The following is a 72089-nucleotide window of genomic DNA, read 5'->3' on the forward strand; positions in this document are numbered from 1 at the left end:
CCAGGTCGCTCCATATAAGGACGTCTGTGTTTCGTTTACGCCTCTCCTCCCAGGAAACTTGCTTATAGCAATGAGAGGTTTCTAACAGATCTGTCACTAGCTGAGGCTTGTGCAGGTCACCCTGTAGTACAAGGGGTATCCTTCCACCCCTTCCACCTTGTAGTAGAAACTATGAGGCTTCTGCAAAAAAAGCAAGAAAAAAAGAGACAGAGGATCAGAATGGTTGTGAGATGTGGATGGTGTGTCTGGTATACTCACATGTAAGGTATACATTACGATGGTTGTGTGGGGATCACCCAGTCTGACAATGTACACCTTTCTCTGGTCATGTATGTCCCTAGGCCCCTCGGTCAGCCCCCGTTTGTACATAAAATGCCGGTCCAGATGGTCCCAGTAGTTTTCGAAGACCTCCATCTCAGACATCATCTCAGTGGCATCCCACTGGAGGCCGTCCAGGGTCCAGTAATCATGAGCTAGGACCTTGGTCGCAGCGGTGGCTTCGGCGAAGCTGAGATCCAGGGACTTGGGGATCATGATGTGAGAGCGCCACTCGTCGTCGCTCCCGATTTCTACGCTCACATGGTAGAAGGTGCTTATGGTGTCAACGTATAAATGGTCTTTGGGCTGAAATTCTCCCCATTGGATTCGATATGACAATGTGGAGAACAACATGTCTATGCAAGAAACAAATAAACTGGACGAGGCCCTGGGCTCCCGGGTGGCGCAGTGGTCTAGGGCACTGCATCGCAGCGCTAGCTGTGCCACCAGAGTCTCTGGGTTCGCGCCCAGGCTCTGTCGCAGCCGGCCGCGACCGGGGGGTCCGTGGGGCGACGCACAATTGGCCTAGCGTCGTCCGGGTTAGGGAGGGTTTGGCCGGTAGGGATATCCTTGTCTCATCGCGCTCCAGCGACTCCTGTGGCGGGCTGGGCGCAGTGCGCGCTAACCAAGGGTGGCGGGTGCACGGTGTTTCCTCCGACACATTGGTGCGGCTGGCTTCCGGGTTGGAGGCGCGCTGTGTTAAGAAGCAGTGCGGCTTGGTTGGGTTGTGCTTCGGAGGACGCATGACTTTCGACCTTCGTCTCTCCCGAGCCCGTATGGGAGTTGTAGCGATGAGACAAGATAGTAATTACTAGCGATTGGATACCACGAAAATTGGGGAGAAAAGGGGGTAAAAAAAATTATAAAATAAAATAAAATAAAAAACTGGACGAGGCCCTAATGCGGGGTCGCAGATATTAACTGGGTTGAATGAGAGTACGAACTAACATTTTGTCACACCCTGGCCTCTGTTATATTGATTTTCTTTATTAGTTTAGTTAGGTCAGGGTGTGACATGGGATGTTTGTGTGTTTTGTCTAGTTTAGGGTGTGTGTATTGTTTAGGGGGTTGTGTATGGGGTTGTGTTCAGTAGAGAGGTTTAGGAAAGTCTATGGTTGCCTGGTTTGGTTCTCAATCAGAGACAGCTGTTTATTGTTGTCTCTGATTGGGAGCCATATTTAAGGCAGCCATAGGCTTTAGGTGATTGTGGGTAATTGTCTATGTTCTATGTTGCATGTGTGCACTTAGTTCGTTTTAGCTTCACGGTCGTTTGTTTTTGTTCGTTTAATAAGTGTTTGTTTTTTCTTCATTAAAAGAAGATGTCTTTTTTCCACGCTGCGCCTTGGTCCACTCATTCGTCTCATAACGATCGTGACACATTTGAATGAGATCAAGTTTGAAACGCAATTTTAAATGCTTGACTGAGGAGGACCATAAGAAGAAGTCACTTATTGCTCAGAGTATAGCTGTCCTCAATCTTTTATACAGGACAGTCTTGAATGTACTAACAATGAGATTCTTATGTATAGGTAAACACTCGGTCTCAATAGGTAGCCGAGGTTGTCCCAATATGTAGGGTGAAAACTCGGTCTCAATACGTAGCCAAGGTCTCAGTATGTAAGCCTAGGAAACTCTATCCCAATAAGTAGGGTGAAAACTCGGTCTCAGTACTTGGCCGAGGTCTCAGTATGTAAGCCTAGGAAACTGGGTCCCAATACGTAGGGCTAAAACTCGGTCTCAGTACATAAGCCTCGGAAACTCGGTCCCAATACGTAGGGCTTTCAGATATGCATCGAGACCAAGTTTCTAGGCAATGTATCGGGACCGAGTCTCTTGGTTATGTATCGAGACCGAGTTTCTAGGCTATGTATCGGGACCAAGTCTCTTGGCTATGAGTCTCTTTGCTATGTATCGAGACCAAGTGTCTTGGATATATATCGAGACCGAGTTTCTAGGATATGTATCGAGACCGAGTCTCTTGGATATCTTGTATATGTATCAAGACCTAGTTTCTAGGATATGCAGCAAGACCGAGTTTCTAGGATATGCAACGAGACTGAGTTTCTAGGCTATACATAGGGACCTGTGTATCGAGACAGAGTGTGTATTGATACCCCAGTTTTATATACTATGTACGAAGACCGAGATTAGACAACTATATCTCGGTCCTAATGCACTTGCTTGATAAGAAGGGGGATATTGAAACCAGGAAGATGATGCGAAACTACTTTGATGTGGGGTCGCTTCTTATCCCGGCAACAGATGTTGCTGGGGTGTCTAAACAATAATTGAAACTTGTGGTTTATACAAATTAATCTCATCTCCACCCATTTCAGCTTTATATAAGAGAGGTTCCAGTGAAGCTTTCACTAACAAGGCCTGCTGGCATGGTGACAGATGAACAATTGTAACTGAACTGAGCAACAGGGTAATTATATTATCCCCTTCAGTCAGAAACACAAAAAATATCTGAAATGGGATTTAGATAATTGACAACAGGGATTAATATCACCTGTTGGGAGGTCAGTCCCTGCTTTTTTAAGGAGTTGCCTCCTCAACAGAAGATTCTCAGAATAACAAGGTCTCTCTTGGAGTGGACACCACTCGGTGTGTACTTCTTTCTTACACTTTATAAGTCTTTTTTTAACATAAAGAGAATTTTCCAACTTAAATTTATATTTTTGAGAGTAATTCTCCTTACCTCTTTACTTTTACAAATATATTCTATTTTTACTCTGGGTATTATTTTTTTTTACTTTTACATTTTTACATTCTAGATTCTGGATATCATTTGTTTTTCATTTTATAATCTACATTATTATTAATCATATTATAATAATGGTTCTGTCTATTACTGTATGTCTGTTATATTTACATGTTTATGTTGAGAGGGGTGTGGTGTTTCCGGGGAAGTCCCCCCCACTTTCATTTCTTGAGAAATATACTTGGCTCTGTATTCGTCCTGTGATTCACTCTGCCTGAATACAAACCCATTGTCTCTGTCTGCAGACTCCCCTGGGACTCACTTTTTTTTAACAGGGGGAGTAAACAAGTCTGCTGATAAAAGCTGTTGCTGTTTGGCAGCAGCCAGTCAGCCAGCCTGAACCCTGTGCTGGGAACATCGCTCGCTGCCTCATCCACAGAAGATAAGGAAACATGACAACGATGCAGGGACTATTGGTACTAACCGGAGTGGTAGGTGAGTTTATGGTCGCTTCCGTATTGTTGTGTAATGTTTAGTAAATGATGCCAGAGGAGGGGGGTGATCCTGATGACGATTGATGTATCAGGACCGAACATTAAAATCTTACACATTTTACAAACTATGTGTGGGGTTGGGTCTGGAATATATTTGTATATCTATTCGGGCCGCTAGAGGGAGCTGGTAACTGATACCCATGAGGTTCATTGATAAGGTGGTGTTACTTGATCATGTATCATGGTACCGCTAGAGGGTAATGTTTCTAACAATATCTCACATCAATATCTACCCTCACAGGGTATTGTCTGTGTGTCACCATGGACCTGCCCGTTTATAGGGGTAAAGAGCATTACGCTACATATGGCGAAAAATTTTCGATCCCGTGTCGTGTGACCAGTGTCACACGGATGACAATAAATGACCAAGAAAGCTCTTTCTTGGGAGAGGATTACATATTTTCGTCGAGATTGAAATCTCTAGCAATCAAGAATCCTACCTGCCAGACCACCGGGATTTATCGTTTAGACGACTGCACGGTGGACCTCAAAGTGACGTGTGAGTATTTCATAGAATTACGGGTCACAGCCCCCTCATCAATGTTGAAGCAGAAAAGACAGTTCATATCTTTTCTTCTCCTTCCTCAGATAGGACAATCAAGGTGAAATTGCCAAGTGTCACCGCTGGGATCGTGCCAGCGATGAATATCGAGATAAAGTTAGACAACGTGAATAGCGTACAAAGGTAACTCTTTGAGGTTGCGATGATAAAAACCAAATTCCCAAATGACAGAGCTGTTTGGAATTCCTCTTCTTCTTACCCTCTGATATATCTCTTCTTTGCTATGCAGTCGGGGTTACGAGCTGTGGAGGTTGGATATCGGGCTGCAGGGTGGAGGCCCCCGTTTGCCGTTCAGCTACAGGCTCACTAAGACGGGCTTACTGGTAACAACAGCCTCCCCGGGAGTTTTTCGTACATACGACAAAGACAACTGCCAGATGGAGGAGATGAAGGTGTTTCAAGGAACCCCAAAACAAAAATTTTCGCTTCTTCCAATCAACGACATTATCGACGATAGTGAGTGGGATGTAACCTTGTAACGTTTATACAACAATGCAATCAGCAGTGCAATCAACTTGAAACTAATTGTTACCCTCTTCTCTTTTTTCCAGTTAAAAGGGACATGAAGAAATACAATGAATTTATGAACAAGGGGGTTTACTCAAACACCTGCCCTTCCACACATAAGATACTGATCTCCACTGGGATCACTGTCTCCATGATGACCTTCCTATCCTTATATGCGGTCTAAAAAGTCTGGGGTGTCCTGAACACACAATACAGTCTGTTTGTCTATATTATGGGCCAGAATAATATACTTTGTTTAAAAAAAATCTAAAATAAGCATTAATCAAGGATGTACAATCTAACACTAATATGTATGCTTGAAAAATAACATGTGCTTTGAAATGTAAAAATATATAAAACGTAATTAAATAATATTTTTGTGGTGTCTTCTTACTGAAAAGCCTCAGATGTTTTGTAAACAGATGTCCCGATCGATGTCTCCATCGATGCCCCCGCGAAAACTTACACAAGTATTAAAGAGTTTTAAGGTTTTTTAAATGACCACGAATATCTGGACTGACCCACTTTTATTATGGTTTTATTTTTTCCCAAAGGCTTCCTGTCTTCCTTTACCGGGGTTCAGGGTTCAGGATAACACAGATGTTGTTTGGGTCTAAGTTTAGCCTAAGTCTAAATCTATCCCGATATCCTATTTTCATCGGGACGTCTCGGTCTTTGCTTGTCTTCAATCGAGAATCCCTCTTCTTTTTAAAACATTACATCCCCCAGAACTAGGGTCCCTATCTGAACACATACCCCCCCCCCCCCCCCCCCAAAAAGGTCATTTTTTATGTGGAAATGATGTGTAATTGGACCGAGTGTATTGGGGCCGAGTGTATTGGGGCCGAGTGTATTGGGGCCGAGTGTATTGGGGCTGAGTGTATTGGGGCCAATTGTATTGGGGCCAATTGTATTGGGGCCGAGTTGTTGCTTGTAGCTTTGGGGGCAGTTTGACATTTGAGACAGACAGGTCTTAATTTGTATATTGTGTATGTGTGCGTGCGTGTGTGCGTGTGTGTTTTGAGGGCACCTTTGAAATCAATCTACCCACCAGATATTTAGCTTTTTTTGTTGTTGTGATACAACACCACAAAACACTCTATTTATACAGAATTGAATTGATATAACGCAGGCTTAAAGCTATAACAGGGGCCGTAAAAGTACAATGATGCTAAAGTAATATGTGCAAAAAAACTAACTAAAATGAGTTTTGGTGAGAATTGCCTTTGGATCAACAGTGTTCAACAGTTTCAACAGTGGTACAAGCTTGTAAAATCATACTCCAACAACAAAATCTATTTTTCTTATCTTTTTATTTGCAAAATATAAAACTTTTTAAAACAATCTATATACAACACAAAAAACAAACCAAACAACAAATCCAATCAATACATCTAAATGAGTTCTCCCGTTCTGATCCGATATTTACAAACCGGACACTTATCACAGCAACACTTACACACAATGTGCCCACAGGTCGTGAGGTGATTCTTCTTGCCCGACTCACACCTCGAACAGCCTCTACGAAACCGGCTTAGGTTGATATTTTAGTTGCAAAATATAAAAATATAAAACTTTTGCACCTATTCCTATCCTCGGTTATCCTTAACTCGTTTAGACATCCGATGTCCCCACGGCTTCAGTACAATGTTCATACTCCCACCATAGCACATCATGCACTCGTCTAGAGACCCCTCGGATTTTACTTCGAGTGGATCCGAGGCCTCCGAGTCTGAGAGAGGGCCGAGCTGCGAGAAGAGGTGGTTGTCAGAGGTGGAGGTTACCGTACCCTCTGGAGTCGGTGCTTCTGCTGTAGTCTCACCTTCGGTCAGTGATGCTGTAGGCTCACCCAGCTGCCGAGTCTCTGTCTCATCTTGAGGGGTCTTCGTCTCGGAGGCGGTCGTAAAACTCCCAGAACCAGCTGCCGTCTTCCTCCTCCCATATTCAATGATCTTCATCAACGAGGTCTTCCTCGCTGATAATCAGCACAGTATCGTCGGCGCTGACCTCGGCTCTGGTCTCGGCCTCGGCTCTAGTCTCGGCTCTGGTGCGAGCGCTGGTTCTGTAGGGGGTAGTTCTCGCTCTGGTGTACCTGGGGGTCCTCACCGGTCCCGCAACTGTGTCGATCTGTAGATGCCTGGGTATCCCCAGCCGGAAGATGTCACTTGGGGCCAAGTCGATCAACGGAGTATCCAGGTTGAGGCTATTGGGGCTGTTGGTTACAAAGACACACCTGATCGAGTATCCTTCTATTCTGAAACAACCGTCTTGAACCAGCACATCCCTCAGGGTCAGTGCCATGGTGGTGGAGTAGTACACGTAGAACGTTGGGTCATCCTCCCTGGGACTGCGCTTTCGAGCCCTTCAGGGCGCTCGCTCTACAGATCAGAGACTCTCTTGGTCAATTCGAGGCCCCCGTCGCGTCAAATCCAGGAATGAAACTTAAGGTGAATCAACGGGACATCGCCAGGGCTGTGATCGAGGGCAAGAAAGCTCTGGCTCCGCTGTCTCAGAACAATACCGAGAAATGGAAAAGGGAGCTGGCCTCCGACTCCTTGACCGGCTCAGTTTTTGTCGCGGAGTTCACCAAACTCTTTGCAGAGCATGAGCAAGAGCAGCATCACTCCAAGCAGAAGAAACAGATTCTATTCAATTCCCATTGTCAATGAAGTGAACCCCCCTATATTGGAAAAAGAAAAACACATCGGTTCGTTCTACAATCTCGAAAAATATCGTACGTCTCATCTTGTTGTCACGACCACTCGTTATGACCCCTGTAACTTCGGAGAGGCCGGCGGACTCGTCGTGTTGCCGGGAAGAGGTCGAAGTAGACCGGGACGGGCTGATCGCCGCTGCAGGGAGACTCTGCTGGCCATGTCTCTGACTTCCCGCGCTGGGTGTCGGACACCATCGACCTGTACATGAGGTTGGAGGGGCTGACTCTGACACTGCTTAGCAGCAACGCTGGCTGCGGCAAGTCGTATGCCCTGTCCTTGCTGTATGGCAGGCTCACCTCCATGGGAGTCAGTGTGTGCCTAAGCGCCATGACCAACAAGGCTTTCCGAAGCATGCCCGGCCGCGACTCCAATCACGTTCGCGACTCCAATCACGTTCCTCGCTTTCCGAAGCATGCCCGGCCGCGACTCCAATCACGTTCCACCGAGCCATGGGCTACAAGGAGAAGTTGGTTCGCGGTAAGCTCAGCCCGTCCGAGTTCAAGCTATACTACGAGAGACTGTACTATCAAGAGGCCAGAACATTCTCCGCTACGCTTGGGCGCCCGAGCCCGGGCCCGCTTCGAGACACTCTTGTAGGGCCCGGGAGGTGCGCCGTCTGCAACAAACTGTACCACAAGGTCTCGGAGGATAGCGAGGGAAGGAGGCCTCCTCTGTTCGTTGGCCTCAACGTCCTGGTGGTGGACGAGTACGGTATGCTCAACGAGGACGGCTTCGCTGGTGGTGCTCTCCGGGAGCGTGTCTCAACTGCAGCCGCCGGGCGATGAGGCCCCGCTGTGGAAGGGTCTCGAGTTCGAGCGGGAGCTCACCAGCCGCACTCCTCTGATTGTCAACAGGAGGCAATTTGACAACCCGCCTTACGGCGAGGCCCTTTCCTACACCTTCACCAAGAACGCCAAGAGGATATTTCAGGCTCGGGCCCGGTTGCTGAACCTGGAGAAGATGTTGGACCCAGAGTTCAGACCCGACAGCCTCCAGGTTTTCCACAGCAACAATCTGCAGGACCTCTACACCAACGCCGTGTTGAAGAGCAAGGCGGCCGGAGCAGTGTGCAAGCAGGTACGATGGATGGATGGGTACTTCCTGCCATAATGAAGGGAGGTCAGATCGAGAGAGAGAGAGAGCCCCCCAGAGAAAGTGACCCCCTCACTATCCCTACAACAAGAAAAAGAGAAAGTGAGAGGAAGATAGAGGGGGAGGGAGAAAGTGAGAGAGAACTGTAAAGATTTAAAGACAATCTTCTCTTTATTAACTCCCTTGTCTTCTTTTGCATTCTTCTACTCTTCCTCCTCCCTCTCGCCCTCTTCCTCCTCCCTCTCTTGCCGTTCCTCCTCCCTCTCTCTCCCTCTTCCTCCTCCCTCTCTTGCCATTCCTCCTCCCTCCCTCTCTCTCCCTCTTCCTCCTCCCTCCCTCTCTCTCCCTCTTCCTCCCTCTCTTTCCCTCCTCCCTCTCTCTTCCTCTTCCTCCTCCCTCCCTCTCTCTCCCTCTCTTTCCCTCCTCCCTCTCTCTTCCTCTTCCTTCTCTCTCTCTCTCTCCCCTTCTTCTTTTTAATCGATCCCACTTCATTTCAATTAAATTACGTAGAACCAACGTGGAATAGACGTTGAATTGACGTCTGTGTCCAGTGAAGCTACCAGACTGACAAGAAGCATATGGAATAAGGCAGAGAGAGGGAGATAAGAGTGGTAGCTATTTACCTAACAAAAATAGGGTGGGAGGGAGTTAGTTCTATTTGGCTAACAAAAAGAGAGGGGAAAAAATTCAACCTCTACACAAGAGTGGAATATTCAGGCAAAAAAGGGACCACTTCTCACAGAGAGTGACCTATAAAGGGACCACTTCTCACAGAGAGTGACCTATAAAAGGACCACTTCTCACAGAGAGTGACCTATAAAGGGACCACTTCTCACAGAGAGTGACCTATAAAGTCACCACTTCTCACAGAGTGACCTACAAAGGGACCACTTCTCACGAAGAGTGACCTATAAAGGGACCACTTCTCACAGTCATCTGTACCAAACAACACAGATGCTGACACACAGACACACAGACACACACAAACAGACACACACACTCAAAGCCTGGGTATTGTCTGCTAACAGTAAACTTATCTCCTACATCTCTAACTCATACCCATTTTTCTACAGCATACTTTGGCTTTCTGCCCGTTAGACTTTGTCCACCTGGTAATAGGGGCAACAGAGCTAAAGAGATTGTGAATTATTTTTGTAGTATGAGAAATGCATTTGGCCCAAAGAATCTGCTCTACATGATGTGTGCGGTCATCATCATTAACTAACTGTACAACAAACATTGTAGGAATTTGAAAGACATGCCCAATATCTGACTCTACTGTCTAATTGAGGTCAGATTAATGTAGACATGCCCAATATCTGACTCACATGCCCAATATCTGACTCTACGGTCTAATTGAGGTCAGATTAATGTCCTGGCCACAACAATACAGGAACTACGCCAACTACGCCAGTATTCACTGTTGCACCTCACACATTACAATAAAGCTCCAAAAGAGGACAATTGTTGAGGTGAACTGGGTATCATCTGGTCTCTGTCAGTACTATCCTTTCCAGTCTGCAGGAGAGGAGCAGAGCGGCTGCATCCCAGACCCACAGGAGTGAGCTCTGACAGAGGCCAGAGCTATTCTGCAGACTGGAGACACACACAGAGAAGGAGACCTAGCTCTCAAAACAGCACAGCCAACCTGTTCTTTAATGAAAGAACAAAGCAATAGAACCATTCCCTTTAAAAGGTGCATAGACAAAAACAGGCGATCGGATTCATTCTAGTGTGGAGTAAGTCAGTCAGTTAGTCAGTCAGTCAGTCAGTCCTGTTTGGCCGAGGATCAACACTGCTGAAACTAACCAGCATATGACTGAGGGACTGGCCCAAAGCTGTCTGGCAACAGTTCTCCAGTTATCCTGGGTGCTCGAATGCAAGCGAGTGTGTGCGTGCCAATACTAACTGAGGTTTACCAGTGCATGCCCAGTGGCAGGGATGAGTTTGGCACAGAGATCAGAAAACTCATACTGAGCTCAGAGGAGACAGTCCTGAAAGTCTCATCCACTATATTAGATCCATATATCACATTGTTCACATCCTGTCATGTCATTACTTTACTGCTTCCTGGCTGGTTTACTGCAAAACACCTTGTGACATCGGTCAATTGATTGATTAACAACCAGTGTTGGTACTATTACAAAGTGCATTACCTAAGGTCATAATATTTCCTACATGGGAAAATCCAAGCTGAACGCTATCACACAATAGCGTACAGAATGATCATGACCTACTGCACACCATGCTTGTTCCATGTATTCCTCAGAGCCCATCCTCTGTCCCATCTGGATACACTGAACTAAGCAGGGGACTGTGTGTGTGTGTGTGTGTGTGTGTGTGTGTGTGTGTGTGTGTGTGTGTGTGTGTGTGTGTGTGTGTGTGTGTGTGTGTGTGTGTGTGTGTGTGTGTGTGTGTGTGTTTAGACCGGGTCACTCACGCCTCTGCCTCCTCAGTTTCAATGCGTTGGTCCAAGCCATCATCCATGATGGCCTGTGTGCATTTCTTCTGTTCAGACTGAAAGAGACCAACACAGACTGGTGAACTTATTACACAATTAAGGCAATCTTTCTCTGAAATAAGACTCTTCTCTGTACAGAGGTCCGAATGCTGAAATTAGGATTGTGTAAAATGTTTTCCTTGATGCATTAAGTGAAAAGGCCCTGTCTGTAGGGGGTGTCATAACCTTTGACCTTACATCAGAGGACCTCTGAGTGACATCATTGATGATAAAGTGTTTGTAGTCCTATTCACATTAAGTAACACGGCACCATTAAAACCCGTACACACATTTGAATACAAACTGCTGCTGTATATTAAAAGCATAACCAAACCCTGCTTTTCTCACATCAGAGCTCCGGGTTGTCACTCCTAAAGATGCAAGAAACACTCAACGGTCTAACCAGCCCTCAGATGATGAAATCTGATATCCTCATCATCATCTTCATTGCAATCCACATTCTCCGCGACTAACTAGGCTAGTAACATAACAGGCTGACTCTGCATCGCTATGGAAACACTCCCAAATACAACAAACACTAAGTGCAGTCAACACAGAAACACACTAACATGAAACCCACTGGGACATGTACTGGTTCTCTATGGGCTTGAGGAGGAGGAAAAGTCCCTGAGCTATACAATAACTTAGCTGCAGTGAGTAGCAACTCTTAGTAGCAACTCCATGTGCAGCCCTCCCTCCTCTCTCAGAATATCAAGTCCACAGTCTGGTTTATATACCTCTGCTCTCTCTCCTACAGCACAAATCATTCCTGCTTGCTCTTTCAGCAGCTATAACTATCAGCCTCCCTCCCTCCCTCCCTGCCTCTCATCCTCCCTGCCTCTCATCCTCCCTGCCTCTCATCCTCCCTCCCTCTCCCTCCTCTCCCTCTCCCTCCTCTCCCTCTCCCTCTGTGCTGCAGAAGACATTGTCTATGGCACTCCGTGTTGGACGTTTTCCAACTTTTCTAAGGTGTGTATGTATTGTTCTCATCATGGGAGAAAGTGGGAAAAAGAGCATCTGAAATTCACCACCTATTGTAAATGTAAATAACAAAAGAGATTTAAGAGATAATGTTACACTGGGTATCTCTGCCAAAGCATATATACTACCCTATCTATCACTAAACACTGTGTTAGTTAGTCATAATACATCTGTATTTAGGGCTGTACAGACAGGCAGACCAGGAGGGATTTAGTGAAGTGCATTCCATTACGTATCATTATATGTCCACCCTTGCCAACTCACAAACTCACTAATGCCAAGACTCTGAACGACAGGCTGATACAGCTCCTCTGAACTGAGATGTCAAATCTGTCAGAGCAGCCCAATTTCTTAAAAGACACGTCACAATAATAACTCAACATTATTTGATGTAAGAAATGTATGATTTTCCGTTCACAAGTCACTGACTGATTTAATATCTGAAGGTTGTCCTGTTCAGAGAGAGTCTGCTTCCACTGAGAAGAGACGTGATTGGCAGATACAATAACAGAATAGTTGTTGATGAATAAACAGATGCTGAAAGAAGTGAATTATGGGATGGGCGTATGTTCATAACTACTGCCAATGAAATGCTCTTTTGATATGATCCTGATACTGACTGGGTATGTCATTGACAGCTGCCCCTACTGTAAATTCACAGCTCTCTGCCAATTACGTCCAGAGTGAGACGAACAGGGTGAACAGAACAGTCAGAGTAAGGTAACACACTACGTAATTTCTGAAGACTGGAAATGCAGGTTTTTTTCTTCAGTCTCGGAGAGTAGGGGAAGGAGAAAGAAATCAGAGAACAGAATCAGTTCGATTCCAGACATTTTGGCTTAGAACAGCTAATAAAAATACATCAAAACTTCTCGTTTTTGTCTAAAGCTACAGTTTCTTGTGCATTTTTTAAACATTTGTAAAGGTTCTCTTCCAGGGGTGAAGGAGAGGACCAAAATGCAGCGCGGCTAGTGTTAAACATGTTTAATACAAACACAAGAGAAACACTACAAACAACCTACAAAATAACAAATGTGCAAAACCGATACAGACCTATCTGGTGCAGAACACAAACACAGAGACAGGTAACAAACACCCACAAAATCCCAACACAAAACAAGCCTCCTATATATGAGTCTCAATCAGAGACAACGACTACCATCTGTCTCTGATTGAGAACCCACACTAGACTGACATAGAAACAGACAAACTAGACACACAACATAGAATTCCCACCCAGCTCACGTCCTGACCAACTAAACACATACAAAACAACAGAAAACAGGTCAGGAACGTGACAGAACCCCCCCCTCAAGGTGCGAACTCCGGGCGCACCCCTAAAACTCAAGGGGGGGGTCTGGGTGGGCATCTGTCCGCGGTGGCGGCTCCGGCGGTGGACGAGGGCACCACTCCACCATTGTCTTTGTCCACCTCCTTAGCGTCCCTTGAGTGGCGACCCTCGCCCCCGACCATGGTCCAGGGACCTTCACCAACTCCCCTCTACAATAGAGGAGACAACTCAGGACAGAGAGGTAGTTCAGGACAAAGAGGTAGCTCAGGACAGAGGGACAGCTCCGGACTAGTGGCAGCTCCGGACTGAGTGGCAGCTCCGGACTGAGGGGCAGCTCATGACTGGAGGGCAGCTCATGACTGGAGGGCAGCTCATGACTGGAGGGCAGCTCATGACTGGAGGGCAGCTCATGACTGGAGGGCAGCTCATGACTGAAGGGCAGCTCATGACTGAAGGGCAGCTCATGACTGGAGGGCAGCTCATGACTGGAGGGCAGCTCATGACTGGAGGGCAGCTCATGACTGTAGGGCAGCTCCTGACTGGCTGGCGTCTCTGGCGGCTCCTGACTGGCTGGCGGCTCTGGCGGCTCCTGACTGGCTGGCGGCTCTGGCGGCTCCTGACTGGCTGGCGGCTCTGGCGGCTCCTGACTGGCTGGCGGCTCTGGCGGCTCCTGACTGGCTGGCGGCTCTGGCGGCTCCTGACTGGCTGGCGGCTCTGGCGGCTCCTGACTGGCTGGCGGCTCTGGCGGCTCCTGACTGGCTGGCGGCTCTGGCGGCTCCTGACTGGCTGGCGGCTCTGGCGGCTCCTGACTGGCTGGCGGCTCTGGCGGCTCCTGACTGGCTGGCGGCTCTGGCGGCTCCTGACTGACGGACGGCTCTAGCGGCTCCTGACTGACGGACGGCTCTAATGGCTCGGGACAGACGGGCGGCTCTAATGGCTCGTGGCAGACGGACGACTCAGACGGCGCTGGGCAGACGGATGGCTCAGACGGCGCTGGGCAGACGGATGGCTCAGACGGCGCTGGGCAGACGGATGGCTCAGACGGCGCTGGGCAGACGGATGGCTCAGACGGCGCTGGGCAGACGGATGGCTCAGACGGCGCTGGGCAGACGGATGGCTCAGACGGCGCTGGGCAGACGGACGGCTCAGACGGCGCTGGGCAGACGGACAGTTCAGGCACCGCTGGGCAGACGGGCAGTTCAGGCACCGCTGGGCAGACGGCAGACTCTGGCCGGCTGAGACGCACTATAGGCCTGATGCGTGGTGCCGGAACTGGAGGTACCGGGCTGAGGGCACGCACCTCAGGGCGAGTGCGGGGAGGAGGAACAGGGCTCTGGCGATGCACTGGAAGCCTGGTGCGTGGTGTAGGCACTGGTGGTACTGGGCTGGGGCGGGAAGGTGGCGCCGGATATACCGGACCGTGAAGGAGGACACGCGCTCTTGAGCACCGAGCCTCTCCAACCTTACCAGGTTGAATGGTCCCCGTAGCCCTGCCAGTGCGGCGAGGTGGAACAACCCGCACTGGGCTATGCAGGCAAACCGGGGACACCACCTGTAAGGCTGGTGCCATGTACGCCGGCCCGAGGAGACGTACTGGAGGCCAGATACGTTGGGCCGGCTTCATGACATCCAGCTCGATGCCCAACCTAGCCCTCCCAGTGCGGCAAGGTGGAATAGCCCGCACTGGGCTAAGCACGCGTACTGGGGACACCGTGCGCTTTACCGCATAACACGGTGTCTGACCGGTACGACGCCCTCTCACTCCACGGTAAGCCCGGGGAGTTGGCTCAGGTATCCAACCCGGCTTCGCCACACTCCCCTTTAGCCCCCCCCCCCCCCCAAGAAATTTTTGGGTGAGCCTCTCGGGCTTCCAGCCTCTCTTACGTGCTGCCTCCTCAATCCACCGCTCCTGGGCTGTGGCTGCCTCCTTCTCCTCCCGAGAGCAGCGATTCTCTCCCACCTTTGCCCAGGGTCCTTTTCCGTTTATGATTTCCTCCCATGACCATTCCTCCTGGTACCGCTGCTGCTGTTGCTGCTGCCCGTTGCCACGCTGCTTGGTCCGGGTTTGGTGGGTGTTTCTGTAAAGGTTCTCTTCCAGGGGTGAAGGAGAGGACCAAAATGCAGCGTGGCTAGTGTTAAACATGTTTAATACAAACACAAGAGAAACACTACAAACAACCTACAAAATAACAAATGTGCAAAACCGATACAGACCTATCTGGTGCAGAACACAAACACAGAGACAGGTAACAAACACCCACAAAATCCCAACACAAAACAAGCCTCCTATATATGAGTCTCAATCAGAGACAACGACTACCATCTGTCTCTGATTGAGAACCCACATTAGGCTGACATAGAAACAGACAAACTAGACACACAACATAGAATTCCCACCCAGCTCACGTCCTGACCAACTACCAGGGGTGTCAAACTCATTCCACGGAGGGCCTAGTGTCTGCAGGTTTTTGGTTTTTCCTTTCAATAAAGCCCTAGACAACCAGGTGTGGGGAGTTCCTAACTAATTAGTGATGTTAATTCATCAATCAAGTACAAGGGAGGAGCGAAAACCCGCAGACACTCGGCCCCCCGTGGAATGAGTTTGACACCTGTGAACTAAACACATACAAAACAACAGAAAACAGGTCAGGAACGTGACAACATTTAAGATATTAGAGGCTACTATCAATTTAAATTAGGCCTTGGTTGTACTACATGTCTCCCAGTCCATTAAATAATAATATGATAATACTTCATGTTATTTCTGGAAAGATTCCACAATACTCAATAAGTTGGAATAGTGAAGTGTGTATATTTGGCTGCTTTGTGCACGTTCTCCCGTTCAGAGACTGTTACATGGCAGTCACAAAGCAAAGACAACAGAGCGAACAAGCCTTTTTTCACTGTGGGACCTTCCTTTCCCGGTTGTTCCACTAAAGTGTGGTCTGGGTAGTGTTCAGTAGGGAGAGTGAAACAGGGGGGTACAGAGTGAAACGGGGGTACAAACTGAACATGAACACAAGTAGAGCACAGAGCTCTGGAAAGTACCATGCTGGAATTTCTTTGGAAACTATTTATGTATATCAATGAATAAAGTGCTACAGTTTGAGTATATTTAAGAACAATTCATTCAAACAGAACAATTCAAACAGACAGATCCACGTGAATGTTTATGTACCCAAACAATTTGTAAGATTCTAGTACTGAATACAGAAATAGTCGCAGGAGAATCTGAGAATGGAGCAACATCTACTGAGAATGACTGGGATTCTTAATGAAACCACATTCTCTGGGATACAGCATCATTCCACACTGAGTGTTCTAATTCATCCGCCCTCCCTCTCTCCCCTCCCGCTCTCCCCTCCCTCTCTCTCCACAGCTGTGTGAGTATGCTGATGTTTAGGGATGTGCTGTGAAGGGACAATACAGGGATGATATTTTGTACTGTTCCTCAACCAAACTATGTGTCTACTTCTTGGGTAACATGATAACTCATTGGGTCATTGGGAGATGGAGTGAGCTCATTGGTTCACGTGAACTGTCATCACTCTTCATCTGACCCAATGTCTCACCCCCTTGTTTGCAGTCCCTACTCATGTTGACAAGCGACATCTGAATTCCAGGGGTGAAATATGTGCACAGAGAGGAGTGACAGGACTGGACAGATTGTTAGCCTTTGTAGCCATAGATCCTGCTATACATTTGAGCCAGTACTGCTATAGCAGGGAAATAATCCTGCAGTAACAGGAAATGTGAATTATTATGTGGATTCTGTATTATATTATACTGTACACTGAGTGTACAAACAATTAGGAACACCTTCCTAATATTGAGTTGCACCCTCTTTTGCTCTCAGAACAGCCTCGATTCATCGGGGAATGGACTGAAAGGTGTTGAAAAACGTTCCACAGGGACGCTGGCCCATGTTGATTCCAATGCTTCCCACAGTTGTGTTAAGTTTGCTGGATGTCCTTTGGGTGGTGGACCATTCTTGATACACACAGGAAACTGTTGAGTGTGAATCCCCATCATCATCATCACTATCCCTGCTCTACATTTCCTCTGTGATGTCACTGTAAATCCACCAAATACATATCTTAGTGTTACGCACGCCTCTAAGAACCGGGAATGCAACACCCTGCTACAACTCAACTCCCCATGAAGTGAAAGAGGTATGGGACTGTAGGTGCGAGTAAGGATGAAAAAAGGCAGAGAATTTACCGTTTACTAGGAATTTATTCCTTCACACGGTAATATGGGGGAAAGGGGCTGGACGGAACCAAAGCAAAGAAAGTAAATATCAAAGCCCCCTCTCCTACCTTACCTGCCTACCCACTACTTACCTAACTTAGCACCACCTGGTGCGCTAACCAAAATACAGGAGGTGGTCCGCCCAGGTCTTACCTAGTGTGCCTAGACAGTGAATATACTACGGGTATATGTATGCCCGCGGGCCTCTTGCCTAAGCACTCTAGGTCCCTAGGTCCCTTCCCCCCTGGGAACAAACGAAACAGAATTTTACAAACAATTTCAATAATCAAAACACTGCATCCTATTGACACACAAAAGACATGACTGCACGCCGCATGTGCGTTAGCCCAAATGTCTCTCTCCTCTTCGCAAAAAGTTGCATGAAGTTGCATGACAAAAAGGCTGTTGGCTGTTCTTTTGCACCAGGGGATCAAGTTTTAGTTTTGTTGCCAATCCCTGGCTCATCTCTGTCGGCACGTTTTTCTGGACCATATCTTGTGGAAAAGAAACTCAGTGACACCAATTATGTGATAAAGACCCCAGATCGAAGGCGTTCTTCCCGTGTGTGTCATGTTAACATGCTAAAAGCATATTATGTACGTGACTCTCAAGACAGCTCCTCAAGTAAGCCGGTCCAGCCCGCCGTCTCCAGTGTGGCTGCGGTGGTGCTGAAGCCTTAGTTTGATCGTTATCCAAATGTTCCATTTGAGAGGGTAACTTCTTCAGCATCTCTGAATTACATAAGTGTTCACACTGCTGTAACATATGGCGTAACTCCAACCCGTCCTCCTTATCCTCCTCTAAAAGTTGAAGTTGCAACAGCCAGGCGTCAGCACCACCGCAGCCACACTGGAGACGGCGGGCTGGACCGGCTTACTTGAGGAGCTGTCTTGAGAGTCACGTACATAATATGCTTTTAGCATGTTAACATGACACACACGGGAAGAACGCCTTCGATCTGGGGTCTTTATCACATAATTGGTGTCACTGACATCAGGCAGGCTGACTAACAGTAGTCAGAGTCGCGGAAGACACGGGCTGACCCACCACCAGGCAGGCTGACTAACAGTAGTCAGAGTCACGGCAGACACGGGCTGACCCACCACCAGGCAGGCTGACTAACAGTAGTCAGAGTCACGGCAGACACGGGCTGACCCACCACCAGGCAGGCTGACTAACAGTAGTCAGAGTCACGGCAGACACGGGCTGACCCACCACCAGGTAGGCTGACTAACAGTAGTCAGAGTCACGGCAGACACGGGCTGACCCACCACCAGGCAGGCTGACTAACAGTAGTCAGAGTCACGGCAGACACGGGCTGACCCACCACCAGGTAGGCTGACTAACAGTAGTCAGAGTCACGGCAGACACGGGCTGACCCACCACCAGGCAGGCTGACTAACAGTAGTCAGAGTCACGGCAGACACGGGCTGACCCACCACCAGGCAGGCTGACTAACAGTAGTCAGAGTCAGTGACCACAGCTGCTTCAACTGGATGTGAAGCGAGCTGCAGTCCGGTTTTGGCTTGGCCAGGTTCCAGCAGGACTGTCCAGCCCGACGCCGGATAAATCCCAGACCAGGATGGATGAATGGATAGAAGTGGAGAGGTTACTCCACATGTGAAGAGTTAAACATTCCCAACTCCTGCTTTGGTGGCCTGGGATGTCGGTCTGCCACTTTTCAACCTCTTGATTGAACTTGCCTGGAGCATTAGAATTAATAAAATAGTCCCAAATTAGTGAACCCTAACCATTGTATGTGAACCCTGCCCATTGTGTGTGAACCCTGCTCATTATGTGTGAACCCTGCTCATTATGTGCGAACCCTGCTCATTATGTGTGAACCCTGCTCATTATGTGCGAACCCTGCTCATTATGTGTGAACCCTGCTCATTATGTGCGAACCCTGCTCATTATGTGCGAACCTGTGTGAACCCTGCTCATTATGTGCGAACCCTGCTCATTATGTGTGAACCCTGACTATTGTATGTGTGAACCCTGCTCATTATGTGCGAACCCTGCTCATTATGTGCGAACCTGTGTGAACCCTGCTCATTATGTGCGAACCCTGCTCATTATGTGTGAACCCTGACCATTGTATGCAAACCCTGCCCAAATGTAGCCTATACGTTGTGTGCTCTTGTAGAAAAGCAGTAACTCCCCATTGCCGACCTATAGTTATCTATTACTGGGCTAATAACTCGCTAACTAGCAAAGAATATCAACAAATGTGCGCACGCGCGACTCTGCGCTCTGATCTGAAAAGCGCCTTAACTCCCAGGTGATTGAAAGACCACTCGTGGGCTACCCCAGCCAATAGAATTCTACTCCGTTGTGCTCTGGCTCTGCCTACAACAAAGTCACAGACTCAATCTTGTAAAATTAGATTTGTTTTGTTTTGTTGCATTGAAAAGGGGCTGATACAGTGTTGATTCGATCACAGAAAAAGCGTTGATGTATACAGTCCAAACTGGTAGGGGAACTCAGTGAAGTTCAATCTATCTCTTGCGTCTCTGCGCTGCATGACATTTATTTTGAGCGGCAATCTTCGAAGAGGTGCGCGGCCGCGAACGTGCGCAGCGTAGAGGGACATTGAACAAAACTTCAGTCAATATAATGTGTTACAGCTTTTAGTAGGGACGAGGGAGGGTGTCAGCATCTCATCCTGAACTAAACATGCAATTAAATTCTAATTTCTAAGCTGACTTTATGACAGTGACACAATGAGAGAGAGCAGTCTCAATACTGGTGCACACTGAGGAGAGAACCACCTGAGTTCAGAGTTTCACAGGGGTTTCACAGTGGTGAAACACACCTGAGACCTGAGACCTGAAGACTTGCAATAGGCAGAGTTGCAAAGAAAAAGCCATATCTCAGACTGGCCAATAAAAATAAAAGATTAAGATGGGCAAAAGAACACAGACAGTGGACAGAGGAACTCTGCCTAGAAGGCCAGAATCCCGGAGTCGCCTCTTCACTGTTGATGTTGAAACTGGTGTTTTGCGGGTACTATTGATGAACCTGCCAGTTGAGGACTTGTGAGGTGTCTGTTTCTCAAACTAGACACTCTAATGTACCTGTCCTCTTGCTCCTCTTTCTATTCTTGTTAGAGCCAATTTGCGCAGTTCTGTGAAGGGAGTAGTATACAGCATTGTACGAGATCTTCAGTTACTTGGCAATTTCTCGCATGGAAAAGCTTTCATGTCTCAGAATAAGAATAGACTGACAAGTTTCAGAAGAAAGTTCTTTGTTTCTGGCCATTTTGAGCCTGTAATCAAACCCACAAATGCTGATGCTCCAGATACTCAACTAGTCTAAAGAAGGACCGTTTTATTGTTTCTTTAATCAGGACAACAGTTTTCAGCTGTGCTAACATAATTGCAAGAGGGTTTTCTAATGATCAATTAGCCTTGTAAAATGATAAACTTGGATTAGCTAACACAACATGCAATTGGAACACAGGAGTGATGGTTGCTGATAATGGGCGTCTGTACACCTATGTAGATATTCCATTAAAAAATCTGCTGTTTCCAGCTTCAATAGTCATTTACAACATTTACAATGTCTACACTGTATTTCTGATCAATTTGATGTTATTTGAGTGGACAAAAAAAATTGCTTTTCTTTCAAAAACAAGGACTTTTCTAACTGACCACAAACTTTTGAACAGTAGTGTACACTGCTGCCATCTAGTGGCTAATATCAAATTTGCGCCTAAACTGGAATAATACAATGTGGCCTTTCTCTTGCATTTCAAAGATGATTTAAAAAATATATAAATGTGTTTTTTCTTTGTATTATCTTTTACCAGATCTAATGTGTTATATTCTCCTACATTAAATTCACATTTCCACAAACTTCAAAGTGTTTCCTGTCAAATGGTATATGCATATGCATATGCTTGCTTCAGGTCTTGAGCTACAGGCAGTTAGATTTGGGTATGTCATTTTAGGCGAAAGACGCAAGTTTGAACAGGTTTGAACACTAAGACACAGGTTTAAACAATAAGACAGCGGTTTGAACACTAAGACACCGGTTTGAACACTAAGACACAGGTTTGAACAGGTTTGAACACTAAGACACAGGTTTAAACAATAAGACACCGGTTTGAACACTAAGGCACCGGTTTAAACAATAAGACACCGGTTTGAACACTAAGACACAGGTTTGAACAGGTTTGAACAGGTTTGAACACTAAGACACAGGTTTGAACACTAAGGCACAGGTTTAAACACTAAGACACAGGTTTGAACACTAAGACACCGGTTTAAACACTAAGACACAGGTTTGAACACTAAGACACAGGTTTGAACAGGTTTGAACAGGTTTGAACACTAAGACACAGGTTTGAACACTAAGGCACAGGTTTGAACACTAAGACACAGGTTTGAACACTAAGGCACAGGTTTAAACACTAAGACACAGGTTTAAACACTAAGGCACAGGTTTAAACACTAAGACACCGGTTTGAACACTAAGACACAGGTTTGAACAGGTTTGAACAGGTTTAAACACTAAGGCACAGGTTTGAACACTAAGGCACAGGTTTAAACACTAAGACACAGGTTTGAACACTAAGACACAGGTTTAAACAATAAGACACCGGTTTGAACACTAAGACACAGGTTTGAACAGGTTTGAACAGGTTTGAACAGGTTTGAACACTAAGACACAGGTTTGAACACTAAGGCACAGGTTTGAACACTAAGACACAGGTTTGAACACTAAGGCACAGGTTTAAACACTAAGACACAGGTTTAAACACTAAGACACAGGTTTGAACACTAAGACACAGGTTTAAACACTAAGACACAGGTTTAAACACTAAGACACAGGTTTAAACATTAAGACACAGGTTTAAACACTAAGACACAGGTTTAAACACTAAGACACAGGTTTAAACACTAAGACACAGGTTTAAACACTAAGACAGAGGTTTAAACACTAAGACAAAGGTTTAAACACTAAGGCACAGGTTTAAACACTAAAACACAGGTGTAAACACTAAAACACAGGTGTATACACTAAGACACAGGTTTAAACACTAAGACACAGGTTTGAACACTAAGGCACAGGTTTGAACACTAAGGCACAGGTGTAAACACTAAAACACAGGTTTGAACACTAAGACACAGGTGTAAACACTAAGACACAGGTTTAAACACTAAAACACAGGTTTGAACACTAAGACACAGGTTTAAACACTAAGACACAGGTTTAAACACTAAGGCACAGGTTTGAACACTAAGACACAGGTTTAAACACTAAGACACAGGTTTAAACACTAAGACACAGGTGTAAACACTAAGACACAGGTGTAAACACTAAGACACAGGTTTAAACACTAAGACACAGGTTTAAACACTAAGACACAGGTGTAAACACTAAGACACAGGTGTAAACACTAAGACACAGGTTTAAACACTAAGACACAGGTTTAAACAATAATACAATTTTCCTATAAGTATAAGGACACAAAAACACAGACCTAGACAGGTCTATATACAGGTGACCTAGACAGGTCTATCTACAGGTGACCTAGACAGGTCTATCTACAGGTGACCTAGACAGGTCTATCTACAGGTGACCTAGACAGGTATATCTACAGGTGACCTAGACAGGTCAATCTACAGGTGACCTAGACAGGTCTATCTACAGGTAATCTAGACAGGTCTATCTACAGGTGACCCAGACAGGTCTATCTGAAGGTGACATAGACAGGTCTATCTACAGGTGACCTAAACTCAGCAAAAAAGGAAACGTTCCTTTTTCAGGACCTTTTCTTTCAAAGATAATTCGTAAAAATCCAAATAACTTCACAGATCTTCATTGTAAAGGGTTTAAACACTGTTTCCCATGCTTGTTCAATGAACCATAAACAACAATTCATGAACATGCACCTGTGGAACGGTCCAAGTTCTCATTTACATCTGCTACCTGGCAGTATTCAGACCCTGACTGCAGCATTGAAGGTCCCCAAGAACACAGTGGCCTCCATCATTCTTAAATGGAAGATGTTTGGAAACACTAAGACTCTTCCTAGAGCTGACCCCCCGGCCAAACTGAGCAATCAGTGGAGAAGGGCCTTGGTCACTGACAGAGCTCCCAATTTCCTCTGTGGAGATGGAAGGACAACCATCTCTGCAGCACTCCACCAATCAGGCCTTTGTGGTAGAGTGGCCAGACTTCAGCAAAAGGCACATAACAGCCCACTTGGAGTTGCCAAAAGGCAACTAAAGACTCACAGACCATGAGAAACAAGATTCTCTGGTCAGATGAAACCAAGATTGAACTCTTTGGCCTGAATGCCAAGCGTCACGTCTGGAGGAAACCTGGCACCATCCCTACGGTGAAGCATGGTAGTGGCAGCATCATTCTGTGGGGATGTTTTTGAGGGGCAGGGACTAGGAGACTAGTCAGGATCGCAGCAAAGATTAATGGAGCACAGTACAGAGGTCCTTGATGAAAACTTACTCCAGAGCGCTCAGGACCTCAGACTGGGCCAAAAGTTCACCTTCCAACAGGACAACAGCCCTAAGCACACCGCCAAGACAACGCATGAGTGACTTCGGGACAAGTCTCTGAATGTCCTTGAGTGGCCCAGCCAGAGCCCGGACTTGAACCCGATCGAACATCTCTGAAGAGACCTGAAAATAGCTGTGCAGCAACGCTTCCCATCCAACCTGACAGAATTTGAGAGGATCTGCAGAGAAGAATGGGAGAAACTCAAATATAGGTGTACCAAGCTTGTAGCCTCATACTCAAGAAGACTCAATGTTGTAATCGATGCCAAAGGCGCTTCAACAAAGTACTGAGTAAAGGGTCTGAATACTTATGTAAATGTGACATTTCCATTTTCTTCTAAAAATCTGTTTTTGCTTTCTCATTATGGGGTATTGTGATTAGATTGATGAGAGGAAAAAAACTATTTTAAATAAGGCTGTAACGTAACAAAATGTGTAAAAGAATGAAGGAGTCTGAATACTTTCCGAAGGCACTGTATATGCATGCAAAGTTTATATGTAATTGAAAACGTACCTGTCCTGCAGAAAACCAAGTTCAGTTGTTTCTTTATGTTCGAAGTCAGTAGCTTGGGAGAGAGTTGGAACAGTTTATTTATCCACTGGCTACGGAACACGTTTTGGCTCCTCCTGTCTCTATGATGTTTAACTTTCATTGGCTATTTCTCTATACTTGTAGTTCACTAAGTGGACGAGAGACAGTTGACTTAGGCCTATTATGAAACACTCATGGTGAAAGCATTAATAAAGAGCTTTCATTTATTTTACTTCTAAAAAAGTAAATATTCCTTTCTAATATGATGAAGCAACCTTATCGCCACAATTGAACTTCAGCAATCAATTCCAAAATATTTATGCATGCAAATGAATAAGAAACATAATATTGGAAGACTTTCTCTGGGCTCAACTACTTGTAAAGTTGGCCCTATCCCATCAGCCTTGGAGCTATAGCTGCCCATATCCTGTAGCAGGCTTGGTGACGGATGTTAATGTACAAAAATCTGGCAGAGCAATGAAAACAATCCTATAACGCTGTCTGATTCCACACCTGCAAAAACAAGAGAGGGGATCCGTGATGCTGTCGAGGTGGAAACGTCTGATTCTCCCTTTAAACAGTTGAAGGTAGATGGGAGATCATACAACTCAAAGAGCATTGGGTAAAACATCAGGGCTTTAAATAAAGATGTGGGTAGGCTAATAACTAGTTTATTCCTATCAGGTCCGTAACCAGGGTTTGAGTATTAGCGAGGCTAATAACTAGTTTGTTCCTATCAGGTCCGTAACCAGGGTTTGAGTATTAGTGAGGCTAATAACTAGTTTATTCCTATCAGGTCCGTAACCAGGGTTTGAGTATTAGCGAGGCTAATAACTAGTTTATTCCTATCAGGTCCGTAATCATATTCAAAGGACAGTATAGTAGTCTACATATACCTATGTCTACATCCCTCCCAAAGCACCACGATCTATACAGACCGGGTTCAAATAGCATTTGAAATCTTGCTTTAGCCTTTCTGGAGTGCAAAGGTGGGTGGGTTTTTCATTTTTGGGACTTTTCTATTGGTTCCATTGCAACAGGCAGCTCAATCAAGTGTCTATACCCAGAGTGATGGTTTCTGGCATCGTCCCTAAATCCACTCCCTTTCATCCACTCCTTCTGGGCACATAACTAAAACAGTGCGGAAATGCAGGGCAGCTCCTGCCTGTAACCGTCCGTAGTTCTCCCGACAATGAGATTAATTTGTCTGGGCTATGCTCATTTCAGATCACTTAACTGTATCATGATTTATTAGGAAAAACTGTAGCTCCTCCAACTGGTAGGATACAGACATTTATCATTATACACTACTGTCCACTTAAGTTCCACAAGATCCATATAACATGACCATACTGTCACATCCTTGCCATTATTACCACAAAAAAAGAAGCAATCTGAGACAGTTACTGATAGAGGCATGTTTTCAGTTCATTTATTTAATTTCCACCATACAAACCATGAAGTCAAAATGTTCAAACTGAGTCCAATACTTCCTATCGTCATCATTTAGGATGACTGTGGGTATAACACATTACAGGACTACAGTATCAATATCATTTACAGTTTTAGGGCTTAACTAAATGATAGTCAGCATTTCCTTAAATGACCTAAGATAATAACCACTATGACAGATGGATAGAGGATAAACATTTTAAAAAAGAGTTTCAAACACGAGGCACACCAAACATTCAGTAGCATACATGCATGTCGTTCGTGTAAAAAAATAAAATCTAAATAAAATCAAGCATCTCAATAAATGCCCCATAAAACCATGTAAAACAGATGTAACATACAGTACAACATTCATAAGGAGTGAATCATTTTTCCCTACATTAACAGTGGATAAAATGTATTACAATCACTACAAGTGGTTGTTGTTTGGTCATCAATTCACAATCATTTTTGTTATCGTCAACCTCTGAAATGTAATATATTAAGTTACACAAGAAAATATGATTTAAAGTGGATTTGTCTAAACATGTGCATCAGTAAAAATTTTAAAAACAAGCCACTATATTAATAATTGTACCCTCATAAAGGTGCCATCTTTAGTAGCACTGTATTAAATTGCAAATGCAGTGGTGTTCAGTGTAGAGCATGACCTAAACTATGTTAAGTATACTCTTAAGTTAACACTTGACTCAAATGTTTGTTTGTCGTCACTAAATGAAATAAGTCACAAAAAATGACATTGATAAGCTGGGTAGAGAAGAAAAGGTATGACGGGGATATTTTCCTTTGAACAGTAAAAATTGAAATAAATGATACAATGATACAGCAAATCATTAATCTGACTTTATTGCAGGATGTAAATGTAGGTATTTTAGGAATAAGCGCTACAGTTATTTCATATGAAAGTCTCTCAAACTAGCATGTAGCCTATAAGATGACATCACAGGAAGTTGGTGGCACCTTAATTGGGGAGAATGGGTTCGTGGTAATGGCTGGAGTGGAATGGTATAAAATACACCAGACACATCGTTTCCATGTTTTTGATGGCATCTCATTAGCTCCGATCCAGCCATTATTATGAGCCGTCCTCCCCTCAGCAGCCTCCACTGGAAGACACGTTCTTATCAAGTTTGACTCATTGGTTTCAACAACATTTACAGCAATTCTATACTAAAAAAAGCTTCACACAATCACCGCTCTGTCTTGGAAAGAATAGCCAGGCTGTCAGTCTCACTGAGGTAATACTTGTTATAAAGGTGCTTTTAAAGAGTTCTGATAAATAAATTAACCTGTACTTGTTAGTGCTGGCTCATCACCTGCTTGATTCTGTCAGTCATAATTCCCCTTTAAAAACTAGCTACATTGGCATTGCAAAAGTCCTACAGAAAATATTGGCAATGAAGGCACGTGCGACAGATCTTTCATAAAATTGTTTTGTTGGGGACACATCTTCGTATTTCCTCAATTCCAAAGAACCTCAATACAAGGGTCAGCCTATTATCTTGTTATTGATAACTTTGAGAGGGTTACATCTTGGCAAACACAAGTTATATCTAGTAAGCACAGCACTTAACAGGAAGACAAACTTTCTTGTTTCCACGTTGTACCAAATAGGGTCCAGTCCATACCACAATGATGCAGTCAGTTGACTACAATTCAGAATGACTAGAACCCAGTTGACTAAATTCTACAATCCAGGATCTAGAATGACTAATCCAGTTGATTAGATTCTACAATCCAGAAAGAGTCTAGTCATTCTGGATTCTAGTCATTTTAGATTCTCGGGTCTCTAATCTAGCCAAACAGATTCTAGTCAATTTGGCTAGCTTAAAGAATTGATCATCTAAAATGACTAGAATCCAGTTGACTATATTCTACAATCCAGAATGACTAGAATCCTGTTGACTATATTCTACAATCCAGAATGACTAGAATCCTGTTGACTATATTCTATAATCCAGAATGACTAGAATCCTGTTGACTATATTCTACAATCCAGAATGACTAGAATCCTGTTGAGTATATTCTACAATCCAGAATGACTAGAATCCAGTTGAGTATATTCTACAATCCAGAATGACTAGAATCCAGTTGAGTATATTCTACAATCCAGAATGACTAGAATCCTGTTGACTATATTCTACAATCCAGAATGACTAGAATCCAGTTGAGTATATTCTACAATCCAGAATGACTAGAATCCAGTTGAGTATATTCTACAATCCAGAATGACTAGAATCCAGTTGAGTATATTCTACAATCCAGAATGACTAGAATCCAGTTGAGTATATTCTACAATCCAGAATGACTAGAATCCAGTTGACTATGTTCAGGCCGTTTGTTTGACCTTACCCTGGTCCTCCACCTTCCTGATGGCTGCCTGGATGGCTTTCTGGTCTCCCAGGAGCTGCATGGGTTTGGTGGGCCGGAAGTTCTCATCCAGCTCAATCAGAATGGGTGTCCCAGTGGGTAACGTCACATTGACGATATCAGCATCTGAAATACCTGTTGATATAAATATTGAATGTTGTGTTCTGTAAACTACAGTAAAACAACCATAAACAATAAAAGCGTTACCACAGCTTTCGCCCATGCTGTTATGTAAAGCGCTAGCAACATGACCAATTAAAACCAAAATACACAGATAAAGTTATTCCCTTATTATGTGTACATCTAGATCTTTACACATTCGCAATTTTTTTGGTCCAGCTACATAACGTCGATAATTTATAACATAACGGCCTATAAAGTAACTGGCTGGCCAGCTACGACAACCGTTATCTCTATAAGCCTGTGGGGAAGATTAAAGGTCAATGTGGATCTAATGGCAGTAGCCTGATGTAACATAAACCTAGTGGCCTTTTTGTACAACTTCAACCGCGTGCCATTTCTGGAACTAATATACAGTATATTCCTCTCATCCAAATGAGAGTGAATGATAGTTACGAACTAGGTCTAAAACATGGAGGGCCTAGCAAACTCCAATACAAGGGCCTTTGTGGATTCAAACGCAAGTGAAAGTGGCCATGCAGCTCATACTAAAATCTGCATGAACAAAAGAGAACAATAGCAGTGCAGCAAAAGTCAATGGTAATAATGGTACTGCAACTGATGCAGTCCAGCCGAGCAGGGTTGGCAAACAGAGACACACACAGACACACGAGGAGCCACCAGGCATACCTTCCAGGTGTTTCAGCAGGGCCCTGCAGCTATTCCCATGCCCAGAGATGAGCACCAATTTCCCCTGTTTGATCTCCGGCACAATAGTGCCGTCCCAGTATGGCTGGAGCCTCTCCAAGACATCCTTCAGGCTCTCCGACTTCGGAAGATCCTCTTTAGACACGTCACAGGTAGAATACCGGCGGTCATTGTAGATCTCCTGGAAGTACGGGTGTGATTCGTCGATAGGGGGCGGCGTGAGGTCATAGCTCCTCCGCCACTGTTTCACCTGCTCCTCACCATGGTTTAGGGCCATTTCAGCTCTATTCAGCCCAATCAGGGCACCATAATGGCGCTCGTTGAGTCTCCACGTCCTGACCACGGGGACCCACTCCTGCCCCATGGCTTCCAACAACAGCCAGGCTGTGTGGATGGATCGGCCGAGCAGGGAGGTAAATACTACATCCAGGTGGTAGCCTGCTTCCTTCAGGAGGTGACCGCACGCCAAAGCCTCCTTGACCCCGTCCTCACTCAGCCTTTGGTCCACCCAGCTGCAGAAGCGGTTCTCTTTGGTCCAGGCTCCTTCTCCATGCCTCATCACAAAGACTTTGTACTTGGACATCCGGAACGACTGTCTGGCAGCAGCAGCCTGTACGGTACACAAACAATGGGTTTACAGTAACTAGATGAGGGTGATGCTGGACTAGTGCAGTCACATATAGTACTGTACTGTGGCCAGACACTTTACCACAGAAGTGAAAAACATTATTCAACAAGTCTCTTGATGAGTTTCATCGACCTAAATATCCAACAATATTTCAGTGGTGTTGTATATTATTAGTTATACACAACTCCACTCACTAGAGCCTAATATTTTACTGTTACTATGTAACTGCTGTTACTAAGCTTAATGTCAGAAGCAGTAACCATGTCATTTATTCTGCGGCTGAGGGGGTGGGTCTAGTGGGGTCAGCAAATGTCCGGCATTTCGAGTGGTTAAAAGGCTACATGCCAACACAACGGGTTATATTTAACCCCAAATTAAACAGGGTAATTCAGTAACTAAACATGGAAATGTGGCTATTGCACATTCCATAATTAATACCTTTTACATCACATCAACAGTCAAATGGTTAAAAAAAAAAAAAAAAAGCTAGCTGGGACGCCTTATGCACTTGTCATCTCATTGGTAGGCTGCTAGCGGGCATGCGTTTACGCGCAAGACTGTAAGACGGCAAGCTACAAAACGTACATGTACCGGAACATGCATCATAATAATAGCATGAATACTATCTTACCATGCGAGTTACAAGTAGTCGTTCGTGTAGTCGTGACTGTTGACAGAAATTTGGACAACCATCGAGAGCATTTAAGAAGTCCGCGATTGAAAGCTTGTGGTCCAATCGAAACGGAAAAGCTCACGTTTAGGGCGGGATTTGTGTCATGTGTGCTGCCCATATGTGGAGAGATGACAGAAAAGGGCTCTCTGGAACGGTCGTCATGGGGGAGAAGGCGTGGCATGACCGATTCTACTAGCTACATTGTAACAGTCACTGAACGTGGCTAGACAGTAAAGTATATTCTATGTCAATGTTTTGCTTGACAAAAACTACAGTATGAACTATGATTGATCCACAATGCAAATTACACGCACACGCGCATACACGCGATCAACTTTGTGGAATAAACTGTGTGCAGCTGACGGTTGACCATACACGTGATAATGATAACACAAGTAATTTATTGTCAGTAACACAATCATATTTGGATAACTTCTAACATCCAACATTTTGCGTGTCCATACCATATAATATACACTACCGTTCAAAAGTTTGGGGTCACTTTAGAAATGTCCTTGTTTATGAAAGGAAAGCACATTTTTTTAACATTTAACATCAAATTGATCAGAAATAGAGTGTAGTCATTGTTAATGTTGTAAATGAATATTGTAGCTGGAAACGGCTGATTTATTTATGGAATATCTACATAGGCTTACAGAGGCCCATTATCAGCAACCATCACTCCTGTGTTCCAATGGCACTTTGTCTTAGCTAATCCAAGTTTATCATTTTACAAGGCTAATTGATCATTAGAAAACCCTTTTGCAATTATGTTAGCACAGCTGAAAACTGTTGTCCTGATTAAAGAAGCAATAAAACTGTCCTTCTTTAGACTAGTTGAGTATCTGGAGCATCAGCATTTGTGGGTTAGATTAAAGGCTCAAAATGGCCAGAAACAAAGAACTTTCTTCTGAAACTCGTCAGTCTATTCTTGTTCTGAGAAATGAAGGCTATTCCATGCAACTAACTGCCAAGAAACTGAAGATCTCGTACAACACTGTGCACTACTCCCTTCACAGAACTGTGCAAACTGGCCCTAACAAGAATAGAAAGAGAAGTGTGAGGCTCCAGTGCACAAATGAACAAGAGTACAAGTACATTAAAGTGTCTAGTTTGAGAAACAGATGCCTCACAAGTTCCCCACTGGCATCTTCAATAAATAGTACCCGCAAAACACCAGTCTCAATGTCAACAGTGAAAATGAAACTCTGAGATGCTGGCCTTCTACAACATTAACAATGTCTACACTGTATTCCTGATCAATTTGATGTTATTTTAACGGACAAAAAAATAGCTTTTCTTTCAAAAACCAGTACATTTCTAAGTGACCCCAAACTTTTGAACGGTAGTGTATTTAACAACAACATTCCATAACATATTACATAAAGATAATACATTATTTACCATTGAGTGACTATAATTATCATATGATATAAATGTGATTTGGGTGCACACACAAAACACATGTACACATAACAACGCAAGAGACTCTGTAGCTACGTAAAACCATACAAACTAACTTTGTTCCTTGACTGTCATAATGTAAGTTAAACACTGAGAAGTCATAATGATGTCATCGTTCCACCCGTGGCTATTAGGAAGCAGCGAACATCTTCTTTCTGCCTTCCATGCCAGACATGGCATCCACATTCTTACGCCAATCAGTCACTTCCTCTTTCTGTGAGGATGACAGAAGTATTGCACACACAGTTGTATTGCAGGTGCACATTACAACAACAACAAAAAAGTAATGAAAAGAAAGCATTGGGACAGGCTGCACTGTGCAGTGAATGTCCCTCTTACCTTCTCCTCCTCCTTCTTGACAGTCTTGAGGTTGGCCTTGAAGTCGACAGACTCTTTGATCTTGGCTCCCAGCAGGGCCCCCATCATGGCTTCAGCTGATACTCTCACCCTCTTCAGCTGAGGTCGCTTCTTGCCCTTCAGCTCAATGATCTTCATGGTCAGATTTTCAATCTATATTGCCACGTAGCAAGGTGTCAAAAAAATAAAAGTCTCCATTTCTAAATAAAAGTTCCACATATCAACACAAATATTCACTCTGTGATAAAATTTCACTCCGTGGTAAGATTACCTGACTCAAAGCCACAAGAGGGTAGAACATATTTCAAATGTTGCTGTCTGTACATTGATTTGATTGAAATGTTATTGTAAAAAATAAATGCATATGTTGCCTTTATGGTAATAATTATTTTTACAATATCGACCTGAACAAAGGTTTATTATATACTATTCTTCTTAATAAGATATCCCGTACTTGGATAGAGTATGCATTGAAAGATAATACATTGAAGTGAACTGTTTGTAATATTTTAATTTGAGAATCTGTGGATCGGGTACCTCTGCGTCACTTTTGGAAACTTTCATTGCGATGTCGTACCGCTCTTCATCAACAACATCAATTTTCTGGTGCAGTTCTTTACAAAGAGTCTGTGAAGAGAAAGCAGATTGATATCTGAATATACCGTACTCATACCCGTTGTATTCATAGTACTTTTCCTGAACATAGCTAACTATACTGTAGTCATACTCATAGTAACCTACAGATTTGGTCATTTTGATCACTCTGTTGTCCCAGAGAATTTTCCTGAGCCAAAGGATTTACCTGAATTCACTGAAAATCTGCAGTTCTCCTTCTCTCTCTCTCGCTCAAATGTTAAGCACCAGACCAAATACATGTCCTACTACTGTAGGTCCTATCAAAACGCATTTCCTGTTAGAAATTAATACTTTTTTTGAGAATAATCAAATCTTCCTGCGGCAGAATTATTTTACTTCTGCGATGAAACTGATCAAATTAAGATCTGACACCTGTACATAAATATACCTGAACATTCCTAAATATACTTATACTCATAGTACTGTACCTGAATAAACATGACTATACTCATAGTACTGTACCTGAATAAACATGAATATACGCATTACACTGTCCCTGAATAGAAATGACTATACTCATAGTACTGTACCTGAATAAACATGACTATACTCATTGTACTGTCCCTGAATAAACATGACTATACTCATAGTACTGTACCTGAATATACATGACTATACTCATAGTACTGTACCCGAATAAACATGACTATACTCACAGTACTGTACCTGATTAGAAATGACGATACTCATAGTACTGTACCTGAATATACATGACTATACTCATAGTACTGTGCATGAATATACATGACTATATGCATAGTACTGTACGTGAATATACATGACTATACTCATAGTATTGTACCTGAATATACATGACTATACTCATAGTAATGTATCTAAATAATATTCCTATATTAATAGTACCTGCAGGTCCTGTACAGACAGCCCAGATAGCTTCAGTGCTGGGACTCGTTCACTCAGTGTGTTTTCTCTGTCAATCACCTTCTGCTCCTTTTCAGCCACCAACATAGCCATGGCCTTCTTCACCAGTTTGGTCTGGGAAACAACACCATATAATTACTTTATACTATAATGTATTAGCAGTGTACTTGTAGCATAACTGCTATGGTGTTTTGTATATCTATGTATACGTTAGCCACAAATCACAACTGACACACATTATGGAGAAGTGTTGTTTAGTTGTGACTGTGACAGTAACAGGGAAGTAAGACAGAAAAGCTACCTTCAAGAAGAGTCTGCGAGATGCAGAGATCTTCGACTTTGGTTTTGGCTGAAATGAGGACAGAGAAGATGTCTTAAGCTCATTGCTAAAAAAAGATTAAACAATAATATTCATGATCAATATTTTCATGTTAAATTATTAATTGGCTTTTATGGACAGTACCCTTGAAATGTTTATCTTTGTATTGTTTCTGCCTCAAATTAGCTGATGTAACAAGGGCTTTATATATCACATTTGACTGATTTGATCAAAAGTCCTGAAATCCAGAATCCAGAATATAAAATAACCTGATCTTCATGCTATGCTGCAACGGCACCTTCTAGGCCAGCGCAGTGAAGCATAAATTATTGTGATAATAGACCGGTATCCCTTCTTTCTTTTCTTTCCAAAACACTTGAGTGTGCTGTCTCTGACCATCTCTCTCTTTATCTCCCTCAGAACGACCTTCTTGACCCTAACCAGTCACGGAGACTCTCCGCTCTGCCAAAGCTGACTCTCTCTCCTCTGTTCTCATCCTCCTACTGTAGATCTATCCTCTGCCTTCAATATCCGTGAACCATCAGATCCTCCTCTCCACCCTCTCAGGGCTGGGCGTCTCTGGCTCTACACACTCTTGGATTGCATCCTACCTGGCATGTCGCTCCTTTATGTATTTGTTTTGAGCCGTTGGCGGTAGGTGCACTTGATTCAGCAGGCCTAGCGCTGGGAAGGCAAAGTGTTCCCATTTTGAACCATTTAATGTGTCTGAAGGTAGAACTCTGCATACCCAGAAGGCCCCGAGAGCAAATCAAGTGCACTTACAGGTCTACCGCTGGCCAATCAGATAGCTCACATCATAAAAACCATGACTATCAATGAATACAGCAAAGAGCTGCTGTTTTTATGAGTCAGTTCATGTTTGTTGTTATTCAGCATTGTCAACACTTTGTTCAACACTTTTATAAGCCATAAAATGTGCGTTCTCCCTACTTCCACTCATGCTACAACCAGCACTGCAGCTGTAATGAATGAGTACAACCAGCACTGCAGCTGTAATGAATGAGTACAACCAGCACTGCAGCTGTAATGAATGAGTACAACCAGCACTGCAGCTGTAATGAATGAGTACAACCAGCACTGCAGCTGTAATGAATGAGTACAACCAGCACTGCAGCTGTAATGAATGAGTATAGCAAAGTGTTCCCATAAGCTTGCATTGTTATTATTAGCGGCTTTTAATATCAAGGAATATTTCACTTTCTGGTAAAAAGAGTAACAACATGAATTGGTGCATGAGGCAGAAATGATTCAGTGCGACTTAAGTTTCGCTATCAGCTGGAAGACTGTTACCTTTTTTCAGCAAAGGGAGCTCTCTCCCTCCCCTCACTGACCATCAGATGCAGGTCATCAGTACAGTAAAAAAACAAAGAAGCTCACTCAGCTGTGCCTCACAAGTATTACAACAAATAGTCTATTACCAGTGTGATAATATACCTAAATGTTTTTAATATAATTTCAAAATGGTCTGAGAAGAACAAAATTGGCAGGGCAATTCAAGCACAGCCAATATGCAGTGATAATGTATTGGGCCTATAGCTTACTGTACATACCTCATTGCTACAGAACAGTTTTTAATTGGTTAATGTTGCATAGGCTTAGTTTTTTTAAGTCATGTTAAAAAAAAATTGGAATGGTAGATCTCGGCTTGCGGTTTTACTCAGAAAGTGATCTTGGTGACCACTGCTCTACAACATCCGAAGAGTACGAGCTTTCCTCACACAGGAAGCGGTGCAGATTCTAATCCAGGCACTTGTCATTTCCCGCCTAGACTACTGCAACTCTCTGTTGGCTGGGTTCCTCGCTTGTGCCATCAAACCCCTGTAACTTATCCGGAACGCAGCGGCCCGCCTGGTGTTCAACCTTCCTAAGTTCTCCCGTGTCACCCCACTCCTCCGCACACTACACTGGCTTCCAGTCGAAGCTTGCATCATCTTCAAGACTCTGTTGCTTGCCTATAGAGCAGCAAGGGGAACTGGCCCTCCTTGCCTTAAGGCTATGCTCAAACCCTACATCCCAACATCCCAATACACATGTTGTTGTCTCACCTAGCTGTCTTAAGATGAATGCACTAATTGTAAGTTGCTCTGGATAAGAGTGTCTGCTAAATTACTAAAATGTAAATGTAAATTACGTCTGTCAAGATGATCATTGTGTAAGGGCAGTGTTAATTTCTGCACATTTGTTCTGGTTTGAGTATGAAAATTCACTTACCGGCCTGGACCAACATCAGCCAATTGGAGAGAAAGAAACCAAAACCCCAAAAGAAGAAGATTGTCACATTTATGTTCTTTGCATATTGTTTACTGCAGTGACTATATAATGTCTACACCCCCCTTGGAGTTCTTCACATTTTATCGTTACAAAGTGGGATTAAAATTGATTTAATTGTCAATTTTTTAAAACGATCTAAACAAAATACTCTGTAATGTCAAAGTGGAAGAAAAATTAGAACATTTATTAAATATGAATGAAAAATAAAACACTAATAAAGTATTCACCCCCGAGTCAATGCATGTTAGAAACACCTGTGGTAGCGATTACAGCTACAAGTCTTCTTGGGTATGTCTCATAAGAGCATTGCACACCTCTATTGTGCAATATTTTCCCATTATTGTTTTAAAAATTCTTCAAGCTCTGTCAAGGTGTTGGGATCATGGTTAGACAGCAATGTTCAGGTCTTGCCATAGATTTCAAAGCAGATTTAAATTCAAAACTGGGCTTCTCAGGAAAATGTGCTGCCTTCTTGGTAAGCAACTTCAGTGTAGATTTGGCTTTTGTTGGTTATTGTCCTGCTGAAAAGTGAATTCCTCTCCCAGTGTCTGTTGTAAAACAGACTGAAGCAGATTTTCCTCTAGGATTTTGCCTGTGCTTAGCTACATCTTATTTCTTTTCATCCTGAAAAACTCCCCAGTATTTGCCAATGTCAAGCATACCCATACCATGATGCAGCCACCACCATGCTTGAGAATAAGAAGACAGTTACTCAGTGATGTGTTGTGTTGGATTTGCCCAAACATAAGGCTTTACAATTAGGCCAAAAAGTGTATTCCTTTGCCATGTTCTTTTTTCAGTATTACTTTAGTGGCTTATTGCATAAATGCAAATTAATTACTTAAAAATCATACAATGTGATTTTCTTGATTTTTGTTTTAGATTCCGTCTCTCACAGTTGAAGTGTACCTATGATAAAAAATTACAGACCTCTACATGCTTTGTAAGTAGGAAAACCTGCAAAATCGGCAGTGTATCAAATACTTGTTCTCCCCACTGTATGTTGTATGTATGGGGGACAGAGGAAGGGGTAGTCATTAAAAAATCATGTCAACCACTATTATTTCATACAGAGTGAGTCCATGTAACTTATTATATGATTTGTTAAGCCACAGTTTTACTTCTGAACTAATTTAGGCTTGCCTAAACAAACAGTTGAATACTTATGCGACGACTATATTTTGTATTAATTTGTCAAAAACAATTATAATTTTCTTTTCACTTCGAGTATTTTGTGTGGATCAATTACAAAAAATTACAATTAAATCTATTTCAATCCCACTTTGTAATACAACAAAATGTGGAACAAGTTCAAGGGGATGTAGACTATCTATAGTCACTGTATTTGTTGACAGCAATGCAATGAAATATGAGACGTTGATACTTACGCTTCAGACATGGTTGCAGTTCTCTGTGTCTCCTACATATTTCACAATGTAAAAAAGTTAAACAGTTACAACAGACTGAAAGGTGTTTTCAGAACTACATCATATTACAGTTTTCAACGCGCCAAACTATAGCTAAACTATTTTACATAAAACAATACATTTAGTTCATTTTGATAATATTCCAATCTATTCTAACAGATTATCAAATAAAAAACAATCTTGTTTCTTGATAACTACAGCAAATGACTGTAATAAAAACATACAACATAAAACTACAATACATGACCTTAGAGTAATAAAATAATGGTTGAAAGTCAGTATCGTTAACACACAATAAATCTGTCAGAGTAGTATTTAGTCTTTATTTTATTCAGTCTTTATTTAATTTAGGATTTAGATACATATCTGACTAGTGTTTAGTATTTGGGGCATTATCAAAGAATGCTAGTATGCAGATTTATAACTTGATTTAGAAAGGTCTTCTCCCAAGAGATCTCCTGTTTAGTATTGTGGACTTTAGACTTAATGAATTGTACACACAAATGTGAGGTCAAATAGCTAAACTGGTTAGCGATCTTCTGTAATATCTCACAAAAATCATATATATCAAACATACATAACAGAAAACAATTCTCTGGTTGTTTGCCAATTCATAAAATTACCATGAAATTTACCATGAAAACAAAAAAATGCAATAAAGTTCTGGTCTTACCCAATTGCAATAGAAATAGTTGGCAAACTAAAACAATCCTGACATAAATCACATGTACAAACTTCAACTTCAACTTGACATCTCTTTGTTGGGGTATCTACTTACACAGACAGCAAGCTACTGTCAAAAAATACACCAAAAAAAATCCTTTACCACAATCAGATTTTACACTTTCCTCCTTTGAGGTGTTGCGTTAATACTGGAAACTTACCTTTCAGGTGAAGAAAAGCTAATGTAACGTTACTAGTTGTCTTTGTGAGGCTGGAGGGATGAAAAGTGGGTTAATATATAGATTCTGGACCTCATGTGAGTGGCTCACCAAAATAGACCCTCTGTCCTCACCATTCTTATTATGTGTGACCTTCCACACATAGTAACTTGATTTGACTTTTAGTGGTGGTACTTTATATTCTACTGCATGTAATTTGAGAGTGTAAATAAATCTATATAATTGATACATTATATTTGGTGAACACAACCAAGAGCACTTCAGAGAATTTGATTCGTGTCACATAACTAACTGTACAATGCCATGTCGTTTGGAAATTAACATTGACCACACTGTACCCGGACTGTTTATTATAAGAATTAAAAGTTCTCAAGGACTTAGATGCACACTACCGGTCAAAAGTTTTAGAACACCTTCTCATTCATGGGTTTTTCTTTATTTTGACTATTTTCTACATTGTAGAATAATAGCGAAGACATCCAAACTATGAAATAACACATATGGAATCATGTAGTAACCAAAAAAGTGTTAAACAAATCAAAATATATTTTATATTGGAGATTCTTCAAATAGCCACCCTTTGCCTTGATGACAGCTTTGCACTCTCTTGGCATTCTCTCAACCAGCATCACCTGGAATGCTTTTCCAACAGTCTTAAAGAAGTTCCCACATATGCTGAACACTTGCTGGCTGCTTTTCCTTCACTTTGCGGTCCGACTCATCCCAAACCATCTCAATTTGGTTAAGGTCGGGGGATTGTGGAGGCCAGGTCATCTGATGCAGCATTCCATGACTCTCCTTCTTGGTCAAATAGCACTTACACAGCCTGGAGGTGCGTTGGGTCATTGTCCTATTGAAAAACAAATTATAGTCCCACTAAGCCCAAACCAGATGGGATGGCGTATCGCTGCAAAATGCTGTGGTAGCCATGCTGGTTAAGTGTGCCTTGAATTCTAAATAAATCACCGACAGTGTCACCAGCAAAGCACCACCACACTATAACACCTCCTCCTCCATCCTTCACAGTGGGAAATACACATGCAGAGATAATCTGTTCACCCGCACCGCGTCTCACAAAGACACGGCGGTTGGAACCATAAATCTCTCATTTGGACTCCAGACCAAAGGACAAATTTCCACCGGTCTAATGTCCATTGTTCGTGTTTCTTGGCCCAAGCAAGTCTCTTCTTCTTATTGGTGTCCTTTAATAGTGGTTTCTTTGCAGAAATTCTACCATGAAGGCCTGGATCACACAGTCTCCTCTGAACAGTTGATGTTGAGATGTGTCTGTTACTTGAACTATGTGAAGCATTTATTTGGGCTGCAATTTCTGAGGCTGGTAACTCTAATGAACTTATTCTCTGCAGCAGAGGGAACTCTGGGTCTTCCTTTCCTGTGGCGGTCCTCATGAGTGCCAGTTTCATCATGGCACTTGATGGTTTTTACGACTGCACTTGAAGAAACTTAAAAAGTTCTTGAAATTTTCCGGATTGACTGACCTTCATGTCTTAAAGTAATGACGGACTGTCATTTGTCTTTGCTTATTTGAGCTGTTCTTGCCATAATATGGACTTGGTCTATTACCAAATATGGCTATCTTCTGTATACCACCCCTACCTTTTTACAACACAACTGATTGGCTCAAATGCATTAAGAAGGAAAGAAATTCCACAAATGAACTTTTAAGAAGGCACACCTGTTAAAACTTCTTTGGGAACGGGGGCAGTATTGAGTAGCTTGGATGAATAAGGTGCCCAGAGTAAACTGCCTGCTACTCAGGCCCAAAAGCTAGAATATGCATATAATTAGTAGATTTGGATAGAAAACACTCTGAAATTTCTAAAACTGTTTGAATGATGTCTGTGAGTATAACAGAACTCATATGCCAGGCAAAAACCTGAGAAAGAATCCAAACAGGAAGTGGGAAATCTGAGGTTTGTAGTTTTTCAAATCATTGCCTATCCAATATACAGTGTCTATGGGGTCATATTGCACTTCCTAAGGCTTCCACTAGATGTCAACAGTCTTTAGAACCTTGTTTCAGGCTTCTACTGTGAAGGGGGAGAGAATAAGAGCTGTTTGAGTCAGGGGTCTTGCAGAATGCCATGAGCTCAGTCAGGCGTTCGCCCGTGAAAGTTAGCTGCGTTCCCTTTCATTTCTAAAGACAAAGGAATTGTCCGGTTGAAACATTATTGAAGATTTATGATAAAAACATCCTAAAGATTGATTCTATACATTGTTTGACATGTTTCTACGAACTGTAATATAACTTTTTTGACTTTTCGTCTGAACTAAGTGATCGCGCATTGAACATTTGGATTACTGGGCTAAACGCGCGAACAAAAAGGAGGTATTTGGACATAAATTATGGACTTTATCGAACAAAACAAACATTTATTGTGGAACTGGGATTCCTGGGAGTGCATTCCGATGAAGATCATCAAAGGTAAGTGAATATTTATAACGCTATTTCTTAGTTTTGTGACACCTCTCCTTCTTTGGAAAATGGCTGTATGTTTTTCTGTGACTTGGCGCTGACCAAACATAATCGCAAGGTGTGCTTTCTCTGTAAAGCCTTTTTGAAATCTGACACAGCGGTTGCATTAAGGAGACGTTTATCTATAATTCCATGCATAACACTTGTATCTTTTATCAATGTTTATTATGAGTATTTCTGTAATTTGATGTGGCTCTCTGCACTTTCACCGGATGTTTATTTGAGACAATGCATTTCTGAACATAACACACCAATTTCAAATGAGGTTTTTGGACATAAAGATGAACTTTATCGAACAAAACACACATTTATTGTCTAACATGGAGTCCTGAGAGTGCCATCCGGTGAAGATCATCAAAGGTTAGTGATTAATTTTAATGCTATTTCTGAGTTTTGTGACACCTCTCCTTCTTTGGAAAATGGCTTTATGTTTTTCTGTGACTTGGCGCTGACCTAACATAATCGCAAGGTGTGCTTTCGCTGTAATGCCTTTTTGAAATCAGACACTGTGGCTGGATTAAGAAGAGTTTATCTTTAAAATGGTGTATAATACTTGTATCTTTGAGGAATTTTAATTATGAGATTTCTGTTGTTTTGAATTTGGCGCCCTGCAATTTCACTGGCTGTTGTTGAGGTGGGACGCTAGCACATATCCCAGAGAAGTTAATTGAAATGCATTCCAGGTGACTACCTCATGAAGCAGGTTGAGAGAATGCCAATAGTGTACAAAGCTGTCATCAAGACAAAGGGTGGTTATTTGAAGAATCTCACTTTTTGCCACTGGGGGGCAGTAACACATAAAGTGATGGGTCAAGTTATCGGTTAGGTTAGGTTTAAAGATGGATCCCGCAGTAGTCGAAAACAGTGCCACGGTCGCCCCACTATAGTTGTTATTGTTTTTGTTGCCGAGCTGAGGAGCAGTGTTGCCAACTTAACGACTTTGTCGCTATATTTAGCGAGTATTCAGACCCCTCTAGCGACACATTTTCAAAAAAGCGACTAGCGACAAATCTAGCAACTTTTTCTGGTGTTATTAGAGACTTTTGAAGACTCTGACGTGAAAGCCCGTATCGTTCTTACTCTTCTCAACGAGCAGCGGGTGCTGCCGTGGGCCCCACCCCCATCCCAAAGCACTCACAGACAGCCCAGTCCTCGCGCAGCAGTCCCTCCCAGCTGCAGTCAGAGCAGGAGATGTTCACCCCTCCGTGTCCAGACTGCAAATGAATCGCGCATGCGGGAAGCCGCCGCTGGCTGATCCCGCCCTGGCTTACATTTAAAAAAAACAATTAACCTGAATTAGGGCCAGACTAGTTACCATAATCTCACATTGCCATTGACAGTTTGTTCTATTGTCTCTTTTTGGTCCATTTAGATTGTTAATGTAGATTGTATACAAAAAAAAATAAAAAATGTTTGTTTTACTGTGACTTGTTGTAGGCCCCTAAGTGGACCATAAAGTTAAAAACAAAAACAAATTAAGAAAACTAAACAAAAAAAATATATTTTTTAAATAAAAATAAAAAACGAAGTAACTCTGCCAGAGTGTCTCTTTTGGGTCACTTTTGCCGGTCCCAAGCCCGGATAAAGGAGGAGGGTTGGAATTGTGACATTAAAAAAAACAAGAATCGACAGAATGTATCCCAGAGAAGTTAATTGAAATGCATTCCAGGTGACTACCTCATGAAGCAGGTTGAGAGAATGCCAATAGTGTACAAAGCTGTCATCAAGACAAAGGGTGGCTATTTGAAGAATCTCACATATAAAATACACTGCTCAAAAAAATAAAGGGAACACTTAAACAACACAATGTAACTCCAAGTCAATCACACTTCTGTGAAATCAAACTGTCCACTTAGGAAGCAACACTGATTGACAATAAATTTCACATGCTGTTGTGCAAATGGAATAGACAAAAGGTGGAAATTATAGGCAATTAGCAAGACACCCCCAATAAAGGAGTGGTTCTACAGGTGGTGACCACAGACCACTTCTCAGTTCCTATGCTTCCTGGCTGATGTTTTGGTCACTTTTGAATGCTGGCGGTGCTTTCACTCTGGTGGTAGCATGAGACGGAGTCTACAACCCACACAAGTGGCTCAGGTAGTGCAGCTCATCCAGGATGGCACATCAATGCGAGCTGTGGCAAGAAGGTTTGCTGTGTCTGTCAGCGTAGTGTCCAGAGCATGGAGGCGCTACCAGGAGACAGGCCAGTACATCAGGAGACGTGGAGGAGGCCGTAGGAGGGCAACAACCCAGCAGCAGGACCGCTACCTCCGCCTTTGTGCAAGGAGGAGCACTGCCAGAGCCCTGCAAAATGACCTCCAGCAGGCCACAAATGTGCATGTGTCAGCATATGGTCTCACAAGGGGTCTGAGGATCTCATCTCGGTACCTAATGGCAGTCAGGCTACCTCTGACGAGCACATGGAGGGCTGTGCGGCCCCACAAAGAAATGCCACCCCACACCATTACTGACCCACCGCCAAACCGGTCATACTGGAGGATGTTGCAGGCAGCAGAACGTTCTCCACGGCGTCTCCAGACTCTGTCACGTCTGTCACATGTGCTCATGTGCTCAGTGTGAACCTGCTTTCATCTGTGAAGAGCACAGGGCGCCAGTGGCAAATTTGCCAATCTTGGTGTTCTCTGGCAAATGCCAAACGTCCTGCACGGTGTTGGGCTGTAAGCACAACCCCCACCTGTGGACGTCAGGCCCTCATACCACCCTCATGGAGTCTGTTTCTGACCGTTTGAGCAGACACATGCACATTTGTGGCCTGCTGGAGGTCATTTTGCAGGGCTCTGGCAGTGCTCCGCCTGCTCCTCCTTGCACAAAGGCGGAGGTAGCGGTCCTGCTGCTGGGTTGTTGCCCTCCTACGGCCTCCTCCACGTCTCCTGATGTACTGGCCTGTCTCCTGGTAGCGCCTCCATGCTCTGGACACTACGCTGACAGACACAGCAAACCTTCTTGCCACAGCTCGCATTGATGTGCCATCCTGGATGAGCTGCACTACCTGAGCCACTTGTGTGGGATGTAGACTCCGTCTCATGCTACCACCAGAGTGAAAGCACCGCCAGCATTCAAAAGTGACCAAAACATCAGCCAGGAAGCATAGGAACTGAGAAGTGGTCTGTGGTCACCACCTGTAGAACCACTCCTTTATTGGGGGTGTCTTGCTAATTGCCTATAATTTCCACCTGTTGTCTATTCCATTTGCACAACAGCATGTGAAATGTATTGTCAATCAGTGTTGCTTCCTAAGTAGACAGTTTGATTTCACAGAAGTGTGATTGACTTGGAGTTACATTGTGTTGTTTAAGTGTTCCCTTTATTTTTTTGAGCAGTGTATATTTTGATTTGTTTAACACTTTTTTGGTTACTACATGATTCCATATATGTTATTTCATAGTTTTGATGTCTTCACTATTATTCTACAATGTAGAAAATAATTAAAAATAAAGAAAAACCCTTGAATGAGTAGGTGTTCTAAAACTTTTGACCGGTAGTGTACCTCTGTCAAAAATATTATATTTTGCACAAATTGGCAATAAATGTACAATATACACCCCAAGCCAATGGATATCCAGAGTATTTACTTCCTAAACCGAGAGAGTATATTAAGAGTACTGTCCTGTCTTCCACTGTTTGACTCGCTCTCTGAAAAGAAAAATGGTTGAATCCCAATCCCTACCACAGCAATCCATAATGCCCCCATAATCATTTCACAAGCAGGTGATTTACAATTGAGTAAAAAGTTTATTTAATTGGTATCGATGTTGAAACAAGTAACTCTTGATGGGGTGTATATAGACATTCAATAGTACATTTGTACAGTAGACAACCAACAATAGAGGAAAATAGCAACTTAGTGGGTCCAAGCAACGTTCTCCGACCTCAAGCTAACACTGCCATCATCAGGTAGTTGAGGATAATATTGTTCATCAAACAAGAAACTGCACTTGGAATACTACAAATAAAGGATTGGCTTGTAACTTTCTGCATAAACGCATTGAAAATAAGGAAATGCATTTGCTCAAACACACTAATATTAAGTTTATTGTACACACACTATCTGTATTTCCTTCAACATTCTCATACAGTCATTTAAATCAAAACATTTATTTCACGTACAAAAAAGAACAAATGTTTGTATTTATTTATTTTTCTTCTCCATGTGTTCACTCAGTTATCTCCTACAGTTATTCTTCATACCTTCAGTTGCCCTCTCCATTTCTGTTGCATCGTCTTTTATCTTCAATCATCAAAGCCATCATTGGAGGATAACGTGATAATCATCACTAATCTGCAAAACATTATGTATTATGTAAGTATTCACACTCCTTGACTTTTTGCAAATTGTTTTGTGTTACAGCCTGAATGTAAAATGGATTAAAGTGAGATTTTGTGTCATATGTGGAATTATAAGTCCCCATAATGTCAAAGTGGAATTATGTTTTTAGATTAGTTTTGAAATTAATTAATTAAAAAGGAAAATCTAAAATGTCTTGAATAAATAACACCTTTTTTATGGCAAGCCTAAATAAAATCAGGAGTAAAAATGTGTTTAACAAGTCACATAATAAGTTGCATGGACTCTGTGTGCAATAATAGTGTTTAACGTGATTTTTGAATGACTACCTCATCTCTGTACACACATACAGATAACTGTAAGGTCCCTCAGTTGAGCAGTGAATTTCAAACAAATTATACCACAAAGACCATGGAGGTTTTCCAATGCCTCACAAAGAAGGGCACCTATTAATATTTTAGATTTTTAAAATTAAATAAATGTAAATGCAGATATTGAATATCTGTTTGAGCATGGTAAAGTTATGAATTACCCTTTGGATGGTGTATCAATATACCCAGTCATTACAAAGATACAGGCTTCCTTCCTAACTTAGTTGCCGGAGGGGAAGGAAACCGCTAAGGGATTTCACCATGAGACCAATGGTGATTTTAAAACAGTTACAGAGTTTAATGGCTGTGATTGGAGAACACTGAGGATGAGTCAACTACATTGTAGTTACTCCACAATACTAACCTAATTGACAGAGGGAAAAGAATACAAAAATTCAAAAAATATGCATCCCATTTGCAACAAGGCACTAAGGTAAAACTGCGAAAATGTGGGGAAGAAATTTACTTTATTGTCCTGAATACAAAGCGTCATGTTTGGGACAAATTCAAATCAACACATCACTGAGTACCATTCTTCATATTTTCCAAGCATGGTGGTGGCTGCATCATGTTATGGGTATGTTTGTCATCGGCAAGGACTAGAGAGTTTTTTGGGGTGATAAAAATAAACATAATAAGCTAAGCACAGGAAAAATCCTAGAGGAAAATCTTGTTCAGTCTGCTTTCCAACAGACACTGGGAGACAAATTCACGTTCCAGCAGGACAATAACCTTAAACACAAAGCCAAATACACACTGGAGTTGCTTACCAAGACGACACTGAATGTTCCTGAGTGGCCTAGTTACAGTTTTGACTTAAAAATGTCTGTCTAGAAATGATCAACAACCAACTTGAGTTTGAAGAATTTTAAAAGGAAGAATCTGCAAATATTGTACAATCCAGGTGTGCAAAGCTTAGAGACTACCCAGAAAGACTCACATCTGTAATCGCTGCCAAAGGTGATTCTAACATGAATTCACTCAGGGGTGGGAATACGGATGTAAATGAGATAATTCGGTATTTCATTTTCAAGAAATTAGCAAAAATGTCTAAAAACATGTTTTGACTTTGTCATTATGGGGTCTTGTGCGTGGATGGGCCAGAAACATGTTGAATCCATTTTAAATTCAGGCTGTAACACAACAAAAGGGGTATGAATACAATCTGAAGGCTCTGCAGGTTGAATGCTGCAATTGATCTTCTCAGTACAGATAATGTTTTGTGTACCTTTCAAGCATCAAACATCTTCTTTCTGCCCTCCATGCCAGACATGGCATCCACATTTTGACGCCAGTCGGTGACCTCTTCTTTCTGGGAGGACCAGAAATGTATTAGCTACACTAAATCAATCATTGAAAACAAACTACCTTTGAGAATAAACAACAAGTTCATAATTTGTCCATAGAGATGAAAAGGTTCTCAGATTCCAACCGCCCGTGATAGTAGCTAAATAACATGTAAAAGCAAGTAGACATCTTGTACAACGTCAAGCACAACGGGCATGCACCAGTCTTACCTTCTCCTCTGGTTTCTTGACTGTCTTGAGGTTGGACTTGAAGTCGATGGTCTCCTTATGCTTGGAGCCCAGCAGAACACTGAGCATGGCTTCAGCTGAGATCTTCACCCTCTTCAGGTTTGGCTTCTTAAACTTGCTCTGCAGCTCAATGATCTTTAGTCCTAAATCATGGATCTGACCAGAGCACAAAGAACAGAGGACATTTTTACATTTACATTTTAGACATTTAGTAGATGCTCTTATCCAGAGTGACTTATAGGTAGTGCGTTCATCCTAAAGGAAAAATCCTCAGTCCACTGTTGATACAGTCCCAAAATGTTTTTCATGTCATCAGTCAAGTTTTCAAGATGTGTCACTTACCATATCATCATGATTATGTGGCAAGTGACACTTAGCTTCTTGAAAGTCCAATATCTTGACAACTTGACTGCTGACATGCAAAACATTTTGGGATTGTATCAACAGTGGACTGATGAAAAAAAGTGTTTGAGTTTATTTTTCTTGTAGAGTAGCTGAGAGAAGCAGCCACATATCACAGTCACAGTAAGCAGGGTTTTAGTTACTTTCAGGTACAACACAGGCTCGCACATTAACTGTGACCATTGACATCGTCTACGTCCCAAACGGTACCCTATTCCCTTTTTAGTGTACTACTTTTGACCAGGGCCCATATTTCTATCAGTCCAATTTGCACACTTAGTCCTCCCAGTTGTACAGTAACTAGTGTGTACTGTGGCTGACCTTCGCTCTAAATGTATGTTCTAAACTCATAACCACCGGGAGGCAGTGTTTTAACAGTGTCATCTTCAAATGTACAGTCCAAGCGCTCAAAAAAGGTACATGTTGGACTGATAGAAGTAGAAGTGATTTAAGTGTGAGAGGAATAAAGCAATCATTTGATGATATCATAGCAGCACACTATGCCTTATATACAATCATCTATAAAACATTTCAACTATCTTTTGTCATTTCCCCCTGGATTGATTTGTTTTCTACAAATTATTTTGCGGTATCCTACCTCCTTGTCATTTTTGGTAACTTTGAGTCCCACGTCATATCGCTCCTCATCTACCACATCAATCTTATGGTGCAGATCTCGGCACAAATCCTGCAGAGAGAACAAAAGACAGCTAATTGATCATATTTTATTTTGTTACACTTTCTGTAAGGAATTTCAACTGCGTCGTGCATTATAACACATTATACACGGCTTATATGGCGTTATAAATGTACTCATAACAGTTTTTTATACAATATAAATACAGTATACAGTATACCTGGAGCTGCTCCACAGACAAGCCAGACAGTTTGAGAGGAGGGACTCTCTCAGCCAGAGCTTCATCTCTTTCTCTCTTCTTCTCCTCCACCTCAACCTCTAGCATCTGGCCAGCTACAATCAGCAATCTGATCTACAGGAGAATAAAGCTACAGTCAGCAATCTGATCTACAGGAGAATAAAGCTACAGTCAGCAATCTGATCTACAGGAGAATAAAGTTACAGTCAGCAATCTGATCTACAGGAGAATAAAGCTACAGTCAGCAATCTGATCTAGAGGAGAATAAAGCTACAGTCAGCAATCTGATCTACAGGAGAATAAAGCTACAGTCAGCAATCTGATCTACAGGAGAATAAAGCCACAGTCAGCAATCTGATCTACAGGAGAATAAAGCTACAGTCAGCAATCTGATCTACAGGAGAATAAAGCCACAGTCAGCAATCTGATCTATAGGAGAATAAAGCTACAGTCAGCAATCTGATCTATAGGAGAATAAAGCCACAGTCAGCAATCTGATCTATAGGAGAATAAAGCCACAGTCAGCAATCTGATCTATAGGAGAATAAAGCTACAGTCAGCAATCTGGTAACTACTGATCTTTAGGAAGGAGCATAAAGCTAGAGTCAGCCATCTGATCTATAGGAGGATTAACATCCAAAATAGGTTAAAAAGGGTCACAAGAGGTCAGGGTTCATAAGCTACACATTTATAGCATGTATTCTGTTTATAAAACATTCATGTCGCAAATGTGAGACGACTTGTTTGTTTCTTGTGTTGACAATGGAATACAACGCTGACCTTCAAACCCAACCGTCGGGCTGAGGAGATCTTGGACTTTTCTTTTGGTTTTGGTCTGTGTCATTAGGAGGGGGGAAAAAGAGAGATAACATTTCAATGTGCTAACCTGTCATTTATATGTGGCTCATTATTAAAATACACACCAAGGTTATTATACTTTTGTGTTTTAATATTAGTTTTTATTTCTATTAGTTTTAAGATTTTTATTACAAATGCATATCCACTTTACTATTTATAAAAACATTTACATTACATTTTTATATTATTTAGTTTTTGTTTTACTGTTAGGGACAGAAAGTAACCTATGTGTGAGAGGAGCCATGTATGTGTAACGCTCGTCTGAAGAAGTAGACCAAGGTGCAGCGTGGTAAGTGTTCATGATCTTTAATACTCAGAACACCAAACAAAAACAACAAAAGGAATAACGAACGTCACCTTCTGCAGGCTTCACAGAGCGAACAAAAAACAAGATCCCACCACCGTAGGTGGGAAAACAGGCTACCTAAGTATGATTCCCAATCAGAGACAACGATAGACAGCTGCCTCTGATTGAGAGCCATATCAGGCCAAACACAGAAAACCAACACAGAAATAGAAAACATAGATTACCCACCCAACTCACGCCCTGACCAACTAAAACAAAAGACAAAACAAAGGAACTAAGGTCAGAACGTGACAGTACCCCCCCCCCCCCCCCCCCCCCAAGGTGCGGACTCCGGACGCAAAACCTGAACCTTTAGGGGAGGGTCTGGGTGGGCATCTGTCCGCGGTGGCTGCTCTGGCGCTGGACGTGGACCCCACCATTGTCTTTGTCCGCTTTATTAGCATCCTTTGAGGCTCAGGACTGAGGGGCGGCTCCGGACTGAAGGGCGGCTCCGGACTGAAGGGCGGCTCTGGCGGCTCCTGACTGGCGGGCGGCTCTGGCGGCTCCTGACTGGCGGCGGCTCCTGACTGGCGGGCGGCTCTGGCGGCTCCTGACTGGCGGACGGCTCTGACGGCGCTGGACAGACTGTAGACTCCTTTACAACTCAAAAACGCCCAATATCGACGGTGCTGCTATTGGCAACGTCATCTTGTGAGTCTACCTTTAAATTATAAACTAAATCTCAATGTGATCTGCCAGATTCAGAAGCTTTAAAACCCCATTAGAAGTTTTTTAAAAAGCTTTAAAATCCCATTGAAAACCCAATACGCTTTTCGACCCCCCCAAAAACTAAAATTGAACATAATTAATGTTTATTTTATCTTTGTTTGTTTTGGAGTCAAATATAATAGTTTTAGTATAGTTTTAGTTTCTGAAATGGGTTTGTTAATAATTTTATTTCAGTTTACTAAATAGTTTTTTCATGATAGTCATGATAGTTTTCGTTTTAGTTTCAGTTTTAGTTTACTATAATAACCTTGATACACACAGTGAACATGAATACTTACGCGTCCGCCATGTTTTCCTTCTTATCTTACTGAAATTTAAATAGAGAAAGGAGTTAGCATTTTTACCCCACATAAAAAGAAAAACAGTAAACCGAACATTCAGGCAACATTCAGGCTCATGTACTGTACATTTACATCCAGGTTAGCTTTTTTATCCATTGATGATTTTATTTTTTTATGTGGGAATAATTTTCCTTTATTTATATACTATTTTATTAATTTGGTTGAAAAATGTATTGGAAATACAATTCAATGAATGTATCTTTCTCTTCTGCACCAATTGAGCTGTTGCCAATGCTGAGGATGGGGTTTGATGACTGGTTGTATCGTCTTTGGGACAGCTATGTCACATACTCAGTGCATGTGTTGCCTCATTAAACCTCTCTTTAGATAATTTATTGTGCACTGCTGGTTAAGCCTGTGTCCAAATCCAAAAGAGGCCTCAGTCCATACTTGACGAAGGGAGTTATTTTATTGTAGCACATTTGAATTGTGTACAGTATGTGAGGCAGTAAAGGGTTATTGTTATTTCCAGCTCACATAACCTGATTGCAAAGGTCAACATTTCATACAATGAAATATTTGAGATATTATTATATATTACATATCATTATATTCTGGGAAAATGTCAGAGCATGTAACACCCAAATGACAAACCATTACAACACATTTTACATTTCAAAGTAAAAAGCAAAGTAGAAACAATGTGCCTAAATGTTATATTTAAATAGTTAAAATATAAATATTGTAAAACATTTTGTTGAAAATATAAGATTTACAATGTGAGGCGCGAACGTTTATCTCCATAGCTGACAAGAGTCTTTGCATAGGTGTCAGTATATTCCATAGCCCACTAATTCAAAGGCATGTGAACTAATTAACACTAACTATCTTGCTGTCTATGGCAAAATATTAATCCAATGTGTCATCATATCATCAATTTCCTATCTGAATTCCAGCAGACCCTCCAGAAATAAATACAATTCACCTATACTGAAAAATCACACATTCCCATACTGTTTTCCACTGCCTCCTCAACACTCTTCCTGCATTCATAGTGTACCTAAAATGTAATACATGTATTCTACACAGAAGATGAAATATAAAAAATTAAGTTCCTTAATATCAAGCCAAAGTGGTCATTGAGAGGTACCCTACCTTAAAGATGTAGAATAGGCTGAGAGAGGGAGAGAGTGAGGGACTGAGAGAGGATAGGGGGGAAATCATTCAGATTTATAGTTTCTAACCCCTGTGTGAATGGCTCACTAAAATAGACTGCTCCCTGTCCAAGCCACTCTCCTGCTGACGTTTACAAACATTATTCAGGCAGGAAAGGGCTGCAATAAAACAACTTATATGGACTTGGATGTTTGGGCAGTACCACTGTCTGTCTGTCGCGTGGTTCTGACGCCACCCATTGGTGGCAAGTTAACATGAAACATTTATTGTAAGAGCCCCTCTAAAACCTTCCCTTGTGGCTTGTCTGTAGACTCCTACCGCATCCTATGGTTAGATGCCATAGGAGTCTACCAACTTGTCTCAGGGCAACTCTAGGCAATCAAATCCAATCAAATTGTATTTGTCACATGCGCCGAAATACAACAAACCTTACCGTGAAATGTTTACTGACCAACCCTTAACCAACAATGCAGTTCAAGAAATAGAGTTAAGAAAATATTTTCGAAATAAACTAAAGTAAAAAAATAAAAATAAAGTAACACAATAAAATAACAATAACAAGGTTATATGCAGGGGGTACCGGTACCGAGTCAATGTGCGGGGGTACAGGTTAGTCGAGGTTATTTGTACATAAAGGTATGGGTAAAGTGACGATGCATAGATAATAAACAGCGAGTAGCATCAGTGTAAAAACAAAGGGAGGGGGGGGACAATGTTAATAGTCAGAGTGGCCATTTGATTAGTTGTTCAGCAGTCTTATGGCTTGCGGGTAGAAGTTGTTAAAACTTCTTAGGGATAGGGGGCAGTATTTTCACATCCGGATGAAAAGCGTGCCCAAAGTAAACTGCCTGTTACTCAGGCCCAGAAGATAGGATATGCATATACTTTGTAGATTTGGATAGAAATCACTCTAACGTTTATAAAACTGTTAAAATAATGTCTGTGAGTATAACAGAACTGATTTGGCAGGCAAAACCCTGAGGACAAACCATCCAGGGGAAAAAATGATTGAGGTTATAGTATTTCCCAATAGTTTTCTATGGGAAGCCCTATTTAATAGGAACCTGGTTGCAGTTCCTATGGCTTCCACTAGATGTCAACAGTCTTTAGAAATTGTTTGATGTTTTTCTTTTGAGAAATGAAGAAGTATGGCTGTTCTTTGTAAGTGTCACTCTGAAGGTCTCTAGTATTTCGGTGCACGTGGACTGGAACGCGCTTCACGTTGTTTTTATCCGGTATGGGAAACAGTTTATCCCGTCTTAAATTTTATCAATTATTTACGTTTTAGGATATCTTAGGTTGGATTAGGAACGTTGTTTGAAATGTTTGGACCAAGTTTACAGGTAACTTATTAGATACTTTGTAGTCATGTTGGGCGAGTTGGAACCGGTGTATCTTTTAATCAAACGCACCAAATAAATAGACATTTTGGGGATATAAAGAAGGACATTATCAAACAAAAGGACCATTTGTGATGTTTCTGGGACATTTTTGAGTGCCAACAGAAGAAGATCTTCAAATGGTAAGGCTATTATTATATCGTTATTTCTGACTTTTGTGTCGCCACCTGCCTGGTTGAAAATTATTTTAATGTGCTTGTATGCGGGGCGCTGTCCCCAGATAATCGCATGGTCTGCTTTCGCCATAACGCCTTTTTGAAATCTGACACTGCGGCTGGATTAACAAGAAGTTAAGCTTTATTTTGATGTATTACACTTATATTTTCGTGAATCTTGAATATTGATATTTCTGTAGTTTGAATTTGGCGCTCTGCAATTTCACTGGATGTTGTCAAATTAATCCCGCTAAAGGGATTGGCGCGCAAAGGGATCACTAACAGGTTTTAAGGAGACTTTTGGACCTAGACTTGGCGCTCCGGTACCGCTTGCCGTGCGGTAGCAGAGAGAACAGTCTATGACTTGGATGACTGGAGTCTTTGACAATTTTTTGGGCCTTCCTCTGACACAGCCTAGTATATAGGTCCTGGATGGCAGGAAGCTTGGCCCCGGTGATGTACTGGGCTGTACTGCCTTGTACCACCTTGGGGCGGCCCGTCAGGAAGTCCAGGATCCAGTTGCAGAGGGAGGTGTTTAGTCCCAGGGTCCTTAGCTTAGTGATGAGCTGTGGGCACTATGGTGTTGAACGCTGAGCTGTATTCAATGAATAGTATTCTCACATAGGTGTTCCTTTTGTCCAGGTGGGAAAGGGCAGTGTGGAGTGCAATCGAGAGTGCATCATCAGTGCATCTGTTGGGGCGGTATGCGAATTGGAGTGGGTCTAGGATTTCTGGGATGATGGTGTTGCTGTGAACTATGACCAGTCTTTCAAAGCACTTCATCTTCATGGCTACCAATGTGAGTGCTACGGGTGGTAGTAATCTAGGCATGTTACCTATAGACCCTCTAGGCCAAGAAGCCAGTCTCACACACGTACATCTTTTGAACTCTGTACAAAGTAGGGACTAATGTCAACGGGAGTAGAGGTGTCCTAAGATGTATACCGTAACCATGTCCTTAATCTTGCTGCCCTTCCTCTGGTTACGGTTTCAAGTCTTACCTCACATTTAGAAACCTTAGGTGTTAATATCATCTTACCTTTTCCAGCGAATATTTCAATTGCTATAATAATTATATACTGTACGGTGATAAAGCACATCCTTGTCTTTTACACCCCTAGAAAATGTAATTTTAAAAAACGACCATTATTTATGTTTGTACATTTATGTATGATACAATATCGTGCACGGTTCTAAGAGTCAGAGGCATCTGTTTGAATTTGGTCTTATACCAAATATAATCAATCTCAGGGCATCTAATATTAGCACTGGTCAATACCAAGGAAACACATGGGGTGGGATAGCTAAGTGTTTTGGTTTAGTATTTGTTTGAGTTGATTCTTTGCATGAAGTACTTTGATAGTAGTGTTAAGGAGCCCCATGTGTACAGTAGCTTCCTGATGTCAATTGTAGAGCTAGGAACTCTTCCTATATAACATACATGTATGTACCACATCACGTTTAGGTGTCTTTATGTGATAATTAGCCAACACATCAGACCGCCACCTGTGACCTGAGAATAAGCCATATAAATCTTAGCGGTGCTTTATTTAGAGTGTGACTAACAGGTGTTCGTGTAAGGTGGCAGATCTTGATGTGTTGTAACCCGATCCAGCCAGAGTTCATTCTCTGTGTGAATGCAGTAAGTGACGTCAATGGTACAAAGGAAATAACATTTACATTACATTTACATTTAAGTCATTTAGCAGACGCTCTTATCCAGAGCGACTTACAAGTACATACATTCATACTTTTTTTGTACTGGCCCCCCGTGGGAATCGAACCCACAACCCTGGCGTTGCAAGCGCCATGCTCTACCAACTGAGCCACACGGGGCGCAATAACCACTTTGATATCATCTACATTTATCAGGTCTTTGATATCCTGTATATTTATCATTTCTCTGATGTCCTGTACATGTATCATGTCTTTGATATCCTGTATATTTATTATGTCTTTGATATCCTGTATATTATCATGTCTATATCCTGTATATTTATCATGTCTTTGATATCCTGTATATTTATCATGTCTTTGATATCCTGTATATATATCATGTCTTTGATATCCTGTATATATATCATGTCTTTGATATCCTGTATATTATCATGTCTATATCCTGTATATTTATCATGTCTTTGATATCCTGTATATTATCATGTCTATATCCTGTATATTTATCATGTCTTTGATATCCTGTATATATATAATGTCTTTGATATCCTGTATATTTATCATGTCTTTGATATTCTGTATATATATCATGTCTTTGATGTCCTGTATATTTAACATGTCTTTGATATCCTGTTTATTTATCATGTCTTTGATGTCCTGTATATTTATCATGTATTTGATGTCCTGTATATTTATCATGTCTTTGATATCCTGTATATTTATCATGTCTCTGATGTCCTGTATATTTATCATGTCTTTGTGGAATAGTCTATCTACTAGGTACAGTAGGTGGTGCCTAATGAAAATGAGTAGCCTGTCAGCATAGTAGTCAGAAGATATACTGTGGTATTGGACCACTTTTTTCAGTGGTTCAGTACAATTTTTCGGTGGATCATCTTAAGATGTCCATTGAGTGCAACCCGTAGTTTTACCTGGTCAGGTCAGACGGTCAGGATGAACTCCTGGCCCCACACAACACTAAACTAAACTCCTGGTACACAACCCCACGTGTCTATTGTCAATCACAACATCCTCGATAAAAGTCTTTATTACGCAGCCTGTCTCTTCGGGTATGTGAGTGATGGAATGGCGTCCTCTCAGGCCTGTGGCTAGGCAGGCCTATTTGAAACACATCATTGAACAATAGCAACCCTGACCCTGTGACCATCACTATGTTTGGAAAGGTCATTTAATGTGTCTCATGTCTTCTTTGATTTACAAACGTTGTTAAAACATAATGGCTGACTGTTCTCTGAGGAGACCTTGAAGTATAAAGAGAGACTGAATGTGGATACAATGACCCGCTAGCTTATCGCTGAGGTATTTTCTAGAGTAAAATACTTTATAATACCCAGAAGAAGCAAAGTAATTAGTAAGTAAGTAATTTGTCAATCACCTGGCAAACTCCTTATTGATTGACCTTATCCTGACTAACCGTCCCTATAAATATTTGGCTAGTGGTGTTTTTGCAAATGATATCAGTGACCACTACCTTTTTGCTTGCATTAGAGATACCAAATTGGAAAACTATGGCCCTCATATAATTGTGAAGACAAATGTTAAAGTAATTCTCGCCCCCAGGCGTTCCTTCATGATCTATATTATTCAGAGCTTGTTTCTACTAGCGGCATACCAGACCCTGTTTTGGGTCTTTCATTTTCTCATCCATTTTTACCTCTCTGGCTGAATACTATGCCCCTTTTAATCAACTCAGAGTCAGAAACTGAACTAGCCCATGGTACTCTCATGTACTCTCAGACCTCCTCTTGATAAGAAATCAAACCTGGGCCAAGGCTAAACAAACTGTCTCGTTAGCCGACTGGCAGCTATTTAGGCAATTGAGAAATAGGTGCACTGCCTCGGTTAAACAGGCCAAATCAAACTACTTCCTTAGCTCTATGACAGACTCTGTTAGTGATCCCTCTAAATTTCTAGAAAACGGTTAATTCGCTGAAGTGGGGTAATTCCTCTTCTTTCCTGACTATTTGTTTTGTATTTTTTGTATTTTGTTAGGATCCCCATTAGCTGTTGCAAAAGCAGCATCTACTCTTCCTGGTGTCCACACAAAACATGAAACATTACATAATACAGAATGCAAATAGACAAGAACAGTATGGAAGACCGTCTGGGTCTTTACTATGAAACACCGTTCGGGTCTTTGCGTGTCAAAAAAGATACACGTCAAATAACACTTTGACGCGTCAAATGAGCTTGTTGACCAATCAGGACCTAAATATGACTGCACGTCACATAATAATTTAACACGTTCATTCATTTTATATGTAGTTATTACACATTGATTACACCATCACTCGTATTTCATGTCACAACGATTCACCGATTCGTATGCTATGATGCTGGTAAAGTTTTGTCTCACGTACCTGCCGCTGCCGCACGAGCGCAGGCATTTCCCCAAGTTCTGGACAGTGCTGGTCATAAAAAAAGCTAGCTAGCTGATGGATGCAAGCAGTGTTATTCCCCAAAAACATAGCAAAACGACAATCTGTTTCAGTAGCTAGCTAACTATCTATATAGGTGTCATCATTTAAAATATCCCTAGTAATTTATAAGACAGTTCTTATTTGATTAATGGTGGTCGGACCCACCGACGTGAAGCTAGCCACAATAGTGGAATTTGCTGCTCGCTTTCAAACTAAAACTCGGTCATTGACAGGGATGCAAATGTATACAAGTAGTGGAATTATGCTATCTCTTATTGCGGGACTGTGTATTGAGCCACATTTGTTGTTACTAGTCAACCTACTATGTGTACTGAACACTGTTCCAGAGGAAAAACTATACAACGTGGGAGGAAAAGCACTTGGGTAATGAGTAGACTGATACCCCATTTCATTGATCCCCAATCCTCAAGTAAGGCTGTACAGTGCAATATGATTGTCAGTCCGCACAATAGGCTGACTGGGGAGGTGATTTCCCTCAGTCAAAGTCCCTGATAAAGAGCTATGGCGCTAATATTTGCGTTAACTCTTCACAGTTGTGTTCTGTGGGTCTAACCGAGTAGACTGATACCCCATTTCATTGCTCCACATTACAACACTCTAACCTTGTTAAACATTATTTAGTCTAAATATGCCTTGATCGCACCAATTGTAACCTTCTGCGGCTCTTTCAAATAGGGACGTTTAATTTGAAGGCCAACCGCAAATTCCACTATTGTGGCTAATCCTTATTGTGGCTAGCTTCACAACCCGGTCCAGTCAAGCCTCACTAGCCAAAGGAAGCTAGCTGGTTGCTTATAACGTTAGCTTTGGCCAACAAATGCTAGCTAGTTATTTACAGTACATGAACTGAAGTTCAACAACAAGTGGCTAACTAGCTAATACTTACTCACATGGATTCCTAAATCACTGCTAAGAATATTGAAAATGACTGCAGTTTCTACTGGTCATTGTTTTCAGGCTGGTTGCATTGGTGCTAGCTAGGTACCAAGCTAAAGCTAGCTACCCCAGAAGTTGCTAATAACATCTGTAACATTTTTAATCCTGCTCATTTGATCCTGATCTTATTTCAAATGCTCACACAGACGTTTTCCCATTCAGTTGAACAAATAATGCCTTATTACCAACGCGGTATTGTAAACACATCGGTCGTGGCCAGTGTGTGCTTGTTTGCAGACTTTTATTTTTTGTACAGCTTTGACAGTGTTACTGATCGTAGTGGTGGATCTTGGCTTGCATGTGAAAATTCAGCACACACAACATTCTATGATAGAATTGTGTTATTTGACGTGTCAAATGTAAAGCTTGTTTGAGCATTACAGTGTTATTTGACGTGTATCGTTTTTGACACGCAAAGACCCAAACGTCGTTCCATAGAACAGCTCAAGGACAGAACTACATACATTAAAAAAGGCATGCGTAGTATATCAGTACATACACACAAACTATCTAGGTCAAATAGGGGAGAGGCATTGTGCCGTGAGTTGTTGCTTTATCTATTTTTGTTAAACCAGGTTTGCTGTTCATTAGAGCAATATGAGATGTAACAGAGTTGCATGCAATAATGGCTCTATGTAATACTGTATGCTTTCTTGAATTAGTTCTGGATTTGGAGACTGTGAAAAGACCCCTGGTGGCATGTCTGGTGGGAAAAGTGTGTGTGTCAGGGCTGTGTGTAAGTTGACTATGCAAACATTTTGGGATTTTCAACACATTAATGTTTCTTATAAAAAGAAGAAGTGATGCAATCAGTCTCTCCTCGACAGGATATCAGTCTGTGAGACACCAGACTGCAAAACTATCAAGCTCTATTTATTAAATAGTGGAGTGGCATTTACATTCATATCAAATAAATAAATAACTTTTAAACCATTCAGTCAAATGTAGCAGTGTGTACACCAATTCTGTACATTCAGTCAAATTTAATGTAGGCTACACCAAGTCTGTACATCAAAATAACCTGGCTTCACTCTCTCAATAGCGATCATCTTTTTTTATTTTGCTAAATCAACTGAAAATGTACAACTTTTCAGATACTGTACAGTTAATATCATCACATTCCTGGCTCTGACCTGAAATATCTATTCAGATGATATTGACAGTTATCCATCCACCTACAGAACTACAATCCCTTACGGAAAAACACATGAATTTCACATGTGAAGTAAATGTGATAACATGAAACTACACATGTGAAAAGATGATCTCAAGTGAAATAAATATGACAACATGAGGATGCAAATTTCAACATGTGATGCCATGACACTTCACCTGTGACAACATTTGAACGTTTTTCACATGTAAAACTGCAAATTCAATTTTCACGTGTGAATGTTTCTTACATGTGAACTTGCAATTCCACATATGCTAGTCCTCCAATACCCCCAACAGTACACATTTGTATTGTGACCCTGGACAAGCACTCCTCATTCAACTCATTGAGGGCTTGAGGATCAGTTGAATCAGGGGTGCTTGTCCAGGGTCCCTATAAACATGTGTACTGTTGGGGGTACTGGAGGACCAGGGTCCCAACAAACATGTGTACTGTTGGGGGTACTGGAGGACCAGGGTTGGGAAAGACCAATGTAAAGTAAGATAGAGGTTTAATGCACTGCAGCCTGCATCATATGTCATGACAACAATAGAAGAGTTGGCTATACATTCTGCTATACAGAATGGGACCAGGCTAGTGAACCACATTACCGTGCACTTAGTTAGTACTTATTCCACATACACTTATAAGGAGTGGACTGAGAATGTTTTGTAGGTGGATAATGAATGACCTCGGGCAAGTGAAATCATCATATTATCCTAAAATAGAAGTCAATGATGAAGACTGTGACAAATTCGATTTTCACATGTGAAAATGCAATTCCACATGTGAAAGTTTTTCACATGTTAAAATGCTGATTTTCATTTTCACATGTGAAAGTGTTTCATATATGGAACTGCAAATTTCACATGTGAATCTGCAAATTTCACAAAATGTTATTCTCCTCACATGTGAAAAGCTGGTGTTAAATTATGAACTCTAAATGTAATATATATGGTTTCACATGTGAAACTGCACCTTTCACATTTTTTTTTGATAGAGAAGTAATGAAATGGTAGGGGGGGTTTAAGGTAAATGGTACGCTGTTCAGCTAAAATAGTGCAAAAACCTTTCATCAATAGAAAAATGATTACATTTTACATGATCACTTAGTAGACTTTTCAATATGACCCCAACTGGGAATTGGGGTACGCTGACCTTTCTGCTGCGCCACAAAGTCTGTACCATTCTCAGAAATCCCCTACACATTCAGCACCTATAATACATCTCTGCACTTAGCAGTGCAGATGGCCCTCTTTTACTATTTCAGTTATCATTTAATCTGACTATTCTCTCATCATTGATTTAGTTTACTTATTTCAGCAATTTGAGGGTTTTCTGTATAATTGTCTGATGTTGATGAATCACTATGATAAATATAATAGATTTTCTTGAGTGTATTATACAAAGCTAAGATTCACTTTGAAGTCCAAAGTGTAGGAATACAAGTGAAATCAGTCATTGACACAGACATGGTGGCATGGCAGGAAGGTGAGGACATGTTGAATAGTAATTACTGTATAAATAAACATACAGGAGGTCGGTGGCACCATACTTGGGGAGGATGGGCATGTGTTAATGGCTGGAGCAGAATAGGTGGAAAGGTAACAACATCAAACACATGGTTTCCATGTGTTTGATGCCATTCCATTGGCTCCGTTCCAGACATTATTATGAGCCGTCCTCCCCTCCACTGAAATAAACATGCACAATATAATCATGTGTGTCAAATACGTAAGTTGAAAACACTGCAACTATTTTGTGACAAATTATTGTATGCAGGGCATCATCACCTGTGAAATCTCATGTGAAAAATATACACAAGTGAACATTTGAATCCACATGAAACTTCATGTGAAATATAATCACATGTGAAGTGTTCCAAAACCACATTGGTTCACATGTGAAATATAATTTGATATCGTGAAAATCCAAGTGAAATTTAATGTGAAATATCCTCACATGTGAAGTGTTCCAAAACCACATTGTTTCACAATAAACTTTTACATGTGCAATCATGTGATTTTCCACTTGAAATCATGTGGTTTTTACATAAGGGATACTACCAATACATCATAAATAACTGATTCTATCAACACATAATTTATAACACAACTATCTATAACATATCTACAATATATAATATCAACAATATTCCCTGTGAACTAGCAAACTCTCATATCACATTAAACAGGGGACACACACGTAAAATTGACATGGTTGACATGGTTGACATGATTCTTTATAAAATTCATTTCATATCACAACATGAAATTCACATTTCATCTAGAACTGACCTCCTCTCTCTCTTCTTTGTGGGTTCTTACAGTCTTGGCATACTTCTCTCTTAATGGTGGTACAACATGACCCTGCAATAATATTAGAATTGAGATTAGCACTCCTTGACAATATATCATAAATGCAAAAGACTCTTTCCATTGTCCTAAAGCAGTGGTGTGAAACTCATTCCATGGAGGACCTAGTGTCTGCAAGTTTTTCCTTTCAATTAAGACCTAGGCAACCAGGTAAGGGGAGATATTTACTAATTAGTGACCTTAATTCAGTCAAGTACAAGGGAGGAGTGAAAACCCGCAGACACTCGGCCTTCCGGGGAATTAGTTTGACACACGTTCTAAAGTGTAATTTAGCTAATGTTGCTAATCATAATCAATACCTGCTTATTTTCCAGCATCAAACAGCTTCTTTCTGCCCTCCATGCCAGACATGGCATCCACATTCTTACGCCAGTCAGTCACCTCTTCTTTCTGAGGAGACCAGATATCATATCATTAGGTTTGATTAAAAAAATACTATCAGATTTCTGTTTTTCATGGACCCTTGGAAGATTAAGACTGCATCCCAAATGGCACGCTATTCCATATATAGTGCACTACTTTTGACCCCTATTCCCTATATAGTGCACTACTTTTGACCAGTGAGCACTATATAGGGATTAGGGTGCCATTTGGGACAACCATAGACCTCATTGTTGTCTAAAAACAAACAAACCTTCTCCTCTTCCTTCTTGACTTTCTTGAGGCCGGATGTGAAGTCAGCCTTCATTTTGCCAGTGTCGGCCACGGCTCCCGACAAGGCGTCGGCGGCAGACTTTTTCACCCTCTTCAGAGTAGGCTTCTTCGACCCCTTAATCTCATCGATCTTCTGGGTCAGCGACTTAATCTGTGGACAGCGTTGATGATGTTCTGCTTTTTAGTGTCTGTTATTTTTGTTGTGTATTTATTGGTGTTGTGTATGGCTGGTGCAATCAGATCAGATCTCCCTTAAAAGGGATTAATAAAGTACAATCTTATCTTATCTAGCATGTGTCCTATCAGTCAATTGCTATTGCTGTTAATTATTAGGAATACTTTCCTTCGCATGGAGGCACAAGACAAGGGTGTACACTCTCACTGTTTTTTATTTAATATAGCTAGGAATGGAATAATGTAATTACTGTAAGATACATTCTAGAAGATGAGTCATCATTGTGGACAGGTTTATGGTTGGGTGAATATATCAAACACAATAACAGAGAACTTAGCATACCTCTAAATCATTTTTCCCCACTTTGATTTCCATGTCATATCGTGCCTCATCTACGATATCAATCTTTTTGTGTAGGTCTTTACAAAGGTCCTGCACGAATATGATATCATGTAGAAAAGACAACCAACAACACATTACAGATAACGATATTATTGAAATTACAGATTATTTAAAATATTTAGCCAATCAATTGCAAAAGAAAGAATTTATAGTGTATAGAGAACTCTATCAATTTTATATTAGCAGATTTGTTGAGTAAAATATTTTTATGAAGGATTCTCTGCCTCTATAACCACCTCCTAATATGCATGGATATACTGGAATATATTTTATAGTATATATGGTGTATTATAGATATATTAAGTATTAGAGATAAATGAAGTATTATAGATATATGAAGGCCTACCTGTAGCTCCTGCACAGACAGGCCAGACAGTTTGAGGGGTGGGGCTCTCTCATTCAGAGCGCTCTCTCTTTCACGTTTCTTGTCCGCAACCTCAGCCACCAGCATTATCCCTGCCTTTTTCAGCAGTTTGGTCTGAGGAAAGACAACACCAGCAGTTAACCCCTGCCAATTTTCCTTCTCACAGAATGACACAGATTTGTGTTTTACACCAACAGTTAATCGCTTTTAATGTGGCATTTGGTATACAGGTAAACATCTCTTTTCAATTGAAGTTAACACTGTTTATCATGTATTAGAATTCATTCTCAATAAAAGTTATAGCTGCACTCTCAGGAAAAAGGTTCTATCTAGAACCTTAAATAGTACTTTGGCTGTTCCTTTTTGGTTGCAGGTAGAACCCAGGTAGAACCCTTCCCACTGTTTTCTAAGTGTGTGTAAGGGTAACTGAGAATTTGTTCCCATTCTAAATTAGTGGTTGTCCCCAATAGTGGTTGTTCCCGTTCTAAATTAGCGGTTGACCCCAAATAGCGGTTGTCCATATCCGGCTCAAAGGACCAATAAGCAGCCAGGCAGTCGAAATAAAGGGACAACCTAGGGATTCAAAGGGCAGGTCCATTACTGAAGACCTGGAGAGACTCAGGATTCAATGTGTATCCATATTGTAGGGGTATATGCAGATAACTAAGGCCTCCTTGTTTCTGTGGATTCTGTCATCGACCTACTACCGTCATCAACACAGCGAGGCCTGAGAGTGAAACCTACCTTTAGGAGCAGCCGGCGTGTTGCCGAATACTTTGGCTTTTTCTGAAAGAGACAAAACATTTTCACTATAGACAATATATACACCACTGACCTCTGTATATAAGCAACTGCTTTAGATGTGGATAAAGAACAAAGTACTCACCGGTCTTTTTCCACCATTGGTAAAACAACAATAAGACAAGAGCAATTAATTGACTGTACATAACATACATTTTGACCAAGTTTTGGATCAAGAGAGGTTAAAGTCGTCTACTCACCCTTCAGACATGGCTGCTGTTGGTCAGGTTACCTGAGGAACCGATTCAAACATACGTTACAAGCTTTATGGAACATTTATGCTGATACAGTAATCTCCCACAGATCATTTAATGATTACAGTTAGGCCGGGTTGTCCCATAGGACTGATGGGGACAAAATGTCAACGTGCTTACACCATGGGATAATACTTCCCTTTGTTATCAAGGGCTAAGGTTGTATGAGAGCTCCTGTCTGGCTATATTTGTCTACCACATTTCTCCCGTGCTTTCCTTTGGCCCAGATAGTTGCCAAGTAGCAGCTGTGGCCTTGGTTATGCCAGTCAAAGGACTGGCAATAGAAGGCCTGTCGATAGAAGACCTGACAGGAAAGAGGTTTTGGCAGGACACTGAGGATGATCTAGCTGTTTTCCCATCTCTCTCTTTCTTCTCTTTCTTTCTGTCTCTGGTAGGAAACAGATTTAATGTGACTCTCCTTTTAACTTCTCTGTTACACATGGCGGATTGTGTTGAAATATAGCAGAGAGAACCTTACAATACATGGCTGACAGTGAAAAAATCTTGGATGAAAAAAACATTATCTGTTATTTTTCCTTACCCTACACTCTTAGAGAAAACTGTTTAAAAAGGGTTATTTGGCTGTCCCCATATCAGAACCCTTTTTGGTTCCAGGTATAACCATTTTGGTTACAGGTAGAAAGAACCCTTTTGGGTTTCATGTAGAACCCTCTGTGGAAAGGGTTCTACATCGAACCCAAAAGGGTTCTACCTGGAACCAAAAAGGGTTCTTCAAGGAGTTATCCTATGGGGACAGCTGAAGAAACGTTTTAGGGTTCTAGATAGGACCACTTTTTCTAAGAGTGTAGATAGAATGAGACATGAGAATTACAGGTTCTATACCAGAGGATGACAGTATAATGAAACCTAAATGCAAAATATGCAGCCTATGATGCTAAGCCTGTCAATGACTGACAGTGTGCTCAAGTCAAGGTAAACTAGTAGAGGAAGAATGGCCTTTGACCCCAGACTCTTGACCACTAAAGAGGATTCAAGCTGTGAAGTGGTTGTAATGTAACCTGCCATCAGACTTTTGGCAATTGGGGTGTGTATAAGCTTCAGGTTACATGTTTTTCTCTTTGGGGCGACAGGTAGCCTAGTGGTTAGAGCGTTGGGCCAGTAACCGAAAGCTGACAAGGTAAAAATCAGTTGTTCTGCCCCTGAACAAGGCAGTTAACCCACTGTTCCCCAGTAGGCCGTCATTGTAAATAAGAATTTGTTCTTAACTGACTTGCCTAGTTAAATAAAGGTAAAAATAAAATCAGTCAGTCATTCATGGTGTTGGCCCAGAGAGGGACAAAATAAGTCACACACAATCGGACGATTGCTCTGACTAAGACACACATACAGCAAAAGTAGTGGCATAACACAGATTCCATGACGTAAATACGAACAGCAGCAGTAGTATCCGTGTCACAGCTGGTCACAATGATATGCAATCTTCACTAATCCCCGGCATTAAAACAAAGGCTGCTCCACCGGCCTCAGCACATTTATACAGTGTAGAGAGAGCCTGAAACACACCCAGCCAAATGCACTGCTGTCTCAACGTTACTATGCAGGAGCTACGGCTGGGCTCCGTTCTTCCTTCTACTGTATCTTGCAATGTCAGAAGTTTTACCGTTAAGTGACCCTTTTTAATGTAAATCTGATTTACTTACATAACTTTACACAATACCCATTTAATTTTGCGTCATTTTATCACTTGATTATTGTATCAAACTTACCTTCAAGGTGAGGACAATCAGAGAGAGTGAGAGGAGTGTCAGAGGACAGAGGAGAGGAAAAAGTATTTTATGATTTGAGATGATAGATTTATGGATTGAAAGCCTCATGTGAATGGCTCACTAAAATAGACCCCCTGCAACGCCTCTCCTAGTCCTGACATTTAACATTTAATAGAATGCATCACTCTTTGTTCCCCAACCTAGTACACATCCGTTCCCAGATGATGTACATATAAAAGCTGTAAACAGTTCACACACGTGAGCATACATTCAGTTACACACGCAGTTACGCACGTTGCACAGACAGACACATACACACACACACACACACACACACACACACACACACACACACACACACACACACACACACACACACACACACACACAGTACTATGAAACTACTTCTGAAAAATAAATAATTCTAACAAACCCGGCAGAACAGTCTGATATCTAAGACCACCTTCTGTAAGACCATAAACATGGAACCATCAGCTGATGCCAGTTTCTCTAGCAAGATAGATTCTTAGGCACAAGGTCTAGCTAGAAATCATTGCTCAGGGTCATGAGTGCTTCACACAGGGATGATTGGCTTGTATCATACTGTAAACAGAGATGCAGTGTAATAGAATACAATTAAAGTGGCTCTATGTCTTTCAACACAGGTAATCCTTATGTGAAATACCAGTACATAGAGCTTCACACCAAACACTGTTATAAAGATCACCACCGCCACTGTTCCTTTCTGGCTGTAACAAAACACTACTGTCACATCTATTTTTACATTAACGATTTTGGATCAAAAATAAACAAATATCATGATGGTGTCTGTCTAAACTAGATTGGAGTGTCCATTTGATTTGATACAATGCTCAGTGCTCACGCACTAGTACACCCTCTTCTGTCAGAGGTAGGCAACCCTGGTTCTGGAGCGTCGCAGACACTTCATCTTTTTTATTTTAACTGACCTGAAAGACCGGGTGTGTTGAATTTAGGCAATCGCTGAACTGATCAATTAGCTCAGTTGGTCAGGTGTGGTGCCTAGTTGGAACAGAATCCTGCAGGACCTGCGGCACTTCAGGGACAGGGTTGCCCAGCCCTGATCTATGTAATGGTACCAAATAGCAGCTAGAGGGCAGGTGTCAATCTTTAGCCTGGTCCCAGATCTGTTTGTGCCGTCTTGCTAACTTATTCGGCCATAGCAGACATAGGAGTTGGCAACTCAGCACAAACAGATCTAGGACCAGGCTAGTCAATCTGCCATAGTGTTATGTAAGTTGATCTGACTAGAGCTTTGTCTACATCCCAAATAGCACCTTCTTCCCTACAGAGTTCACTATGGGCGCTGGTAAAAAGTTGTGCACTATGTAGGGAATAGGATGCCATTTGGGACAGAACTCTTAGCTCGCTGTCAGTGAACAGTACAGAAACAGCTGTAAGAAGAGCCAGGACTGAACACACACAATCCCTGGTCACAGGTCAATCTTTAGGATTTAAGCCCGATAATGAAACAACTGACGCTGGGATATTTGGGGTTCAGTGTAGATAAGCCGGCAACGTGTTTGTAGATCACAGTGTTGAGCCTGTGATTGAGGTTGAGAATGTATACAGATCCTTTGGGGATTCGGCTGAGAGAACATTCCAACACATTCCCACTTGGCGTTGATGAGTAATGGTGTGTTCTCTGGATTAGGAGTAGTAGGACTAGACTACAGTTAAATATACAGTGATCAACACGTTCATTTTTATATATGAGTTAATGGATGTATTTTTATGAATACTAAGAGGTTTCAAAATCCAAACATTTTATTTTTCTATTGTGTAGAAATTGGACTATATACAGTCAGAAAGGCATAGATTGGCTAATATCCATATGATCCAAATATACCAAAACCAATCTAGAATACTTGGTACAGGATACTGACTAGACAGGGCAAAGACATCTTCACTCTAGTGGTTGATGTTTGATAAGAAAACAACCTAATTTGTCATTTCCTGCAAATTATGATGTTTATCAGTACAAATTCACGAGAGACAGTATATTTACCTCAAAGCATTTCCTTGTTCAAGCCTGCACATGTCCTCCTGTAAACTACCTGTATTTCATTCTCAGAATTGAAGGCTTCACATTGTACCATCACAACACATCTCCAATACATGTTATCCTGCGTTGTCAGGGACGTGCAGAACATTTCTCGAGGAGAATGGACCTGTACTGCGTTTGGTTGATCATCTTTGGACTGACTCTGACGTCAACTCTCACGATTCTGGAATGGCCACCCCTGAACTGCTCACAACCGGTATGTTTTAACCACAGTTGTTCTTTACTGTAATTAACTGTAAAAATGGATCGCAAATGATCAAAACACACTGTGACTATGCCCACTGGAGAGCGCCCGTCACGTGACACATTCCACTCCATTGTATTTGACTAATTTGGCGCAATACAGGCAAACACACTTTGCAAATGTTTTTTGTTTGTTCATGTTTCAAGCGTATGCCTGCTAATAGTAGACATGTCCCAAGTTTCTATATAAAATATCACACGCGAGAAGGAAGTTAAATTACTAATTCATTTTTAAATTGATCTGTACTCAGAAGCGAATTGTGGTGAGTACACGCCTATGGACTGATAAGGAGAGCGCACACCAGTCACGTCACATATTTATCCAGCAGGCGCTCAGGAATTTGGATGTTCTATTTTCATAGCCACTGAGGGTTTTTTCCTGATCTTTATTAATTTAATGTTTATGTGATGTTATTATGTTCTGAGATGTTGAAATGTATAGGCGAATACATTGAGAGTATTGATTATATAATAAGATAATGTCATCGAAGAAATACCTGTTTAGGTGCATTTTGGATTATACCAGTTTTAAGGGTTAGGTTTTTCATCTGTTCAGGTTGCTTATAGAGCTCCACAGTGGAGGTGTCATAATACCCATAAAACCTAGTGGTCAAACAGAGAAATGGTTCCAATCTTTTTTCCACCATCAATATTTCCCATGGGGGATTTTAGAAACACAAAATAAGGGCTGTTTTTTTGTATAGGTTTACCGTGACGTGACGTTTTGATAACCATGTAAATCTCTCGGACAAGGTGACTCTTATCAATATATTCAGCTCCGAAAATGCTAACTAGCATCAAAGTAGACATCATCAAATCGCTGCAAGCTCCTGCATGTCATCTCTAGCTGACACCTTTGCTAACAGGTATTGTGTCAATTTAAAACTTGCACAAAACAATTAATAGAATTGTCAATTTAAAGAAGTAGCCAATTTATTCATTACTAAATTTAGCTAACATTAGATAGTTAATCCAGAGATTCCTAATTTTGCCTCAATTCGGCAGTCTCCTCCAGATCATCATGGTATTTGTAGTTCTTTATGATAGCCACATTAGCAGATAATTAGCATTTCATTTTTGTGGGGTAAATACAGGTGAATATATTGATAAAAGTCCCCTTGTCCTAGAGAGATTTACACGGTTATCAAAGCGTCACGCCAGGATAAGCCTACACGAAACACAGCCCTTATTTTAAGCGTTTCTAAAATGAATGGTGGAAAACAATTGGAACCATTTCCTTCTTTGATCTCTAGGTTTTATGGGTATTATGACTCGTACTGTGGTACTCTATTCAGGGGAGTATTAGGCTGTTTGTTATTTAGCAATTCTACGTTTATATGCCAGTATTCGTCAATGTTTTTTAAATATCCACGTATCCAGCTCACCTTCTGCACCTGGAAATAAATACCACAATTTTGCACCTGATCTGACTCTTTATGCTTCTCAATCGGACCGCCTGACAAGACCGCCTAGGATCCATTATCTTCCGCTCACTTCATTGTATTTGTTGTAATAGCCTATTGCATAGTATATCTTTTTTTATTTTTGTTTTTCAGGATCTTCAATGCAGCGTTCAAATTAGTAAGTGTCATCTGACTATGGGGGAAATAACTCGTCTTGATTGTTGTAAAGACAGGGTACAAAGTTGGAAAAACCCAAGGGGATCTCTGTATTATAGAAATGGCATAGTGAAATGGTAAATCATGACGTGCAGTTGAACATATATATTGTTAACATGTACAGTATTTTGTTCAATACATTTCAATATGTTCAATGATGACAAACACTGTTAATACAGATCATTCATTGTCATACCATCTATTGAATCTGCCAGATAACTGTTCAGATGAGGGCTGGATTAAACCCAGACACCAGGCGCCTAACGGTCCAGTGTGGCACTCAGGTTCACAGCAGCATGTGTTTGTGAGGAGAGGGGAGAGTGGTGATCTGCTGCCCGTGATCTCTCTGAGCTGGAGCCTTCAGATCAATGGTAATGTACACAGCAGTTCTTATTATTTGATAAGCAAGGAAAACTAGATGCTTGTTCTGCAGTTGTGCCGTTGAGCAAGGCATTTCATCCCTAATCAGATCCTGGTGCGCTGCACTGCGTTGTGGCAGACCCTGTCCTCTAACCGCTCCAACGATAATGTCATCATCTTCTTCTTCCTCGATCTAATCAACAGGAGGTGTAGACAACATCCTTGGTACCGAGGTGCACGTCACTGAAAGGGACAGTAATCAAAGCATATGTGTCCGATACATCTTCCATAACAAAATCCACAACATGATGACTAACTGGATGCCGGTAAAACAATGATACTGGATGTGAATCTAAGTGATGGAGGTTTCCTGAAAGGTTGAAATTAATAGTCAGATATGAAAAGAACCTTCTGCTTTGTTAGACTGATATCTATTTACTTGACTTTCTTTTAGTGGACCTTTTCCTTGGACAGAGTTGTGGTGGACCCGGGATACAACTATTCTGTTTCGATCTACAACTTACCAAAACCAGACCTGGGGAATTACAGTCTTGACAAAATCGTTACAGTCCCAGGTGATGCAGACATGGAATTCGATTGGAAAAGTGATTAGGTTAAACTTCTGAATGTGTATTAAAATGTATATCTGTATGTTATCATGATCAGGATGCAAGGATCCAAGCATAAAAGCAGCCAAGGTGTGTTTGGAAAACGGTAAGGCTCACAATTACAGTCAGGTAATAGTTCATACAGAAAGTAATCAAGGGCTTGTATATATCTACAACAACACTGAGTATGTTGCATCATTCCAGGCAGTCTTTGGTATCCCCAGTTGTCCTGGACTGTGGCAGTGGATGGAGGAGAGAGACTGATCATCACAGTGGGTTTTAATACAGCTGAGTTCTCTGAGGAATACCAGATATCCATCAAGAACACTCAACACTCACAGCATGTCACGAGGGTAGGTATCTGTGGTCAACAACACTCACAGCATGTCACGAGGGTAGGTATCTGTGGTCAACAACACTCACAGCATGTCACGAGGGTAGGTATCTGTGGTCAACAACACTCACAGCATGTCACGAGGGT

The 72089-nt window shown here is 41.9% G+C and overlaps 5 protein-coding genes across 6 annotated transcripts; 1 reads left to right on the plus strand and 4 right to left on the minus strand.

Moving 5' to 3' along the window:
• The first annotated feature begins 3367 nt into the window (after positions 1-3367).
• LOC120066778 lies at positions 3368-5008 on the plus strand. The gene is made up of 5 exons (XM_039018245.1): positions 3368-3517; positions 3818-4075; positions 4165-4261; positions 4368-4594; positions 4690-5008. Exons 1-5 carry the CDS (start codon positions 3475-3477, stop codon positions 4827-4829), a joined length of 765 nt encoding a protein of 254 aa, XP_038874173.1. The 5' UTR covers positions 3368-3474; the 3' UTR covers positions 4830-5008.
• A 23164-nt stretch (positions 5009-28172) lies between these two features.
• On the minus strand, positions 28173-29787 carry LOC120066779 (bisphosphoglycerate mutase-like). Its single transcript, XM_039018247.1, has 2 exons — positions 29166-29787; positions 28173-28490 (listed from the first exon to the last, which is right to left on the minus strand). Exons 1-2 carry the CDS (start codon positions 29764-29766, stop codon positions 28315-28317), a joined length of 777 nt encoding a protein of 258 aa, XP_038874175.1. The 5' UTR covers positions 29767-29787; the 3' UTR covers positions 28173-28314.
• A 2291-nt stretch (positions 29788-32078) lies between these two features.
• LOC120065962 (troponin I, slow skeletal muscle-like) lies at positions 32079-37833 on the minus strand. Its single transcript, XM_039017003.1, has 6 exons — positions 37823-37833; positions 34125-34209; positions 33806-33937; positions 32843-32932; positions 32288-32458; positions 32079-32162 (listed from the first exon to the last, which is right to left on the minus strand). The coding sequence occupies exons 1-6, from the start codon at positions 37831-37833 to the stop codon at positions 32079-32081; spliced, it is 573 nt and encodes a 190-aa protein (XP_038872931.1).
• Positions 37834-45288: 7455 nt separating this feature from the next.
• On the minus strand, positions 45289-57964 carry LOC120066780 (troponin I, slow skeletal muscle-like). 2 transcript variants are annotated; one of them, XM_039018249.1, is made up of 8 exons: positions 57753-57964; positions 50964-50992; positions 49533-49587; positions 48735-48866; positions 48476-48565; positions 47458-47631; positions 47169-47252; positions 45289-45563 (listed from the first exon to the last, which is right to left on the minus strand). In XM_039018249.1, the coding sequence occupies exons 2-7, from the start codon at positions 50972-50974 to the stop codon at positions 47172-47174; spliced, it is 543 nt and encodes a 180-aa protein (XP_038874177.1). In that variant the 5' UTR covers positions 50975-50992; positions 57753-57964; the 3' UTR covers positions 45289-45563; positions 47169-47171. The 2 variants fall into 2 exon arrangements, with proteins under 2 accessions (XP_038874177.1, XP_038874176.1); XM_039018248.1 differs by lacking the exons at positions 49533-49587; positions 50964-50992.
• A 1844-nt stretch (positions 57965-59808) lies between these two features.
• Positions 59809-68987, minus strand: LOC120066781 (troponin I, slow skeletal muscle-like). Its single transcript, XM_039018250.1, has 8 exons — positions 68722-68987; positions 64894-64925; positions 64779-64782; positions 64637-64678; positions 63875-64006; positions 62932-63102; positions 62597-62687; positions 59809-62291 (listed from the first exon to the last, which is right to left on the minus strand). Exons 2-7 carry the CDS (start codon positions 64902-64904, stop codon positions 62601-62603), a joined length of 447 nt encoding a protein of 148 aa, XP_038874178.1. The 5' UTR covers positions 64905-64925; positions 68722-68987; the 3' UTR covers positions 59809-62291; positions 62597-62600.
• Positions 68988-72089: the final 3102 nt, after the last annotated feature.

The sequence above is a fragment of the Salvelinus namaycush genome, chromosome 21, assembly GCF_016432855.1.
Source record: "Salvelinus namaycush isolate Seneca chromosome 21, SaNama_1.0, whole genome shotgun sequence".
Lineage (NCBI taxonomy): Eukaryota > Metazoa > Chordata > Actinopteri > Salmoniformes > Salmonidae > Salvelinus > Salvelinus namaycush.

Coding starts and splice junctions, on each gene's coding strand:
- LOC120066778 (XM_039018245.1), top strand. CDS start 3,475: ATGACAACGATGCAGGGACTATTGGTACTAACCGGAGTGGTAG. Junction 4,076..4,164: donor GGTGGACCTCAAAGTGACGT/GTGAGTATTTCA, acceptor CTCCTTCCTCAG/ATAGGACAATCAAGGTGAAA. Junction 4,262..4,367: donor AACGTGAATAGCGTACAAAG/GTAACTCTTTGA, acceptor TTTGCTATGCAG/TCGGGGTTACGAGCTGTGGA.
- LOC120065962 (XM_039017003.1), bottom strand. Junction 32,459..32,842: donor TTTCCAAAAGTGACGCAGAG/GTACCCGATCCA, acceptor GTGGCAATATAG/ATTGAAAATCTGACCATGAA. Junction 32,163..32,287: donor TCAAGAAGGAGGAGGAGAAG/GTAAGAGGGACA, acceptor TCATCCTCACAG/AAAGAGGAAGTGACTGATTG.
- LOC120066780 (XM_039018248.1), bottom strand. CDS start 57,860: ATGTTTTTGGGGAATAACACTGCTTGCATCCATCAGCTAGCTAGCTTT. Junction 48,566..48,734: donor TGTCTGTGGAGCAGCTCCAG/GTATACTGTATA, acceptor TTCTCTCTGCAG/GATTTGTGCCGAGATCTGCA. Junction 47,632..48,475: donor TTACCAAAAATGACAAGGAG/GTAGGATACCGC, acceptor TGCTCTGGTCAG/ATCCATGATTTAGGACTAAA.
- LOC120066779 (XM_039018247.1), bottom strand. CDS start 29,766: ATGTCCAAGTACAAAGTCTTTGTGATGAGGCATGGAGAAGGAGCCTGG. Junction 28,491..29,165: donor CCTGCTGAAACACCTGGAAG/GTATGCCTGGTG, acceptor TTATATCAACAG/GTATTTCAGATGCTGATATC.
- LOC120066781 (XM_039018250.1), bottom strand. Junction 63,103..63,874: donor TGTCTGTGCAGGAGCTACAG/GTAGGCCTTCAT, acceptor CGCTGTCCACAG/ATTAAGTCGCTGACCCAGAA. Junction 62,688..62,931: donor TCAAGAAGGAAGAGGAGAAG/GTTTGTTTGTTT, acceptor TGGTCTCCTCAG/AAAGAAGAGGTGACTGACTG.